The following is a 70324-nucleotide window of genomic DNA, read 5'->3' on the forward strand; positions in this document are numbered from 1 at the left end:
GTTAATGTTTATAGAATCTTGTGTTAGAAAGATTCAGAAACAGAAGGCAAAGAAGGAGAGGGAGAATGTTGACGGTAGCGGTTTAACACCTGATGCTTCCAAGGTGACTTGGCTAGTTTTGCATTTAAATAACACTTGAAACTCATTTCTTTATGTCAAGCTGATGACATCTTGAATGTTCTTTGAAATGAATTTGTTTGCAAATTATTTAATGTTCTGCTGGTAATTTACAGGAGAGTGGTATAAATGCTGAATTAGGTGTTGCAGCCTCTGATGATGCAATACTTGACTCATTAGCTGACAAGGCGGAGAGAGAAATTGTAGCTGGTGGTTCAAATGAAAAGAACTTGCTAGGATACTGTGCACTTTTTCTTTCAAAGCTCTGCAGAAACTTAAGTTTGATGCAGAAGGCAAGCTCTTTATTTTTGTGGTCTGTTCTCAGAGCTAAAAATCTTCAAGTAAAAATAAAATAACACCCCAAATAGCAAAGAATTCTGAACAAAATTGTTTTGTTTAGATCTAGAAGATGTTGCTCTTCATTTTTTGTTCTTTGGCTCTTCATGGAATTAAAATACTGATGATTTGAAGTAGGAAAACTTAAGCCTTTCATGATCTTCATAATCATATATGTTTTGGTTTTCTGTTCTTTCTAGAATCCGGAGTTGCAAGCAGCTGCTATGCTTGCTCTGTGTCGTTTTATGATCGTCGATGCAGCTTTTTGGTGAGAATATTCCCTTTTCATTTCTCTTGGTGTAATTTATGACTGAGTTGACAGTTCTAAGTGAATTTTACTTTCAATGAAATCCAGTGAAACAAATCTCAGGTTACTGTTCACAGTTGTGGATAGTACATCATCAGAAACTGTCCGATCAAATTGCACCATAGCTCTTGGAGATTTGGCTGTCCGTTTTCCTAATTTACTTGAACCTTGGACTGAGCACATGTATGCCAGGTTGCGTGATCAGTCAGTTTCTGTCAGGAAAAATGCTGTTTTGGTGCTTTCACATCTTATCTTGAACGAGATGATGAAGGTATGGACGAGCAACTACTTGACTTACTTTCATATATCAAATTGATTCTGATAATGGCCAGTGTGTAATTAGGTCAAGGGCTACATATACGAAATGGCTGTGAGATTGGAGGATGAAGATGAAAGAATTGCAAACCTGGCCAAACTCTTCTTTACTGAGTTAGCAAAGAAAGGTACATACAAGTGATTACATGTGCACTAGGAAAAACTAATGAAATAGCTCAAATGTAGGTAATATTCTATATAATATCATGATCTGATCATAGCCTGAAAGGATTTTTTTTGTTTTTGTTTTTCTTTTTTCTATCCTCAGGATCAAATCCAATATATAATCTACTACCTGATATACTTGGCAAGCTTTCCCAACAGAATCTAAAGACAGAATCATTCTGCAACATTATGCAATTCTTGATTGCTTCCATTAAAAAGGTAAAAGATAACTCTTATTGAATCTTACATATTGATTATTTCTCTGAATCGTATTTTTATATTCTTCCTCGAATTCTCTAGGATAAACAAATGGAAGGCTTAATTGAGAAGCTTTGCAACCGCTTTAATGGGGTTACAGGTATGGTGTGAATACTGTTGGCTCATTCTGGTATCTTTATTTTACATATAGTCTTATAGCAAATTTGCAGATTGCAGTGTTGCACTGTCATTTCGTCAGTTGTTAATAATTAGAGCTTTGAGAGAAAGTTGAAAAGTTCTGCTATAAATGTTTTTGGTGAAGCTTAATGTTGTAGTTCTGTGCTTCTTACTAAATTGGAAAACTTCCTTGATTATTTTACTAAATTTGAATAAGTGCTTTTCAATTAAGCATTTTCCAAATAATCCCATTAGTGTTTGTTTTCTTTCAATTATTTTGCATCGTTTGGGTAAACATTTTTATTTTTTTTGGCAGATGGTAGTCACTTGGAATGCCTTGCATATTGCCTTTCTCAGTTGAACTTTACTGATAAGGGAATGAAAAAGCTTATAGAGTCCTTTAAGACATATGAACATGCATTATCTGAAGATTCTGTTCTGGGCCATTTCAGAAGCATAATTAACAAGGTAACATCATTGTTTAACCTTCATTTTCTGTGTTTCTATGTTTAACTAATGTCATGGTTACATTTTATCGTATAAACCAGGGGAAGAAATTTGCAAAACCAGAATTGAAATCATCTATTGACGAGTTTGAAGAAAAGCTCAACACGTTTCATTTAGAGAAGAAGGAGCAGGAGGTCACAGCACGAAATGCAAAAGCCCACAAAGACAGAATTGACAACTTTGAAAGCCTTGCAGTTGCTAGTAAGGCCAAACAAGAAAATGAAGATGTTTCTGTAACTGAAGGTAGATGTTTCCATATATACTCCATGCTTTTCTGTTTGTGCCTGTTGAAATCTGCTGTAATGCTGCTCATTATGTTCAATATGAGACGTATTTGGCTATGTTTACGCTGATATGAACACAAGCTTTCCTATACAATAAAATTGCCGTTGCCAACAACATAAGAGATGACTGTGATGAAACATTGTGCTTATGTGGTTATAACTTATAAGCAATGGTTTCATGCCTTACTTATGTTGTTCAGAACCATATGGCACAGCAAATCTGTTACCATCTTAGGTGTATCTTTCTTTTGTTCCCATAATTTATATTGGAATGCTTGCTTAATTCTTTTTTGAGGAGCAAAGATCACAGGGATATTGGACTTGGGTTTGTTGTTTTATAACTGTAACCTCTTTATTAAAAAGGGTTAGAAGGAATGGGGATGGGTAGGTTCCATTTCTTATCTCCTAGTAAAACAATATCTTTCTAATGTAGTAATGTTCAAAAGTTTTGGAAAACTTCCTTTCCCCCTCCTCCTTTACCCTCCCATCCCCTTTCCTTTATGTTTTATAAACATCACAACTAAAGACTGTAAAAGGACACTGTATAAATTGATGGCCAGTTATCTCTCTGTATTAATTGTTATGTATGGTGTCAACTCAACTATCTTGGATGTCAACAAGGGTGGGTGTTGAGGCCAAAAATGGATGCAACCTTACCCTTGTTTAATTCTAAGGGCTTGTTTGAGTCAGGCGTAACGAGTTAAGGGAATTTTTGGAGACTATATAAAGAAAATGGAGATGGGTGGGAGGTGGAGGTGGTGGTAGATGGATTAGGTAGTGATTTTGTAAGGTGGAGGGATGGATGGAGGAATTACTACATTCATTGACAGTCATAGTTCCTCATACCCCCCAAGATAAATTGCCTTTAAAATGAGGGTATAATCTCCCTTCCATCCCTCTTTACACCATGACTGCCTCAGTCCATGATTCCATCAACGGATCTGGCAGCCCCTGAACCCTATATTAAACTGCCTAGCAATAACATGACTATTTGCTCAAATGCCATCTTACTGGGGACAAATAATAGTCTTTTCAAGGAAGGAAGTTGAGGAATGTCCTTGATTATATAATGCTTAAGTAAGTTAGAAACTGCAAAACTTATGGTCTGTTGATGTTTGTGATCTGTACATACACAACTTCCCCCCTCTCCTCTGGAAAGTCAAATAAAGGTAATTATCACAAGTAATTTACCTGAATTTATCCACCTAGATCTTTGTTTGTTTTACTATCTTGCATGCTTTTACTGCTTTATACATGTCCCTACTTGGTGTTGTTCTCTAACATTTCTTTTTTCTTGTAGATGGAACAGATGATGAGGTCATTAACCCTTCTACAGGGCCCTGTTCTAATGATGTTACAACAAACACTGATGGACTAGAAGAAGTTTGTTCCTCTGCTGCCAGTGAAGCAACAAAAACAAAGGCTTCTGCAGGACCACTATTGAATGATGTTGTAACACCAGATGCTAATGGACTAGATGAAGATTGTTCCGCTATTACCAGTGAAGCAACAGAGGCAGAGGATAGTGGTGAAGTACTGTCTCCAATAGTTAATCAAAGAGGTATATCTCTATAGGGTTATAGGATTGAATATTAAATCATTTCTGGCAGCAACAGTGTTTCTCTAAACTACCGGCTACACTGTGTATTTCATACAAGTTTAACAGTTTTGTTATGTTCAGATGTGTCGAATTCTAGAGCTCGTAAATCAAAGTCAAAAGATCAGAAGGTTTTAAGCAACGCATCAGTTAGGACTAGGAGCACAAGATCAAAGCAAAGGTAACCTATTCATCTTAATGCAGATGTATGTTTCTTTTGCCTTGCCCTTGGACAGTTGGATGCCGTTTAAGTATAGTGATTGAGAAGAATTTTCTGTTCCTCTTCTAGTATGTGCTATTACTTCATATTTCTTTCTGTTTGTCTTTCATATTGCTAATCAAATTTGTAAAATACCATTAATGAGTTTATGACTTGAGAACCTGAAGAAACACATCCAGTTGCCTGTTTTTTCTAATCTTAGAAACTAGTGATTGTGTCGAATTACATCTTACACAAGGATTTATGACGGGCATCTTAAAATGAACTTTTAAACTATGTTTCTGCAGGTGAGGAAGCAGATGATTTACTGTCTAACTTGCTGACGACTAATTGAAAACCTCTTTTGGCTAATAGAAGGAAGAGGCCCTGCATATGTCTATCTGCTGCTGTTGGCTTGTATTTTTTTGTTGTAAATAGTTCATTTGCAAGTAAGTTGTAACAATCTAAGATGATTGAGGTTGGAGACTTGGAGATCTCCTCCACTAGTCCATATTCAATATAAGGGGTGAAATAGGGGACTAAAATGCAAGGGGGGGGGGAAATAATTTTTTTGTATAATGTATGTGTACAATGAAATGTAATCCAAATATCAATATTACTTGGGCCAATTTTCATATTTGGAACACGTTCTTATGGGATGTTTTCGCGTCACATAACCTTTTGTGGAAGATATACATTAAATTATGATGCACACGCAATATTTGAAACTTAAATGTATATATATATAATAAAAAATAAAAAAAATAAAAAAAATAGAAAAAATGCATACAGATCTAATGATCTTCCTAATTCATGGATGGACCGTAAAAAAAAGAAATGAAAAATACATAAAATAAAATCTCCTTTCTATATACTACCTCCGGTCCAATTTACTCGCAACAAAGGGGTATTATTTGTGAGACATAAAATATTCCTTTGTTGCGAGTAAATTGGACCGGAGGTGGTAGTTTACGTTTACCATATGTAATGAATATCTAGGGCCAAAATTCATTAAGATATGTCAAGTACTATCAATCTATCATGGCATGTAATGTTAGTTTAAACAAATTTATATCTAATTGAGTAACTATAAACATAAATTCACGCAAAATATTCACTATTTCTTCAAAAAAAAAAAAAAAAAAAAAAGAGAATATTTGTTGCCTATATAATATTATAATGTTCATTTTATACGCATGTAATTCATTTACTCGCAGGATATGAAGGAGGTATGTATATGTGAAAACAAATATTTACTGTACTTTATGACATTCATATTACTCTATTTATCCACTAAAGTCATACTATATGGATATGAAATAAGTGTGGTGTAGAAATTGTGAAATTTTATCCATTTATCATCTCTAACTTTGAGTTTCCAAAGAAATTTGGTGCATTAATTAATACAAACGCATAATTTTCATCTTTGAAAGATAAAACATTAAACTTATTAAAATGCCTTTTAAAAACTCTATCACTAAAACCATAATTAGATATCATAACTTTGTCATTACAAAAAGTACCTTAATATTACGTGAGATATAATTATGATGAATGTTGTACTACAATGTTGACTAGGATAAAGTATGAACAAAAAATTACAATATCAAGTGATGTCATTAATCTCATTATATAGTGTTAGTTAAATTCACCGAAGTAGTTGTTAACTAATGAATGACATAATAGAGAGAAAGACAATGATAGAGAGAAAGACAATGGAGGGTACATATTGTGTTGTTTGGCTACAAGTGTCCCATTGAGTTGCTTGTTGAGTTGTTATTAATTCAATGACAAGATTGGCCTTTCATTTCACTGAAAGTCTTAAAAAAGGATTATTAAGCATATTAATATTATCCTTTGTTTTGTTTAAATAGTGGAATGATATCTACTTATAAAAGGATTATGAAGCATATTAATTAATTATTTATTTATTTTTTTAAGAATCAAGCCATTTCAACATCTAGTTAATTTTCTATGGATTAAATTTAAACACCATCATTTTAAAAAAAAAAAAAAGTTAAGATGAAGGGGGCCTATTCAGTGGTCCGAGTCGGAAACCCCTCATGGGATAAACCCGGCTTAGGTTAGCGAGCTATACAATTTAGAAGAGTGGGAAGAAGGTCATGAAATTCTATCCCCTAAATTGTAACGAATGGGGATTGAACTTCTAACCCTCAAGGTTGGAAGATACTCTTCTAAATTGTCACTAATGAGTGCTTTCTTTTTCACTACTAGACTAAGGTTAGTTTGGTAAACAATATCAACTGTATAAACACACACAAAACGGCAAAAGAAAAAGACTATACCGAACAAGCTCAATAATATAAAAGAGAAGAGTACCAAAAGAAAAAGAAAATTACCAAAATACCACTTATCTTTAGACTGCTATCAAACTATTCGACACATACCCCGATTTAACACACAGCTACTTAAAATTCAATCATATTTCAATACAATGTACGTTTGTGGTCCTATTATAAATTTTCTGAAACGAATATCAAAATCAAAGATGCAAAATCAAACTTATATCATCAGAAAATGATAAATGATAAGTTCATGTCGGTCATGTAGCTGGTTTTGTCGTTTAAGTGGGTATGCTATGCGTTTATGCCCCTTGCCTTACACGAGCTTGCTCATGTGCTAAAAGGAAGAACCACTCACTAGAGTCACTACAAATTAGGAGGTCTATTTTCGTAATTTCGCATTTTTATTGTTTTTCCACCTACTAAAAATGTGTTTTTATTGGAATTTATTGGAATTTGGATCTCACTATTTTTAGATATTTGGAAATTATTTTCTTCATTTTCAGACAACTTTCCATATTTATAGTAGCACACTGCTAGTGAGTGAGTCAAATCTTTTTAGTACAGCACCCAATTTCAACTAATTAAACCCAGATTTAACAAAAAAAAATCTTGATTAAACCCAGATTTAGGAAAACAATTCTGACTTTAGTTTTGGTTTAAACCCAGATTTTGAAAAATTCTTGATTTTTTTTTTAAAACTGTAGAATTTAAAAAAAAAATCCAGAAAAAATGCAGGGTGGTCAAATGATGCTTGAAGAGCCTGTTCGTCTCTCCTCTGTTCTTACTCCCACTAAATCGGTACTACTTTGAATTTCATCTTTTAATACTCTTGAATAAATATTGTATGTAAATGTATAATTAATTAATTATGTGGTTATTTTGCTGCACTTGAGTTGGGTATGTTTGTTGAGATGTGTAATATCTGCAATCTGTATTATTCCCTCTATTTTCTTGATCTACCCACTTATGGTAGATTCTTGTTTTTATTAAAGTTTGATAAAAGTAGATGAATATAATAAAAGATGATGAATTTATGAAAAAGTAAGGGAAAATGTGTAAATATTGTAGGATGAGAAAAGAGAAAAGTAGATGATAAGAGAAAAGTTGTAAGCTTTTAACAGTTTTAAGTGTTAGCTTCATTTCATTTGCACCTATAAAGAATAAAATAATTCTATTGTGAGCAAATAATCAGAGTAATAACAATGTTATTATTAAAAAAAATCATTGAAATATAAGTGTTAGAGGACCAACTCAACCAAAAGCTTAAGCTGATGGTTGAGGCCCAGAAATATGTTTTATACTCTATCAATAAGTAATAATTTTAATTTCTTTTGTCCCTTAGTTTGAGTGGAGTAATTTTGGCAATTGAATCATAATGTGTCAGTGAAAGTGACTGTTTTTACAATTTTAGAATATGTGATTATTTGGGTTAATGGCTGAGGCTGTAATCTCTTCAAATCATTTTTGGTGAATTGATGAACCAAACTTAGGGCCTGTTCTCTTACGTTGAAATTCAGTTCGGCTTAGCTCAGTTCAGTTCAGCTCCTAATTTTCTTCTCTTATAAAATATTCATCTCAGCTCAGTTCCAGTTCAGTCAATGAGAACAGGCCCTTAATATTGCTGAAGTTAATTTAGACCTGTAATTTGTTAGAAATCTTACACTGTAGTTGTTTTTGGTGTTAAGAAAATATTGATTTGCACTTCACTTTGACTTTAAGGTCCTTCTCCTGTCAATCTTGTATGATTGATGTATTTTGTATGGAAAGTGCTTAATTGGATTATTTATGATGTTGGAACAATTGTGCCTGCTCCATTGATAACTACTGCATTTTTTTTAAAAGAATAGAATTACGAATTTGTAGGAGAGTTCTTGGATGATAGTCTGGATTTACTTGTTTATCAAATTTTAATTCTGACATAAGTTAGGAATAGTGCCTGCTCTATTTTTAATACAATGTGCCAAAACATCATCAACTGGTGGTCTCCATGGAAAAGTTATTCAACTGATCGAAGTCAAAAGCTAACCTGTATAATTGTCCAGATGTCTGTTTCAACTTTTCCTGATCTCCATTCTCCAGACCCTATTCTCACAGCCTTACAGGGAACGAGGGGCGGGCCTGAGGGATTTGGGAGGCCTAAAAATGGTTAATGATGCCGATCAATGTATATGGTATACTTAAGTAAACCTAGGTGGATAAATGCAGTCATTATTACTTTTGTTTCTAATGTTTTTCTACTGTTAAGTTTCCATCATTCCGTGAGATTCTTGATCGCTTAACAGGAGGGTAAAACGTTGGTGAATATGCTTCTAACAAGATTTTATGCAGTAGTTTATGCTCCATCAATCTGTTATTTTTCTTAATTCTTGTATGCTTGATGCTCTCTTAATTATTCTCATCTCAAGCAATGAATAGAAATGTATTATCTAATGATCTCCAATAAATTTGTGTGCAGGATTTTTCTCCATCGTTGACAAAAGTTATGGTGACTTTAGGACCAAAGTCACGTTCTGTCGAGACTATTGAGGCTTGTCTAAACGCAGGAATGTCAGGTAAAGTTTGATGTGGTATATCTGTATGCTTCAAACATGTTAGCTGAGCATATTTGTAAAGGTAGTTCTGCTTACCATCTTCTTTTCTATACCTGCAGTTGCACGATTTGACTTCTCTTGCTTTGACTCTGATTACCACCAAGAGACTATTGACAATTTGAGGGCTGGTACTAGAAAAGCTAATAAGCTGTGTGCTGTAAGTTAATCTTCAATTGTAGTTCATGATACTGGATAGATATACTTGGCTAAGTGATTTTCGTACAGGAATGACACTCAAAAAAACGCCTTGTAGGTTATGCTAGATACCGTGGGTCCTGAAATCCTAGTTTCTAATAAAACTGGTAATCCTGTTGAGCTGAAAGCTGATAATTTTGTGACGATCACTCCGGATACCACTAAAGAGCCATCATCAGAAGTTTTGCCAATCAACTATGTGGGATTTGCAAAGGTATGGCATTTTTTATTTCCTCGGCTGTGCATAAGTTTCCATGAGGCAATTCCCTTTGCTGTAATTAACAATTTAAATAGCTACCAGATGCTCCTGTATCCTATGTAAGATTTGCACTCTTTCATAATTGCCTATGTTATCAATATAGCTGTTCTCATCTTCTGTTTCTTTTGGAATATCATTTCAAGAACAAATTTTCCCCTGAAAGGGTGCTTTTTTTTTTTTTTAATTTTATTTAATTTTAATTTTTAAAATTTCTTTATTATTATTATTATTATTATTATTATTATTATTTTTTTATTTTTTTATTTTTTTAGCATCAAAGATTAATTTAAGAAAATGATGAGGCTATTACAGTGCCTGTATGAATATTGCCGACCGGATGCCTTTTGTGTACTAAATGGATCTGAAGTTCTGAACGAATGTATTAAACCTATCAGGCTATCACAATAGCTGCTGCTTCTGTTTCTAAACGATCTCTGAACAGTTTTCTCTGATTGCAGGAAGTGAAGAAAGGTGATACTGTTTTTCTTGGGCAATATCTCTTCACGGGAAGTGAAACCTCATCCGTATGGCTAGAGGTGAACACTGCATCCAGGCATTCTTTTGATTCTTTCTCTAATGCATTCCTTATAATTTTCTTCGGTATCTTTATTATTTTATTAGGTATCAGAGACAAAGGGTGCAGACATCATCTGTCAAATCAAAAATAGTGCAACATTGACAGGATTAAACTTCAACTTGCACATTTCGGGTGTTCAGGCCGATTCATCTACTCTGACTGATATCGATAAACAGGTAATCATCTCTTTTCATGAATGCTTACATTGAGCTCACCTTTATCCCAGTTGCGGAGCTAGCAATATTAATGTGTAGGTTCGTATGTGGATTCATTTCCACCATTGTTGTCTTTGTTGAGGTACAGAAGTATGATTTTTATTGAAGAAGGGATTTACTCCTAGTAACATCGTTGTATTCTGCCCCTATCTCATCCTCAAACTTATTTACACGACATATCCTCAAGGATCAATATTTAATGTGCATTTTATGTTAAGTTGAGTCAATTTTGCATACACTTTCTGAAAAGTTGAAGGATCAAGCTTGTTGCCTGTTTTTATTTTCGTCAGAAACTAATTTGGCTGGAATGTCACTCTTTGTCACTCTGTGTGTTGCTTTCACTTCATGAGTTCTTGTGGACATTTTTTTTTTAAATATGCTATTTCTATTGCTTTAATTCATTGGGATATTGTTGTTATAACAGATTATTTCCACTTGGGGCTCTCACAATAAGGTTGATATTATTTCCTTGCACTATACCCGCCATGCGGATGATGTCCGAGAGGTCAGTTTCTTTTTCAGTTCTCTACTGCTGTGTTTTATTGATTACTCTCCCTGTGTCTCATATTGTCATCTTTCATAGTGATGGTGAATTTTGAGATGCTGACTTGAGCAAAAAACGTTTAATTCTTAGGGATCACTAATAAAAGGCGTGTCTTAAAAACTGAAAAATAGTGATATATAGGAGATGCAGTAAATATATAAGCCGAGATATGCTCATACACTTTTTATGTTTAAGATCCCATTTAGGAAGGATCTAAGTGTTTTCTTAGTATCCCCCCCCCCTCTTTTTTGCTGATGTAATCTAGAAGCACCTTGTTAACAATATAATGGGTCCTCGTCATCCTTATATTCTTCTGCCTGTCTCTCTGTTAGGTCAGAGCATTCCTTGCAGCTCATAATCTTCAAGAGACCCAAATATATGCTAAAGTTGAAACAGTAGAGGTGAGCTTCTATGAACTGTATGCAATGACCATTCAGAAGGATCGATAATGTTTTGATCTTGTCTGTGATTAAATATATAAATCTAATCCTTCAGTAGTTTAGCCCTATTTATTTTTCTTATGTGCAATTTTTTACAGGGATTGAAGCATTTTGATGAGATCCTGAAAGAATCAGATGGTGTGATCCTTGCTCGGGGAAATTTAGGAGTTGACCTTCCTCCAGAGAAGGTCAGCTTATTTTTCTCTGTGCTATTAAAAAAATAAATAAGTTCTGGTTTACTTGTGTACCTTTTCCCTGAAACTTGCTTATCTGAGCTAGTTAGAACTTATCAAAACTTATTATAACATGCTGTTGTGAATTGAACTTGAGTTAACCTTGTTTGGAACTTATCTGGACTTTTTATGTTAGGGTGAGCAGAACATGACCTAGTGGTCAAATCTTCCATGAGAACTTTAATTTGTTTGCTTAGCTGGGATAGAGAAAAGGGTAAAATGAATAAACGATCTAAGCTAGTATAGAGAACTTTCATTTTTACATGTGATTCAAAAGAATTGTAAGCTGCACAAATGAGTGCATAATTAGCTTGATCATGCGTATATATGTATCAGAATGGTAAGAATAAATTTGATTTTTAGCCTCACTCACTCTAACACAGAAGAATGTAAAATGATAAAGATAATATTAAAAGGAATTGCTAATTAATTTGGGGAGATCGGCAAGATATTGCAATAATCAGGGTGAGAATCACCAAAACACGTGCAATCCCATCTCCAACTTTTGAGAGGTTGGCACTGTCTCAAGCTCCGTCAATTACAACTTCTCTAAATAATCCTCTACTGATCAATTCTTCTCCTTTCATGAAAACCTTCTGCCTTGCACAATACTCAAGGGCCTAACGAGCTACAAAAATGCCACTACTTCCCCTATAATCTTTCCACCCCTCTGCTGGGTGATTACATTCTTCCCTTTATCCTTCATTCTTGAACATTTTAGCATTAAAGCAGGTCTATTCTGCTCAAAAATATCAAATCTCTTGTTTTTTCAATATACTCTCACCGTCCTTGTCTACTTGCCCAGTAGTGATTTGCACAAGATTTATGTAAGTGAAAAAGTAGAGAGAAAAATATGGGTGGATAAGTGTGGGACCCAACTCAAGAGATAAAGTAGAGAGAGAGTTTTCTAAAATGAAAATGGGGCAAATAAATTGGGAGACCCCATTAAAATAAATGAAACAAGCAAAAAGGGATGGAGGGAGCCTTGCGATTCTGTTGTATATAAATTGCCATTCTTTGTTTTTCTTTCTCCTTTGCTTGAAAATCAATCACCTCAGGCATTACTTTCTCCTTTGTTTCCCTCTCCTTTTCTTGGAAGCCAAATAAGTTGAATTTAAGTATATCCTGATGGTACATCTTAAGTTTCCTAGTTGTGTCTGTCACTTTTGTACAACTGCATATTTTATGGGGTGGATTTCATACGTTATAGAAAGGATTTGTTCCTCAGTTTACTTTGATAAATACTAATTAATGCTCGGGTTTTTTTCTCTAGGTTTTTTTGTTTCAAAAATCTGCTGCATATAGGTGTAACATGGCTGGGAAGCCTCTTATTATCACAAGAGTAGTGGATAGTATGTTCGGAAATCTGAGACCAACTCGAGCAGAAGCAACAGATGTTGCCAATGCTGTGTTAGATGGTTTGTAAACTCTTCTTGTTTAAAGCTATTTCCTGATCATAATTACTTCAGAAGATTCATTTTTTTGTTTTCTGGGTTTGATCTACAGGTGCTGATGGCATTTTGTTAGGAGGAGAGACTTTTGGTGGCTTGTATCCAATTGAAGCTATAAAAACTGTTAGGAAAATTTGTTCTGAAGTGAGTTTTCTATCAACTAAAACTGTTAGGTTTCATAGTTTCTTTTTCAAGGGTTCACGAAAAGCAGGAATTGAGCTACCCCTCTATGAAAAGCAAGCAAATAATGACTACTAAGTACAACATTTTTACTTAGGCCCTATACTCTTCACTTTATTTAAATAAAATTCAGTTCAGTAAAAAATAAGATTTAATCAGTAAAAATCAGTAACTTTAAAGAAGAAAAAATTAATAGAAAATCAGTATAATTAATTTTTAATCAGTAATAATTTAAGCTAAGCGATAAATAATTAGCAGAAATAAGGTGAAGAGAATAGGGCTTTACTATTATTTCAGTCCACTGTTATAAAAAGCTGAAAAATTACTGACTAATCCATGATGATGGCTATTGACTTGGGATGCTGCTTCGTGTAGGCTGAATATGTATACAACCAAGAATTAAATTTCAAGCGTATTGTCAACTACGCTGGAGAACCTCTGTCTCATGCTGAATCTGTTGCTTCTTCAGCGGTACTATCTCTGGCCACTCTATTTATTACAAGTCACTTGTGCTTTATATTAGATGCATATGCAATAACTATGGATATAATGTATTCACTAGTCAGTAATGAAGTTTCAACCTTCTCTCCTTGATCAGTAATCTATTGGTCACTTAAGTTTTCTGAATATCTAATGGTAAAAACAACATATTGAGGCTACCCATTATATAGGTACGGGTTGCTATCAAAGTCCATGCAGCTATGATTGCTGTGTTCACCTCATCTGGGGCAGCAGCAAGGTGTATTTTCATTTTATGATATTGAAAGTTTTGTAGTTGCCTGCTTTTTTCTATTACTATTATTATATTTTGTTATAAATTTCTGATGACGATACATTTTTAGCTCAATTTAATCTCTTTTTTTTTTTTTTTTCTTTGAATAGGTTGATTTCTAAATATAGACCATCTATTCCTATCTTTGCAATTGTCACTCCTCTTGTGAAGTCAAATACTATAAAATGGAGTGTCACTGGTTCAATGCAGGTAGCATTTCTTCTCATAGATCATATACACTAGACTCTACTCCTTATCTTTTTTGGCTGTTTTATCAGGGTAATTATTCATCATTTTGCTTCCTGTCTTCCTGATTCCTAAATGTTTATTTTCATTGTTCAGGCACGACAGTTGCTTGGTGTACGTGGAGTTTTTCCTCTCCTAGCAAGCGCTGAAGCTGTAAGAAATTTTCAACTTATCTTTTTTTTTTGATAAAGAATTTTCAACTTATCTCTTTCCAAGTAATTGTATAAAATCATTTCTCAAAAGTAAAAAATATACAGTAGTATATTTGTGAATGGATGTCATCAATACTCTATGTTGGACTCTGATAATATGTGGAAATAGAGTGGCAACTGAAGTTAGCTAGATAAGATCGAAGTTTGAAGTTTGATCTCATCACATTCTATAATCTTCTTCTAGTTTTTATGCATTAAACTCTGCGGCTTGCGGCTTATTGTGCAGAAGCATATAAAATAGTGAAAAAATAGGACTTGAATCCAAGGAATTTTTCTGAATATTCTGATAATTTTGGTCTTTAAATTGTTCAAAAACTTAAATAGTTGCTCATATGTTTCATATGTTGTTTCTCATAAGCTATTTGTTATGTTATCTCTAAAAATCTTGTCAGTATAACAATTTTGTTAGACCTCAGTTTTTTGGTTTTTTTTTCCTAGTATTTTGTCTGACCTAAGTTGATTTATAGACAGTTAGACATATTAACTAATTTTTTTTCCATTGGTATATGCTTTGTATGTTATTTTCTCCAGGCCAACATAGGGGTTGTCAATGCAGAGTCAGTGATGAAGCTCGTTTTTCATCACGGCAAAACCATGGGACTACTGAGACCCAAGGATAAAGTGGTTGTCTTTCAGAAGATTGGGGATTCGTCAGTTGTTGAGATTGTCGAGTTTGATGACTAATAGCTACAGCCTTATGCCGCGCTGTTCTTAGATTTCAGTTTTCATCTCGTGACTGCTTGGGTTGTTCATTAGACAAACTACAACCCAAGCATTTGAATTTAAATTTTAAGGTTGATAGCTTGTGCTTTGACATTCAAGTATAAGGATAATCAAGCTTAGATAGTTAGGAAAAGAACGTGTTTGTTTAAAATGTAAAGCTACCACATTGTTTAGCTTATATATATTTGTGTTCTTTTCACAATCAATAATAAGGAGTTGGTATCTTTTGCTGCTGTTTGCTGTTTGCTGTTTGCTGTGCTGTTTGTTCTAGTTGGTCTGTGTTGGTGTAATATTTTCGGAGCTTATTTATAATTTTATTGTAACGAAATAATTTTTGCTATTCTTAAATTATTTTTACGGATTAAAAACATATACCTACCTATTTCCTAGTATATTGATGGGATGAATTGTTTATTTTGTCATATTCTCGGCACTTCATGTAAAAATAATGGTGTTGACTAGGATGTGAATGAAACAATTTGTGGTGTAGATGCATAATGAGACTTTTGTTGGGATTTTCAAATGTGCTAATCATAGGAGTGAATGATTGCTTTTGTTAATTTTAGTGAAAGTTTGATCAGACCTCTAGATTGAGTTGTACTTTTTATGCATTGTTTTAGAGAAGCAAATTGATGCATGGTTGCCTCACAAAGTCCTTGAGAAAGCAATAAATCAAGATCACACTTGTTTTCGTTTTTAGATACTCGCAACTCTTGCGTTTGCAAGTGATTTTAGGGTATGTTCTCTTCAGCTTAATTTTAATTAAGCTCAGCTTTAATTAGTTTAGTTCAATTCAATCCAGTTCAAATTCTAATTTTATTTTCTCATAAACAATTCATTTTAGCTCTATTCAGTTCAACTCCTAATTTATTTCTCTCATAAATAATTCATTACATCTCTATTCAATTCAATTCAGCTACAATCAGTTCAATAAATCAGAACAAACCCTTTGTGGCCTTGTAGGTAGTACATAAAAATGAATGGACAAATAAGTAAGAGAATTAATGATGTACAAATACAAAGCACATTGTATTACGGAGTACTTTATTGTATAAACAACAAGGTACAATGATCTCATTTATAAAAAGTAAATGCCGTAAAATTGCAAATGCAAATAAAAGAAGTAAGAGTTTGTTCTCATACGTTGAAATTCAGTTCAGTTTAGTTTAGTTCAGTTCAGTTCAGTTCAGCTCAATTTAGTTCAATTCAGTTCAGTTCAGTTCAGCTCGTGTGTAATGATATTGCTAATGATATAAAGCCAAATTTCATTCTTTTGAGCTCTTATTACAACTATAATAATAATAATAATAATAATAATAATAATAATAATAATAATAATAATAATAATAATAGTAGTAGTAGTAGTATATTTTTCTTAAATATTTTAATATGTATATTTGTATATACACATATGTATAATAATAAATAATCAAAGATCACTAATCCGTAGTTAAAAATCACTAATTAATAAGTTCAGTTCAGTTCAGCTCATTTCAATCAATGAAAACAGGCCCAAAGTGTTGCAAATATTTAAAACGACTACTCCGTGTCATAAAATGTTAGTGGCTAAATGGCTAATTCAATCTACAAGTAAATTTTTTTAATGGTATATAAATTTTTAATTCTTTTATCTGATTAGATAATTTTGTATCTAAAAATGCACTCATAATCTCGAGTGTAAAAAAACTTTATATGCAGTAATATTGATGACTTGATGTTGATACCCACTTTCAGATTCTGTAATAGTAACCAGATATTATTAAATTATCAGCGTTGTTTTTGAATCCGACTGCATTTCTCGCTTACATTCTTTCTCTCTCCTCAAAAAATCTAGCAGTTCAACTTTAACTGTAATTTTCTTCAACATTTTTACTTAATTTAGCTCATTAACCCTCTTTTAAACCCTACAATTTTTTCCTCACCTTCAAAAATGGCGGCTTCTCTTTCTATCCCACCTTCATCTCCTTCAATTTCCTCTGATTTTGACTCTCATGTATGCTATTTTTCTTCCCCAATTTCCAATTTGTTTGCCCTAATTAGATTAATTCTTACTCTAATTGTATTGATTTCATTGGATTTTTTTTTTCAGAAATACGCATTTGGGGTTTATCCGGTGAGAATCGGATTCAATTCGCCGATTTTCGGCGCCAAAAATCGCACATTTGAGCTCAAGTGTATGAAAGATAAATCCATGGATGTTAAAACTGGAGCTTTGGTTGATGGTGTTGCAGAGTGTTTCAACGGTGAGCTACTTTTATACTTTATTCCCTACTTTTTTTTGAGCTAATTTCGTACTCCCTTTGTCTCTAAATGTTGTTCTGAGTTATACCGTTTCGTGAAATAAGTTGTATTTTTGTATCAATTGTTAGTATTTTAGCTGCAAAATAGAAACATTAAGCATTTTCCGAGTATTAATAACACTTATCGACGAGTGGTTTTTGGTATTGTTGATTCTTTGATTAATTAAGTAATCAATTTGATTTTATAATTGGGATTTGAATATAAACTGTAGAAATGGAGGTTAAGGAGCCAAGTGTTGCGACAATGTTGATGAATTTCGACAGCAGTTTTGATCCTTATGGTTCGATGAGCACACCATTGTATCAGACAGCCACTTTTAAGCAGGCAAGCTATGAATTACTCACATTAATCCATTCTTTTTGATGTTTTAGGATGATGTGGTCAATGCATAAGAAAGTAGGTAATGTTAATAATCTATGATTTTGATTAGATGACAATTATTTTGGATGAATGAGAGTATATTCTGCAAATGTAGATAAGCAATGTGATATTAGATCATCTTCAATGGCGTGACTCATTTCGGGTTTCATTACCTTCTGTAACTTGTAACTACTTGTACTTATTAATCTCCAATGTCAAGGTCTCTAATTTTATTTAATCTTTAAAGACTTGTATGTCTGTTGGTGAGACCCATCAATGAGTCTTGAATATACTACGTAATTACTTTCTATCCATCAGCGCAACGGAGATTTTTTATTTATTTATATTTTAAAACTGAAAGTTTTTAAAAAATGAGTTGTTGGAAAAGTTCTCAATTTTGCTAACCCATCCAATGGGATCCCTCTTTTAAATCTCTTATTTTAGCCCCCCATTGGCCATGGAGATGCTCTTGCTCCAATTACACTGATAATTGTGTACTTATCACAGAGTATGAATCTGAAAATGCATAGATTAGAATCTAAGCATTAATGGTTGGAGTATGTGATTTTGGGCATGTATATACATCTCTACTGTATTAAATGGGGTTTAAATGTATATGTAACTTTTATTTGTTTCAATATGCTGTGCCTTGCTACATGAAATTAACTACCTCAACTATCCTATAAGTTCTGACTTGGATGACTGAATTCTTTTTCCATTGTCATTATCCGTTTCTGCTACCTTAATCTGATATTATTGCATGCTTAATTTTCTCATATCTAGCCATCAGCAACAGAGAATGGTCCTTATGATTATACACGGAGTGGTAATCCTACACGTGATGTCCTAGAAAGGTAATATTTCACTAGTTCAACATTTCATTTAACATTGGCTCGTATCTTTTGTTTTCATGTACAAACCATAATCTTTGTGAAATTATACACTCATTTCCCCCACTTTTTACTATTTGTATGTTGCAGACTCCTGGCACAGCTGGATAAGGCTGATCGAGCGTTTTGCTTTACTAGTGGAATGGCTGCTCTTGCTGCTGTCACTCGTCTTATTGGAACTGGTATTGCTATCTTTTGCCTCTTCAGATTCATATTCTTCTTGTCAGCAATGAAATCCTGGTACAGTATGCACTGTTGCTTATTATTGTTATGAACAATTTGTGCTCAGGATTTACTAGCCAAACTGTATTGACCTCTAATTTTCTACATTTGTGCAATATATTAATGTTTGTTTGTGATTACATGTGCTGCTGGTAGCTTGTTCATTACTCTGCCCCTGGTGATTGGTTGATTCTACTTGTGTTAATGCATCCACACTCTTATTTTTTATTCTGATCTAGGCCAGGAAATTGTTGCCGGAGATGATATATATGGTGGATCTGATCGATTACTATCACAAGTTCTTCCAAAAACAGGAATTGTGGTGAAGTTAGTGATTCTTCCTGTTCTTATCATGTTTAGTGTATTAATGTTATGTGACATTCTGATGGTCTAAAGATTTGCAGACGAGTGAACACATCTGATTTAGAGGAAGTAGCATCAGCAATTGGACCTTGGACAAAGCTTGTCTGGCTTGAGAGTCCAACCAATCCTCGACAACAAATATGTGATATTCGTGTAAGTTACATGGCTTTAAAAGTGTCTCTTTCCTTTTGAAAGAAATCATGGAAATGTTTGGGGATGAGATATGCTTGTCTTAAAGATGGGTTTATATATTACTGTGATAATAGAATTGTGATGAACATATTTCAGATTTTGTTGAGAAACATTTGAACATTTTTTTTCTTTACTCCAATTTAGAAAATTTCAGAGTTAGCTCATGCACATGGTGCTCTTGTACTGGTTGATAACAGCATCATGTCTCCGGTTTTATCCCAGCCATTGGAACTTGGTGCAGGTACTCTCTAAGTGATGATAGATGACTTTTCCTATAATGTCTATAAGGTAGAGTTTTTAGAGCCTTTTCTTTTCTACCTTTTTTATATACTTTTGCTTGGTGATGGCAGATATTGTGATGCATTCAGCTACTAAATTTATAGCTGGGCACAGTGATATTATGGCTGGCGTTCTTGCTGTGAAAGGGGAAAGGTAATTTAACCTGTGAGCCTATACACCACCCCTTTTGTCGGAATCCAATGTTTAAGCCTTAAAGATGCTTCTCTTTCTGGTTTTGCAATTAATGTGCCCTGTGTCCCACTCAGTGTCACTATAAAAGTTCTGTAAGATTTTAGTTGGGAGATGATGAAAAATGATTTGAGCAATTTACATATTTGATCTTATTACTTCCTCCATTTTTTATTATTTGCATCACTTTGACTAGCACATTTGCTAAGACGTAATTTTGACCATTAATATCTTTTATTGTCTATTAGTAAATATTGTAAAAAAAATAATAAAAAATTATGAAAATAGACATTATTACTAATCTAATGATATACTTCCTCCGTTTCTTTTTAGTTGACATGTTTCTTTAGTCACGTTTGCCAATGCACAACTTCAACTATTATTATCTTTGATTACCAATAAACAAAAATTATAAAAATTTGATATTTTGAAAATATAAATTGTGACAAAGCTAACAAGATCCCACATGATTATAATTTTCATTATGTATATAGTACAAAACGCGGTCAAAGGGGAGTGAATGAATAGTGCTAAAGTCAAAACGTGTCAACTAAAAAAAAAACGGAGGTACTATTACATAATAGTAACATTTATTCATTTTAAAATAGTAAAAAAATTAAGTCAAAGTGAGTATGTGATTAGTGCTTAAGTCAAAATGATGCAAATAATAAAAAAACCGAGGGAGTATTATTGAAGATGCTTGGATGTAGTCATGTAGAAGCAAATTTGTCCTTAACATATTTTTGATGCATCTCTTATCAAGGGGCTACATTCTGGGTTATTAGTAAAAAATGAAGTTGAGTAATGGTGCCTTTTTACAGTTTGTAGCAGAACTTCTGCCTATGTATTTTATGTCTCAAATTCTTGGTTTCTGACACATACATTATGCTTATTTATTTATGGATAATTAGCTGTCTATAATAAGTTATTCAGTAATCAGTATTAAAATGCTTAAGCTAAATGTCATTTTTTTTCCTGGAGCAGTCTGGCAAAAGAAGTGTATTTCCTACAAAATTCTGAAGGCTCTGGATTGGCTCCATTTGACTGTTGGGTTTGTTTGCGAGGCATCAAGACCATGGCTCTCCGTGTTGAAAAGCAACAGGTGCTTCAATATATTTATATTATCGCCAGAAAAGTTACATGTGCAATTAAGCTATATCCTTTTTTAAAATGAATATGCAGTTGACAGCATTGTGTATTTGTGAGCATTGCTATTCTGTTATCATGGTAGATGCTCCTAGGTCGAAATTTGAGGTGGATGTGCACAAATGATGTGGACTTGATGGCTGAACCATTACATATCTAATTTCCTATTACCTGATTAATGGAGATATAGTATCCTGGTTTGTTTGCTGTGAAATTGGCTTGATATGAATTAGTATATGTTCTATTTCACTATCATCATGGATTTTGTTAAAGTAATTTTCATTAATTTTTAACTATGTTGGATATGGGCAATGTGTCACAGTTGAATTTTAACACAAAGTGATCTGTCCCAATCTTTGGCGAGTCTTGGTGAGTCTGCAGACTCTGCACAAATAGGTCACGTCAATGCTGTTTGATAGAAGAAAACATAAGAAAAACTTCCACACTTGATTTCAGTTTGATGGAATGAAAAATACTGCTAACTTGCTAAGCACACAAGATTGCTTTACCTTCTAATTGCTTGGTACTCAATAGAAATTATGTAGTTGGATAAGATCCATTTTCTTATTATGTTCTCCAATCATCTTTTATGTGGAACCACTGTTACCTAAATCTCCTATTTTTGTAGTTGGAGAAGATTTATGAACATGTTCTTCTCATGGTCATCTTTCATTGAGAATAGCATATATCTTTGCTTGCTTGTGGATCTCTTACAGCTTGTATGTGTGTATGGACTGAAAGATGGACAACCTACCTATGCAATTGTTTACTTGTGACACTCTTTTCTTGGATGAAAACTGTTTACTTTCAACTCACGCTCTTGTGGATCAGCATATTTGTTGAATTGTTGGTTTGAAGAAATTAATTTTCCTCGTGACACTCATATGCGCTACTTCATACTTGCGACAGGATAATGCACAGAGGATTGCTGAATTTCTCTCTTCTCATCCAAGAGTTAAGAAGGTCAACTATGCTGGACTTCCTGATCATCCCGGACGGTCTTTGCATTATTCTCAGGTAATTTATACTTATTACTCCTTAAACTATATTATGTGCATATCATTTAAATATTTCCTTCTGGCTACTCAATACTTGCCGGCAATTTATATTTCTGCCTCCAAATAAAAAGATTGCATTGTTGCAGGCCAAAGGTGCAGGATCTGTGCTTAGTTTCCTTACTGGTTCTGTTGCTCTCTCAAAATATATTGTGGAGACAACCAAGTATTTCAGCATTACTGTCAGTTTTGGTAAATACTCTCACTCTTACAATCACCAAGTATTCTAAAAGTGCTTTAACCTTCTTGAATCCCTCTGTGTATTTAAGCATCTTTGGGTTGAGATATTCGTAAATGAGGACTGTGTATATGCAATAGATTTCAGCTCATCTATCATTTGTTTGTTTGCCCACACTACACTAGCCTTTTTTTTTTCTTCCTTTCTATTTGTATTTTTTTAAAATCCAATTCCATGTGTAAAAAAAGATTTATGTTTTCTATCAATGAGAGTTATATGCCATGGTTTGTACCTAGTAGAGAATAAATAATGCTTGAGGAGATGGAAATGATTAAGCTAATTTATGTTGGTTCCTTAACTTTGAATGTTTTCTGGTTTTCAGGGAGTGTGAAATCACTTATAAGTTTGCCATGCTTCATGTCACATGCCTCCATACCAGCTGCAGTTCGTGAAGCCAGAGGTTTAACTGAAGATCTTGTCCGCATTTCAGTGGGCATCGAGGATGTGGATGATTTAATTGCTGATCTGGATCATGCCTTTAAAACAGGACCTGTTTAGCAAAACAAATTTTTTTGTTAAAAAAAAAAATCTTAATTGTGAATATTTAAATTTAATTATAAACTTCTCCATTGATTATGAAGTTCATACGAAGTAAGATTTTAATTTTTCAGTCCCAGTTTGTTGGAGTTTAAAATTGGCCTGGCAGTGAAATCCATTGGGCCATTTCTGCATCCCTAGATTATTGCTTATACTAGGAAAACAGTGACTTCCTCCTATTAGCTCAAGTGGACAGAGATGGGATGCAGGAGCCTGGAGCCGGCTGGGTGGTCTTTGAACATGGGAGCAAGGTCTTGCAGGAAGCAAGCCTCTATTTGCTGTATCTCCTCTTCAGGCAGAAGCAACAGCTGACTTCTGGCTCTGAAAAGCTAAAACCTCAAGCGGAAAAATGTTGCTATCTTCCCTGATTCAATTAATTTAATCCACATCTCCATAAGAGCGAGTGAACTAGAACGAGAGATTAAGAAGATTATTACAGACATCAAACTATTCTTTTTTTTTTTTTTTAGTTTACAGACATCAACTTTAGAGCTGATAATATATCCTTCCTTGCTAGTTAGAAAAACGAATAGAAATATTACAAGCTATGGTGAATGTTGTATGGTCGATATAAAAAGTTACTCCGTACTCCCTAAACCTTTTTGTGATAGTTACATTTTTCCCAAATAAAGGAGGCCTTTTATCCAAATGACATGGTTCATGCATCCTTTGGAAAAAAAATAATAATAAATAAATAAAATAAAATTGTTTGTAGCTTTATGAATCTTCAAACAACAAATTAGACAGAGAATCCGAGTTTGCATCAATATAAACTGATTCTAGGATTTGAGAACTGTAGAAATTAAGGGGTAATGAAAAATTCAGTAACAACCAAATCCTGTATACCGCCTCCTCTTCCCCCTGAAATCATAAAACATTATAGCATGAAGGGAACTGTAGCCTAAAATCACAACCTATATGGTGAATAAAGTTCCAGTTTTCAATCAAACAAAAAAAAAGAAAAGGCTATGTTATCAATTTCATCTTACAAAATCCAGATTATAAGTCACAATAAGACGTTCATTACTCGCCCATTAAGCTTTTCCTAAAATTTTACTTTGTACGACTAACCAAACACTAAACCAAAAGTTGCTACACATCTCCACAACACTTTGTCTTCTAGACTTGAAGTGCCACCCTTCTCATCATGGAAGCAACAACAAATGTTGGGAGTACGCACACCAATTTATGTACCTCTGCAAAAAAGTATTTAACTCTGCAAAGACTCGGTCTGTCCCTAAATCATATGTACATATAAATGTTGCCTTGACTGACAAACTAACCTGCCCACAGAAGAAAAAAGAAGTTAAATACATAGCAGTATATATCCTATTCACAGAAGAATCTTTAACACTTAAATCAACTAAACTACTTGGAATGCTTAAATCCTTTCCCCCCAGCTCCCCACCCCACACCCAAAAAAAAAAAAAAAAAAAAAAAACCTATCACATTGTTTCAACTAGTAACATTTTCTTTTTCATAAGTTTTTAAATTGCAATTCTTCTTTAATTGGTAAAAGCTCAGTATTACTTATTTATTATTCCTCTCTCCCTCTAACCCCACTAACACTACTTTTATATTATTTCTCTCCCTACCGACTAACTATATTCCAACCAGTTATACTTTACATTATAAAATCCTCACTTTGGTCCCCAGTCCTCACTCTATATTTTTTTTTTAAACTATGTGCCAAACCTAGTGTACCGATCAATCCAAAACAGAGGGAGGACTCAAGGAAAATTTTGCATCTTAACTAGTTGTACAACACCCAATGTAATGTCTTCATTACAACAAAATATCTTTCGTAACAGGCAACCTTGCTCACTTCTCATAAATCTCTATTACCACAATCCTCCCATTATCCATTAGGTTTATAGGATACACACCAAGTATTAATGCATCCCAGTATTGATGCACTTGTTTGATGATTCCCCCCCCCCCTTCTTTCAAAGAGCTCACATCTCATGCATATCATCTGACTATTAGTTTCTTCCCGACTCCCTAGTCCTTACATATCCCATTGCTACTTGTTGAAATATGCCTTGAATCTAGTTTAGGAAGCATTTGGAGTTGCGACGGATTGGAGCTATAGCTCACGGAGCAGTGGGTGTGACCGGGTCAAGCAAGAGCTTGGTCACGCGCGACAAGCCTGGAAGTTGCACGCGGTTTGAGGCAATTAGCGTGTTTAATTCTTTTTCGCCTAATTTCAGGATAGCTATATATAAATCTAGTTAGGGTTTATTCATAGCTTAGACTGGTGATAATTGACATATCACTATGTAATATGGTATTCCTCAAGATCAATAAAGCTCCTCTCCCTTGCTCGTGGACTTAGCCAACACACTATCGGTAAACCACTTAAATCTGTGAGTTATTTATTTGTTTTGCATTCGTAAATTTGTTCTTTCTCACATCCTCTAAATCTTGCCATCGACTTGAGTGATTTCTCAGCACTCTCCCCAACAGAAAATTTTACAGTGCCAATTGTAAGCACACCCCCACCCCACCCAAAAAAAAAAAAAAAAAAAAGAGAGAAATGTACTGAAAACAAAGATAAGCAAATCCTATAAAGATTAACAAAATAGTAATGTTGAGATTGTTGGCAGTCTTTTATCATATAAGATCAGCTTAATCCATTAAGGTTGCAGCATTCCCATGCCATCTGCCAATAGTGTGAATCACAAGAGCAGTACACAACAAACAAAGCCTACCCTTCACAGAAACTAAGTTGTCATACAACTGACCCTGCTTGACCTGTATTTCACTTTGCACTTCTTTTGTAAAATCAAGAAGAATAAAAGGAGCAGCCAAAAAGATAAGCTCTTCCCAGAAATTGAAAATATATAACATTATGAACAGACAAATGACAGATAATCACTGATCACCTAAGCCCTTAAAAAATAAAAAGAAAATCTCATGACGACACTAAGCGAAACACTCATTTTTGGCTATCTAATTTGTTCATGCCTTCTTTGTGAACCTCAAGTAAAACGAAAAACTTCTAAAAGGTCAAACCTTATTCCATCATACATAATGTAGTAGCATCACAATGGCAAAGTTCAGTTGGGAAGCCGCTCATCCACTGAGTAAAGTGTGCCCAGAATTTAATCAAAACTGGGAACAAAAGACCAGCCAGCAAATATATAGGGCTCTCAAGCCTACCAACATGAATCCTTGGTTTTAGGTTCACTACACTTGAGTTGCAGCATCATGATTTAATAATAATGTAAGCAACCATTCACTGCCATTTTGGGCCCCAATTAATCACAAAGGTCGTGCCTCCTTAGTAATGTATAAGAAGATTACTATCATGGACATCACCCTATATGTTAGTCCAAGTACAGCCCCAAAACGTCCTTAGTAATGTATAAGAAGATTACTATCATTAAAAAAAAAAAATCAACATCCCCACTCCCCCCCCCCCCCCCCAAAGTAAACCATAAAAGCTGGTTCCCTCATGAGATACTCACAGAACACCATCTTCAGGCTTTGTTCTTCGGGAAATCAATAAAAAGTGATAGGTGAAGTTCAGTGCATATCAGTTTAGATAAGTTAGCACAAGGCTAATAAGTTTAGATAAGTTTAAGACCAGGAAATGCCTTCTCAGTTTTAACTAGCGTTCAAAATAAGCAAACTTCAAGCCTAAAAAAGTTCAACCAAAAAAAATAGTGCGATAAGTGTCTGGTGGGAATTCCCTGCCATGGTAGTAGATAAAAAAATTACTAAATAACAGCCTAACGGGCTACACTCATCATCCAAACATATGATATCATAGATCTAAAATATCCATAAAGTGCACAAATTTCTAAGTCTTCTCACACTTCTCACATCCAAACAATAAATCCCAGGAACAATGCACAATCAGGATATTGGTGTAAGAACACGACATATTACATATGACATGCAGCAGCAACAACATTAAGGTTCATAACCATTGAATTACAGTTAATCAAACCTGGCTGACAGTATATACAGCCAAAGTAAGTTCTGGACAATGATATCTTCCATTAAGTAGATATCTAGACGCCAACTTACATGTGCTTAAGAACGTAAAAACCAATTTAATTAACACTTATTTCCAATTAGATACCTTATAAAAAAAAAGTGTTTAAGACTACCTGATAACTTTTAAGCATAAGTTGCTACCTGGTTTTGGTCACTAAACCACATATGTTGCTACCTGGATTTGGTCACATAACCTGAAATACCCTACCTAATCCATCTCAAGACTGACACGACATTACTTACACTTTCCATTCCACTAAATTCTGTCTTACTTCCTCTTTAACTGATATCATTTACTTCTTCACTCAACTTTATTGCTCATTTTTCATCATTTTACCTCTTAACTCAATTTCCTCTTCACTGAATTCCTCCATTTTCTCCTCTTTTACAACTTCATTAATTCAATCCCTACCAACTTCATCGTTCTAGCTTTCCCCTCACACCATGTCCCACTCTTTCTCAGGCATATCAATTTCATGGAGCAATCCCAACCATTGAGAGAAGAGAAGTCATACGACCATAGCAAAGCCTAGAACTTAAGCCTTAGAAAATACACAAGGGTAATTAATGTATGCCATTAAATCTAAATTTGTAATACTACCTCAGCCCCAAATAAAGTTTCAATTGCCTTTAACAGACAGTTTTAGGTAGGTGATTTTTTTTAAAAAAAATAAAATAAATAAATATAGGGTATGAATGGTTTAAAGTGAATATGAAAAATAAGATGGTGGGATTTGGTTGATAAATGAGCAAAAAATAAATAAAGGTGAATGGGACTTTTATTTAGGGAAAAGTTTTTCAGGTAAAATGGGATTTTTATTTGCAGACAGAGTATGTAATATGGCGAAAAATTACAGAAATCGCAAAATGAATTGCCCACTATAATGATAGTCTCTCCGTCCTAGAAAAATTGATATAGTCGAACATGACACACATGCCAATGTACTATTTTGACTTTAAATACTTCCACCGTTTCTTTTTAGTTGCTACACTTTCTTATTTTGGAAATTGTAAATTAGTTGCAACACTTTCCATTTTTTACATATCTTTCTCTCTATCTCTCTCCTACACACATGGGTCCCTCTTATTTTTTCTCTCTATCTCTGTACTCTTAAAAAATTGTCTAGGAGACCGTGAAAATAAAAGTGTAGCAACTAAAAAAACGTAGGAAGTATATAGAATTAACTATAAGTGAAAATTATAGAAAAGTAGATATTATGAAACTTTATATTAATACTTATTTAACAATATATTTCATGATAATTAAACCCACTTCTCTCTCTCTTTGAAAAAATGTAAGAACAAATGATTGATAACCCCTAATCTTAAATCTGAATTCAATCCATCAAACAACAAGCTCCTACTTGTTTTTTGTTCCTTCCCTTCGAGAAAGAAAACACACGCTCACACTCAAACATATACACCCTAATTTTAAACAAAATTCACTAAAATTGTCTACTCTCAGTCTCTCACTAAGAGGTGTTAATAAGCCTAGCCTCTCATAAGTAACAAGCTCGAAAAAAAATTTCTCTTATTAAAATTTAATTAAAAGCTAAGTTGTTACCAAAAATACAGTTTTTATCAAAAATTAAGCTTTGGGTATCATTGTTTTTATTTAGACATTTCCCAAATTGGCCCTTATTCGTTATTCTGTTATCGATAACATTTACAAAGTTACAACAAACAAAATACAACTACATAAAACTAGCCTTTTTCCTATTTCATATCCCTTCAGAGACTTTCACTCTCCTACTGTGAAAGGAACACCGGTCGATGGGCCCTGTATCTCCTAAAACTAACCACCGCTCAATGTCTTCTAAGAAATAGCATTTATTCATGTTTTTATTTTTGGGAAAGATTAAATTACAATTCATGTTAATTAATTGATGAATTGATATGATACAAGGTCTGCAAGGCTGCAAGCAACCTAACATGCAAATTTGATATAATTGTTATGATTGTGGGTGTACTAAAAAGTTATATTTTACAATTCTAAAGGCCAATTAATAGTTTATGCAGGTTGGAAAAAGAGAGGACTTGATTAAAATAAAAATTTGAGACTAGAAACAACATATGAGGAACAAAACTCAGGTCGAACTCACGTCTAGAAATATCAAACTCGAGCTAGGCCTAAGCTCACAGATGTCGAGCTTGATCGGTATAGGCTCAACTCCTTAACACCCCCCTAACACTCACAGAAAATTTAAACACCAAATGCATTTATTTCTTTATTTTTTACTTACATTACAATACAATTTCCAATTTTAAGCAAATTCAAGAGTAATCCGCCATAATCGTTGCTTTTTGTCCAAGAGCAACTCCAAGGCTCATAGCCATCTCATGCCTTACAGCTTTCTATCTATATTAAGCTGGTGTTTTAGAAAAATGGTGTTCAAATATAGAAAGGATGGGGTTGTTTTCAACAATGGTGGGATGATTTTCAAAAATATAAATAAATAGATTAACCATGGTTGATTAATTATTTTACATATTTATCATTAAAATCATTAGTGTAATGCCTAGTTTATAACTGAAAATAAAGGGCTGTTTGTGATGTTTTAAGATTTTTCTAGCTGACCAAATACATAAATATTACCTTCATTTCTTTTCAGTTGACACGTATTCCTTTTTAGGAAGTTTTTTTTAGTTGACACGTTTCCTTTTGGGGTAAATTTTTTACCTTGCATTTACAAGCTACCCCACTTGTTTTTTCATTCTCTTTCACTCTCTCTCCTCTCCTTAATATATGTGCCTAAATTAAACGCGTCAACTAAATAGAAACGGAGGAAGTAATAATTAAGTATTACCAATTTACCATTAAGAATTTCCCTTAGAAATTTTGATATACATACTCCCTTTATTTATTTATTTTTGTTTATTTTATTAAAAATTACGGAGTAACTCTTTTCACGAAAACCAAGAATTACATTTAATTTAGGAGGCAGAAAAAAATAAAATGTTAATGTGACACTTAAAAACATTGTTTGTGAGAGCAAAAGTGGTGTGTCCCAATTTCAAAGATAAAAAGATACAAGTGTGTAAATTAAAAAGAAACATCCAAAAAAGGAAGTCAAAAGTGAGTAAACTATAAGAAAATGGAGGGAGTATAATTTAGGCACTAATTTCTTATTTAATAGTGATATGTTGTGGAAACAAAGGCTTTGCTCACATGTCTTCTTTCAAAATATGTTGGCAAATAATCTATGAAGTTTGCTTTTAACAACCATATCAAGGACCCACCCTTCGATAAAAGATGGATTGATTCAATTCGTGGGGTTTTGTAGGGCAAAGGAAAAGTAGACAAGAAGTTATTGTGGGCAAAGCACTAAATGTTTTACAAAATTGCTACCTCTTGTGATAGATTATAGAAATAAAGTGATATTGCTGACTGCATCTTTAAAAGCCAAGGCTTGGGTTTTCAAAAACAATTCTATAGGGCATATAGGCAATGGAAATAGGCTCATTTGTAAATAAATTTGTAATTCTATGTTTAAACTTGTCCTCCATCAGTACTAAATTTATGTATTCATAAAATTCCTCCCTTATCAAAAAAATACTTCGTATGCTCTATTTGATCACATAATCATACAATTGATCTATCGACATAAACCATCAAAAACCAACATAGAAGCCAGGTTGACCTGTGCTTAGCCTTATATACACACTCACTTTCCATTTTGCAAATATACAATAACTGAGTAAAGTATATGAAAATGCAAACATGTCGTTCAACAGAAAAATGACTGCTGCAATTTAAGTCAATAATCAAGGAACATCTTACCAATATAATTAAATCACTCACTTCCAAAATCTTCATAAGTATGATAGTTCTGTGTCAATGGCCCCTTGTTTCCTTCTGTTAGCCCACAGCATATATTAGAGACCCACAGAAGTATCTGCAAACTAACAAAGTATGAACATTAGTTAAAGCATCTCACCTGCTAATTCACCCGTGTCTCGGGCAGCAAGGATGTTCTCCGTCTCTGTAGACATAAGAGCTGAATTTGTGTAATTCTCTAATCCATCTGTCCAAGACAACATAGTCAAACATTAGACGGGAACAATGAAATCCTAGATCATCATTTCAGACAACATAACTTTTTAACTTCATCCTAGTTGTACAATAAAGACAATACGGTGATCAAATGAAGCACAATTGGCAAATATTATGACCAATTACAGAATTTCAAGGAAGTCAAAAGTGTCCTGAAGTAATCAATAAGAGGGGCAAAGTAAAAACATACTAGGATAAACTAAATTGGGAAGACCATAGTATTTGGGTCCCAGCTGCTCAAAAGAGCCATTGATGCTCAACAGTGTCTCATTTAACGGTTGTGAGCTTGCTTCCAAACCACCAAACGCTGCAATAGATGGATCTTCCATGGAGCCATGCGCTTCACCAAGATGTGGATCAGCTTCATAAAAAATTGAGGAATTGGAAGGATAGCTACTTTCTGATTTAACAATCCCTCCATTCAAACCTTGCATCAATCTCAAGGAACTAGAGTTCTGAATATGAAGTGAGTTAGGCTGATAATCAATTGTTCTGGACGGAAAAGGTGAAGGAATTTGCAAGGATGATACACCATTAGTGAAGGAATTGGGTAAACTTGGAGCAATATGAGGTTGTAAGCTCTCTGGTGTTAAAGATGGTCCAGTCTGATCAACAGTATCATAGCAGCCAGCATTTTGTTGGACTGTTAAGAGATGCACAAACATATTAATATAATACTCAGTGGGGCTACAAATAAAAGAGGCATAAGAAACACATCAAGTAATCACACATTAAGACAACTTAAATGATAGAACTCAAACTTTGCAATCATAGAAGACTTATAACAGAAACTGCAGTTTATTTTGTATAATCAATTTACGCACGCGCGCGCGCACACACACACACACACACACACACTGGTAAAACTGGTAAAACACAAGGCATATTTTTTTCCCTGATAAAAAAATGTCCCTAGTTTCAGTCTTACATTGTGCCATGTGCGCTCCATTTGTAGCTGGCATAGGAGCAACTCCAGAAGATTTGATCTTTCCCATCAGCTCCCCCTGCCGCTTCAACAGTTCATTAAACCGATGTATTTGATCCTTCAATGCCAATCGTATATGATAAGCCTCAAAAAATTCTTGATTCTCTGCTTCAAGTCGATTCCATACTACAAAAAAAATATAATAACTAGTAAAGTTAACAAACATAAAAACAAAACAGCTGATCTTTAGTGGGAATAGGGAATCCAGATTGCAATTTGGAATCTCTATTATTATGACAAAAAGTTGGTGTTCGTTTATGATTTCACAACATTAACAATTAAAATAATTAAATAAAATAAATGGGCCTCAATTCAATTATTACGTTACCCAGGTGGCCAGGTAAAAGTGCCAGAGCTTAGAAAATCAGGAAAAAAAAAAAAAAAAAAAAAAAAGACCATGCCACCCATGGTTTTAAACATTGGGTACAGTCACAAACTGTGAAATAATGTGGATTGTTTCTGGCTATTGAGACCTAATATTTGGTTGTGGTAATATGAAAAAATAAAAAAGAGAGAGAGAGACATGTAAGGTATTATTCAATTATTCCTTTTATTCTTCAATTTAATTTATTCCGTTTTGAGTTAATGAAGTGTCTGATTCCTTTATTCAATTAATGTAGCTCTGTGATGGTATTATTAAATTACCAGAGTAACTTTCTAAGTTTTGCTACTCTAATAAGTGGGTGTTTTAACGATCTTAATTGTGCATGAGTACATTAGGTGTAAAGCAAAATGCTGTCAATGGTGTGGACCGGTGGCTTGGGTGCAAAGTAATGATACTCTACAAAAAGAGTGTTATGCCTGGCAGCTTTAATTAATTTCATGTAATTGAAAACTTGTATTAGTTTTTTGGGGCTTCCTTTATGTAAGGTTTGCATAAATTATTGTAATAATTAATCATGTTTATGTCAAAGAACCATACTTCTCCGTAAGTAGGCTAGCAATAAAACTAAGAATATTGTTATACTTAATTTTGTTAGCAGTTGCACCGTATAGGAGCTCACCTAGTGAATGAATAAATGAGGGAGGTAGATTTCATTATTTCGGATTTTTTATTCATCTTCTATTTTTATTTTTGGTATAATTTTTTACAAAAATTTCTTTAAGTGCACAACCTTGTTTGTGTTCCCCTAGTTCCGGTTTGATTATCACATATAGCTAGAAACATCACAAGTGTAATAAAGGATACTTGAACCAAAACAAATGAGATAACAATTCTCAAGTTATTCTCACTTCCTTACCACACACCAAACAAGGGAGTGCAAACTATTAAATGTATTCCCAATTTCTAAGTTCTACTCCCCAACGTCCACAATTTTATACCCACTTTTTAAGTCACTGACAAAAAACTACGCTGCCAGTACTTACCTACCCTTAACAAGTTTGCTTCAAGCAGCTTAAAGATAGAACTAAGAGACACTATCTTGACCTAGGATAAGAAATAATAATTGATACACCTCAAAATTTACATTTGCAAAGCAAAAAGAGCCCTGGTTCCAAACTTTAAGTCCTACATGAAAGAAAATGTGAAAAAGGAAGCAACATCAAAGCAGGATCCCCACCCCTTAAAACACCTATATAGCTGTAACAACAACCTATTATCGAATGCTCCAACAAATTCCAAGCTTTTCTTTTCCTTTAACCGACTTTAATCCTTAGTAAAGGCCAAAGATTCCTATGCACAAATTATTTCTGCAGAAAAAGGGACAAGACACTTCCACAAAATTGATGTAATTCAAATGAATTGAAAAGGCTCTTGAGTATTGGCTCTAAAATGACAAAAGATCACACAACTACTGTTCACTAGTGATGTTTATAGTTTACATTTGAGCGTACAGCACCCAGCAACAGGTGAAAAATAGGGGTAGAAAAGAGCCTATTTCTCCCATTTTCTGAAGTGTTACCTTCCGGAAATAGCAAATTGCAAGGTGTACTCATTACATCTCTAGAATACGAGAGAGAGAGAAGCATCGTATGTAATTGGATGGCAAGTTAATGAGAGTTTCACCAACATTATTAAAACTTTGCTAAATAAAGCATATTTATATACTCTATGCATCCCCTTTGAAGTAGTATTCAGATTTATGGGGGCTCATATTAAGTAGTGTTTCATACTTACAACATATAATTCCAACTTTCTCCTCTAAAAAAGTATAGCTACTATTATTAAACACGCTTATATCTTCCTGCAATGTTGATCCTCCTTTCTCATGCATACATGTTACTTGTACCATATAACAGAAAAGGGCTGAAAGGGTATGTATTATAATTACATAAACTTACAAATTTCGATAACAGTAGGCATCACATTTGCTTCACGCGTGATCGTGGCCACAGCTTCTTTCTTACTCATGTACAGTAGAATGCATCGCTCTATAAGATTTTTTACCTGCCATTGTGAAAATGGGTCAACCCTAGATATTCAATAACTATAGTATTCAATAAGGAGATCGTAATCAACATAACATCCTGGGGGTGTTGGAGAGTGAAAAAGAGAAACTCAATGATTAATTTCAGAGCTACTCCAGCCAGGAAGTTTAAAACCCTCTCCAAAAAAAAAAGTAATAATTATGAAGAATTCGAGATGAATGGTAAACAAAGCACAAACAGATATGTTTCCTAAAACAGGTTAATTCAAAACTATTAGATGATATAGCAATAGAAAAAAGAAAATTCTAATGACTCTTAAAGACATCTAGTCAAAGATCTTGCCTATATTTGAAAACAATATCCCTCAAAGTCCAACATTATAACAAACAAGATCATGAAGCAAAAACCTTAATATAATGCATCCGTTCATACCCATTGTAATTCTTCACCAGAGGGGCCTCTGACGTCCCCACCTGACATGATTAGAGGACTTTAAGAAATCCAGACAGAAGACACTCGCATAACAGTTGTAGCTCCTGTCAACAAGCAGAAAGAAAAACATTACAAAATAGCTTGTATAACAGTTGTAGCTCCCTGAATATCATTACAAAAGAAAAACAAAATGCAGTGCAGAAAGGAATCAGACATTACAGAAGAGAAAAACTTTATCTCAAGCAACAATTTCATCTGAGGAAATCGACAGTAAATTTTCTAGACTTGTGCCAATAAGCTTATGCAAAATAGCTTCACACACCATAGGAGCTCTTCACAAAAGAAAGCACCGGCATGCTTGAGACACAAATCAATGGAACCAGCTTAAAACGATCATTAGTCGTAAGAGCGTAAATCACATCAGACAGCAAACATTCATTAGGGATCTTTTGCTCAGAAAACTGAATTTCAGCATAATCTAGCACAAAACTTTCCCTAATTCAATTCAATTGAATCTTCAGCTTTCATTCAAAAATTTACCTTAAATTCTTCATATATATTTCAATTACAAACTAAAATTTAGTTTCAAATACGCTCGAGTGTGGATTGAAGAAATAATACGGAAAATTTCTAAATCTTGGTGATTAAATGCATAGTCAAATTTTTCGCGTAAAAAAAGTTAATAATTACAAATCCGTACAACTTCATTAATTAATTTCTTTCTCGTATAACAAACAAAATTGTCCAAATCATAATCAGAACTCGAAAACGACAACCCGTGGCAATTGTACTGACACAAAAACAACATGATCACCCTTCAATTATCACTCTTAAACCTCAAAAATCACACAAATTCACAAATTAGACTCTACTCTAGGGTTTCATATCCAAATCATCAAAAATCCATCATCATCATCATCATATCATCAATAAAAACACAAAATTAACATAAATTTGTATAAATTTCAGAAACTACGCACAAATTCCAGATCAATTACACAAATGCAAAAAAAAATCAATAAAATCATGAAAAAAAACGGCGAAATTTAAAGAAGGAAGAATTCAACAAAAATCCAAAAAAAAAAAGAGGAGAGAGAAAGAGGGAAAACCTGAGAGAAGGTAGCGTTGAGTGGCGAGGAAAGAGACGAAGATGATAGGAACTTGAGGAGAGAGAAAGTAGAGATTCTGCTGATTATGCTAAGATGATGGATGATGATGGGCGAAGAGAGAGAAAGAAGAGAGAGAGAGAGAGAATGTGTTTGCCTTTTTGTTGTTGATGGTTTTGGCTGCGCTAACGTGTGGAAGGCCTTATTTTATTGTGCGTGGTTTGGTGGGGCCCACAAATGTCTGTGGTGTGGGACCCAACCCCTTAATTTTTGGGGTTGGGGTAAGAGGGCATAACACTTGGGAGTCAAGTCTTTGCTTTGTTTTTGCTTGGAGTTGGAGTTGGGGGTAGAAGAGAGTCAAATTCAATAGAATGAATCAATGAATGAATGAATTATGATGATGTGAAAGGGGATTTTTTTTGGTTGGTTGGTTTTGGGTTTTTTTCTTGGGATCTTCAATGAGTTGCATTCAAGTTTTGTGGCTAGGTTTTTTGTGGCTTGTATTCACCTTTGTCGGATTCTATCCGTCTCGATCTTGAATTATTGGTGTTTTCGTGTAAACTTACGTTGTGGTAATTGTTGAAGGTAATTGAAATGTCGTGGGTTTGACTTGGTATGATTTGAATTCAAAGTTACTTGAAATATTTTGTCTCTAGCTTGTTTTACGTATAGTGGTATGAATTACTTGGTTTTAATAGATATTCGGGTCTATAATTAAGAAAGCAAATACATTGAACTAAATTGGATTTGATTTGAAGATTTATGTGACGTTTCATAAAGGAAATGGATATTGACTATTATATTCTAAATTGAATATAGACGACATTATATCAACTGTTAATATCTTGAGATTCGACATATGATGAAGAAGATTTCTTGCTTGTGATGATAATGGATCGGAGCAATATAAGGATTTTGATGCTTAGATATCCATGGATAATTTCATAATTAATGTGTATCATTTGTAGGATATGGCATAGTTGAATGTTACATGATACAGATACGGATATCAATATCATTAATTGAAGGAGTGTTTGGCATCGTTTTTTGTTTTTATTTTTCCGTTTTTTTTTAAACCAAAAACATGAAACAAGAAAAAGGTGTTTCCACTTTTTTTTTGTCAGTTTTCAAAATTATCATGATTTTAATAAGTTTGATTAATTTTTAATTCATTATATGACATATATCATATGATTTTAAAAAACAAAAAAAACAGAATACCACAGTAATGCCAAACAAACCCAGGCGACTATTAATATCCATTACGACGCCTTAGCTTTGGCAAAAACCCTAGGATGCATGCATGTTTGGATCAAATTTAGATAATTGATTAATTCATTTATAATATACTAATTCAAAAAAAAAAAAAATACATATCAATCAGGGTGCTCATGAATCAAATATTAGTGATTAACATAAAGAATATTCCAACCCGACTCTCAATAAAACTCTATAGTTGGATTCCTTCAAGAGCTACCATCCAGCATTATCAGGATGGTGAGCCTCAATTTCTATTACTTTTTTACTTTAAAAAAAAACCTGTTTTTCTCCTTTTTTATGAGATGTTTTCTCCCATCCATGTGTTGCTGGGTTTGTTCTCTTTTTGTGAAAGTTTTTAACACTTTAGTTGATTGCTTGCTTGGATTACGGTTATGAAGTTATTATAAAAAATAATTTCATTCTCTCAAATAGTTTCACTTATAAAGTTTAATAATGCAATGAATCAAGAATATAGGCGATACCGTATCAACTATAATATGCTTGCATGTGATGATAATATGTAGAAGTGTAGAACAACATACAAAATTTGATGCACAGTTATTCATGGATAACTTCATAATCTACGTGCCTAATTTCTAGGATATGACATAGATGAATGTAGTTAAGCAAAATGGATAGGAATATAATAATAATAATAAATTGGTTATCAATGTGACTAATAATACAAGTATAATGGAAAAATTGGTTTTAATAATCTCAACTTTGCCCGGATTTTTTTTAATAATCCCAACTTTGGATTTTTTTTGGAGTAATCTAATCTTTGGGGTTGTTTTCTTTCTTCAATCCCATTTTTTTTTTCTTAGGCGGCAACTTTATAGTGGATAGTTGGAAATCCCATCACCCCTACTTTCTACAACAAAAATATTAATGTTTAGGCAGGATCATTTTGAGTGTGAGGGCCTTAGGGGTGTGTCCTACAACTTCACAATTTCAACTATAGTTTGGCATAAGAACATGTCCTCTTCAGCTTAATCTTAGTTCAGTTCAATTTACCTCTAATCAGTTCAGTTCAGTATAGCTCCGTTTATAAAATCAAAACAGACTCTAAATTAGGTCATTAATTTGGGTTATATTTTGCCATGTGACCCATGTCTCTATAAGAAGCATTCTTTAGCCATTTGACTCATGTCTAGGTAAAAAGTCTTCTTTAGCATTGTGGCCCAACTAATAGCTCTCAGTAGTGCCCACCAAATAGCTCTCAGTAATATAATAGGCAAATAACAAAGCAACACCAGTGGTGGTATTACACGGCCCAAAATACAAAGTAAGTCAAGCCCATGGAAAAGAAAAGCTCATTATTTTGACTACATAACTCTAAAGTCCAAACCCAATGAGTTGATAGAACAATAAATCATGATTGTTTAGTGTTTAACATCATACAGGTTGAAAAGGGCAAGGGGAATCCTTAAAAAAAATTAGCAAAAATATGAAATTAAAAAAATAAATAAAATTTAATTATTTTTTTGAAAGAAAATAAAATTTAATTATTGATTATCTACAACAATATACAGAGGAAAAGAAAATTCAAATATTGTAACAATGAGTCCAAGAGTGACACACAAGTTAAGAGTAATTTAGTTATCCAATACTTTTATTCACTTAAATAGTTAAACAAATATTTTTTTTAAAAAAAAAATCTATTGTACTATATCTAACAAAACGATAATTATATTACAATCTTTATACTAATAACTTGCCTCAAATTAAATTAGATTAATAACTTGAGTCTCCAAAATTTAAGGAGTTTCCTAAAATACTACTTCTTGTTGCATACGTAACAGTAATAATTCCATAACTCTAAATATCCTAATCCAATTAGTACACGTACATACATGATTAAGGATACTTGCATTGCTATAAATATTGGTAATTCATGACAAAATAAATCAATTAAAGTTGTTAGTTTCATCCATCATCGCAATGGCTTACAATACAAAACCTGTTTTCTTAGTTCTTGCCTTTCTCTTTACTATTGCCTTACCAATAATCCATGCACGCCATGATCAAATTCGTCCCCGAGTTGATGCTATCTATCAATTTGGAGACTCGATCTCTGATACTGGTAATCTAATACGCGAAAATCCAATTGGAGCAAGTTTAGGCTGCGGTAGATTTCCTTATGGACAAAACTTCTTCCTTGGACGTCCTACTGGACGTTGCTCTAATGGACGTCTTATGGTCGATTTTTTTGGTATGCACTTCGTCTAATAATTCTTTTATTTGTTATTTTGAGGTTATTAATTGTTAGAATTCTAATATTACTAGTACGAATATCTCATATTACATCTCACTTATAAATATACGGAGTACTTTTTACACTTAAAAATTGATATTTTCAAAAAATAATCGTTAAGAAATTTTAACAAGATTTGACTATATGGAAATATAGAGGTCGTAAAGTATATGTAGAGCAATAATACAAACATTAACGTGCTAAATCTAAAAGTAAAGAAAAAAAGTTGTTATTTGAAGTTTTTCTTAAGGGCGAAAGTATTATTTAGGGTTTATATTTTTTTTTTCTTATTTTTATGTTCATCTTGACTCTTGAGTTTAATAATTTTACAAAAAAAATCTTTCTATAACCTAAAAGTTTAATTATCAAAATAATGGTGTATAACATTATTTTGTTATATCTATATACGGACTACTATATATAAGACTATAAATTAACATTTACTTGAACTAGACTGAATAGATCGAGCTGAAATGAATATTTTATGAGAGAAGGAAATTAGGAGTATCTAAAATGTTTCAATAGAATTAATTTTATCGATCCATTGAAAAAATAACGTATACACTAACCTGTTCTTCATGTACGTTTTCTTATTAAATTTCAGCTGAACACTTCAATTTGCCATACCTTGACGCATACCTTAACCGGAATGGAAATTTCAATCATGGAGTGAACTTCGCGGTTGTTGGCTCAACAGCGCTTAGCACATACGAATTAGCTGCAAGAAGAATCGAGTCACGGACCACCCGTAGTTCTTTATCACCCATGCAACTATCATGGTTTAGGTCTCATATTCGTTCTATATGTCACAATCCATCAGGTAAATTATCTAAAACATAACTTCTACCTATTTAATACCAAACATTTCTCGTTAAATGTTATTGATTTAACTTGTACACTAATTTGTGTAATTTATGTTTGTAGATTGCAAGCGTAAATTTGCCAATGCACTCTTTATTGTCGAATCTGGTGGCAATGACTTCAATTATGCTTTCTTTGGAGGGAAAAGTATGAAAGAAGTACAAGGGATGGTGCCCGATGTTATTCGGACTATTAGAAGAGCCGTGGAGGTGAGTCGTCGTGTTTTTTTTTTTAAAACTAAGGGTTACTGTATTAATTACATGATGTTAATAAACTCGTTTGTTTTTCATATATACACAATATGTTACTACAAATTATGAAGTACATATATATGTTAAGTTGTTAACTAATATGTATTGTTTAATTATGCAGCAACTAATTAGTTTGGGTGCCATACGAGTAGTGATTCCTGGAAATTTCCCAATCGGATGCTTGCCAATATATCTTACAACTTATCAAACAAACAACGCAAGTAAGTATGATGAACTCCATTGTCTAAGAGAAATGAACGAGTTTGCCACGTACCAAAACAATTTCCTACAACAAACTATTAGAGAACTTCAAAGGGAAAACCCGACGGTCACAATCATCTATGGAGACTACTTCACAGCCCTTAGAGAACTCCTTCAAAACGCCGTCTCTCTTGGTTAGTATATTATTCGTCGTAGTGTTGTTAAATGTTTTAATTTCAATCAAGAAATATACCAAGTATGTACTAATTACTAAATAAATCATTATGGTCGATGTTTTTACAGGATTCGATAGGCATGAAACGCAAAGGGCTTGTTGTGGGATGGGTAATAATGTGTACAACTACGATGGAACTCGAATGTGTGGAACAGGAGTTCCCGTGTGTGAGCAGCCCGACAAGAGCGTAAGTTGGGACGGAATCCATATGACTCAACATGCTTACAGTGTTATGGCAAACTGGTTATTGAACCACAATATTGTTCCTGGCATCACCAAAGCAAGGACTTAATTATTTCATACCAAGGAAACAGAGTTGTGTTGTGTAGGATGCATAATGCTTTTAATTTTTCTTAACACTTTTTCTTGTTGTACGTTCTTTATCAAATATTATTTGTTAAGTATGATTAAATTACTTAAAAATAGTTTTTGGATTTACAAGTATTAAACTACTATTGAAGTTTAAAGCAAATCCTTTAGCATTTTCCTCTTATATATGAAATTAAAGCATTATATTAAGTTATTATGAAGTCTTATTATCTAGCTAATGTTATTTTGCAAAACATATACAGTTAATGCGGTCTTATTTAAAAATTTGTAGAAATTGATCTCAAAATAAAGAGTAACATGAAGATTTGACATATACTACATTTGCTGAAAATTAAAATAGCTTGTTGCTCTCATTGTTTCATTGACAATAAATAACAGATGTTAAAGAACTGCAAATTGTACTAATCTTAATGTTTTGTATCATAAAAGTAATTACTCTATAAATAATTGTAACAGCCAATAATATTTCAAACAAGGTGGCAAGGTCAAAATGAGAGGGTTAAAGAAATAACAAAATCTGATATTATTCTTGAATTATTATACACTCAAGCCCAATGACCAATTTACTTCACAAATTGGATTTGATTAGTTTTGTTATTGGCCACTAAAGTCTGCAAACCAATCCTACAAAGATACCTATTTGAACGTCTTAGTCCATATTCCGGGATTTTCAAAATAACAATTGACACCACGTCAGCAATGCAACCTTGTCACAACCCTTGAAATATAAAATATTTTTGAAGTCAATATTATCCGGTTGGTTACACCACGTAAACTATTACGAGTATATCCAACCGTCTACACTGTATAATTAGGGTGTCTATAACTCTAAATATGCCCTCTGGAAGTATGAAAAGTTCAAAATTGCAACATTGACTAAATACAGAAGTTCATTAGTTGTAGATCATAGCAAAATCTCAATTAGGTGGAAAAAGGACAAGGGCATCAGCCAGTAACATGAGAATATTCTTATAAAAAAATTAATTTATGTGATTTTCAGATGTTAAAATTGTGCTTTGCCACAAACATGGCATGATTTTCATATAACCATAACTTTAGGAGCAAAGTTTGCAATTTCCAGGTTGTGAAAATATTAGAAGATTTGATTTTGTTTAACATAGTTTTTGACAACCTAAAACATGACTTCTATCCAACTCATAAAAAGTGTCAGAAATCTGCACTCTAAATTATAAAATAAGTATTCATATTAGCACTATATAATAACATTAATCCAGGTGGGTTTATGCTAATTGTCTCTATAGATAACAACAAATTCTTGGATTAAGTGTGAATTAACTGTTATAACCCTGTTAATCCTGTCAATAATTCTTCTATTAATATGTAAAACAAAATTGGAAAATTACATTTATGTTCAGTGTAAGATGATGTATACAGGTTTAACCATGAGATTAATTAATTAAAACTCTCTTTCTGTCCCCCCAACCCTTCATAATATACATCTTCCTTATCATCTCTACAAACCCTCTAAGGGTATATAAGGAAAAAGAAACGAAAAGGCGATTATAAAAAAAAAAAAAATACGGGGTAAATGTAAAAAAATTAACCAAGATCTAATTTGATTAAACTACCCAAGAAAAAAATAAAGGGAAAGTTTTACTAATCAGATCACAGTAGTCAGACCACTGAATCTAGGTCTTGTTCTATCTTGTGAAAGTCCATCTTCCATCAGTTCAATGGACCTTCTCTTGCTATTATTGTTCTGTTGTTGATGTACTTGTTGCTGTGATTGTTGTTGTTGTTGTTCTTCAGTTTTTTGTTCTGTTTCTTGCCCTTGTTGCAGTTGTGATTGTGGCTGTGGTTGCGGATCTTGTGTTCGTTGTTCGTGGTGTGGTTGATGAATAGATTTTATCTCGGGTATTTGACAGGCTTCAACTTCAAGCATGTCTTGCTGTTGTTGCCCATATTTGGCTCTTAACATATGGGGTTTAAGCCTATTTACATCCGACAATCGCACTGGTTTAAGGAAAAATTCTTCCGCTCCTTCCTCTAAACATCTGATACATTAGATATAATTCCTATTTGGTCAATATTTCTATTTCCAACAGAGTAAATATAGTGACATTGTCGCAACAATTTCCAAACAAAGAGTAACAGCACAATTTCCTTTAATGGAATGTCAAAACTAGGCAATGTTCTTACAACTTTATGTCATTTGTTGGTTTTTACCTGGTAATTCTAGAAGGAACATTCTCAGATGACATTATAACTACAGGTATGTTTCTCAGTGAAGAGGATTCCTGCAGAAATGAACACTGAATGTCAGATTTCTGGACCATACACCCGAGCTCATTTGAAAATTTCATTTAAACCATAATGTACTACACAATTCACCAACGCGGCATTTTGCAATACGCGCTCATTAGAGTTATCACTTAGCTATGATTCGTTATGTCATTAATAATTCATACAAAAAACATTAAACCAACAGTTCAGCCAATTCCTTTTACTTACACCTTTACAGTCCATTTGGTAAGTGGTCATAAAAAACACATATAAAAATGAATGAGTGTAAATTGGTCATAAAAATCTTCATTATGTTATTAGTCATAGTAATGTGAGTACATCCATATTACCTCATTTTCTTCAAAAGTTAAAAAAGCTACTGTAATTAGCAAATCAGCTGCATAAATTTTCACCCACAAGAACAAAAGAAATCCATCATAGAGTACTAATTTACTGTACCTTATTTAGTTGATTTTATAATTTCCAAAATTCAACCCTTCAATTCTACCCCCCAAAATTTTCTTTCTTTTTTATTTTTTCTTGATCAATTTTTTTTTTTTGGAATTACAAAATCCAAGGAAATTCATTATTAGCAGCACCACCAATTCAAAAACAGCAGGACAACGTTAGAGAAGTGGACTGAATAATTCTAACCCAAAAAAAAAAAAAAAAAAAATTTTAAAATATCCAAAATCAAATTTTGTGTGGATGCAAATATAAGAAGATTTATCTCAAATCTAACCCAAAAATAAAATAAAAATTTTATTTCCCAAAATGAAATTTTCCTCTCGTTGATTCTAGAAGAAACAGAACACAAATACAATTAATAAATTTATCCTTAAAAAAACACAGAAAACCCCATCTAAAAGGAATTTTTCAGAGACTTATTTTAGATTATGGCAGTAAAAAGACAGTCAAAAAGGCACTAAATAAAAGATAACAACAAATTAAGTCCTAATAAAAAGAAGAAGAAAAAAAAGTTGAAAAAGAGAAAAGAATACCTTGACTTTTTTTAACAAATCATAGCCAGTCATTCCAGGCATACAATAATCTGTAATAATTAGATTCACTTCTACTACTTCCTGAAAAAAGAAAATTGAAATCATAGAAATTAATCAGATGAAAATGTCAAGAAAATAATATGCAAAATTAACCCTTTTTTACAAAATAAATAAGAAACTAAACCTGCTGATCATCAGGTGAAATTGAAGGTAGTTCTTGTTGTTGCTCTTGCCAACCCAGAAATTCTAAAGCTTTACTGCCAGAATCCACTGTTGTAACTGTTCCAAAAATAAAATAACCAATAAAAATGTTACAAAATCTATTACCCCTTTGTTACTTTTGACATGTAACAAAAAATAGACCAACATAAAAAAAAAAAATATATATATATATAGACTAACACATCGCGTGCATATAAAACTAGTACCTTGATAAGACGAGGTTTTTAAGAGACGCTCAATGAGCTTTCTATCAATTAAGCTGTCATCAACAGCCAATACATGAAACTGAGGTTCAGCTGCCATTCCCATTTTTGGACCAACCTATTGAAAAAATTTTATCTAGTTTTAAAGTTTAGTTGAAAGAAACACAAAAAAGTTTGTAAAATTGTTGATGTTTTTGTTGGTGGGAAACTGAGAATGGTGGTGGGATTTGGGTATACAAAGAAAGGGGGAGAAAAGAGTGGGGGGAATAGAAGAAAGAGGGATATTGGGTTTTCTGTTCATATAAGACCCACCCACAAAACCAAAGAAAATAAAAATAAACACCAAAATCCCACAAAGTAAGATCTGACCAGATTTGGGTAACAGGATTTTCCAAGTGGGTTTTTTGAATTACAGGCTAAGCAATTCAATGCTATTAAATAAAACCTCTGGATAATTGCTGGTTTTAAAGTCGTGTTCTCTTCACCTGATATTTATTGAACTTAATTAATTACTGTAGAGCGTAGATAATTGTGGCAAAAGTATTTGTGTGTAAATAATAATTGTAATGAGGGAATTTATTTAGGTGTGTTCAATTTAGTTTAGGGTAATGTTATACATAGCTCTTAGGGCTATATATAAGCATTGAATTTACTCTTGGAAAATATATAAAGTTAGAAATTCATGACAAAACACGCGCAAATCGGTGTAATTAGTGTGTTTTTGTCATGATTTTCTAAATTTAAACAATTTTCAAGAGTAAATTAAATGCTTATATGTAGCCCTTAGGGCTATGTATAGCATTTTCCTTTAGTTTATTCAAACAAATAGTTTTCTAAGGTTTTGTTCTTTTCGTCTGAAATAAGTAATCTAATAACTGGTCTGAATTTTCTAAAATTTGGTATAGTCTAGTTTGATCTGATTTGATTGAACTTAACCTTAATTATACATCAATGTAAGAAAATACATATTCAAATGTAATCTTGCTAGATTCATATGTGTTTGTCAAACATCTAATTTTTCATAAATTTACAAATATGAAATCAATAATATATGGCAATAAACAAGCAAAATTAAGATTTAATCTAATTTCATCTGAAATTTTCTAGTCTAGTCTAGTCCAATATTAACAAGAATAAGTAATAATAATCGAGGTGAAAAACCAAACCTATATCAGAAATGATAAGACAAAATAACTATATTTAATTGGAGTTAATTGACCCTATTTTTTTAAAACGAATTTGATCATCACTAAATTTCTTAAAATCTACAATAAATTGATTATAAAACAGTATGTATAATTCAGGCAATTTAGAAAATCAGATCAAATGCATGAATGGAACATTTCCTTATTTAATTGACCACATATAATAAACAAAAAAAATTAGTTTAAAAAAAAAAAAGGCAAAGAGAAGTGAAACAAAGGAAGAAATAAAAGGGAAAAAAAAACAGAAAAATTGATGGAGTGAGAAAAGAATGGTGGAAGAAGGGGTCCACGAAAATCCTGAAAAGGATACAGGTGATGTAAGCAATGGTGCCTTTTAGCTAAGGTGTGAAATAATGGGAAATTGAAGGGCTGCTTTACCATATCTTGAGCAGGTGCAAACATAGAGAGGCCATTTTCTTTTGATTCTTTTTTAAGATTTGTTTCCCATGCCCATCTCCATAGGTCACTATACCACTCATTTCATGCATATATAATTTGCATACATAATACATAATATTACCATTCATGTCTTTTAATTTCTGCATGATCATCACATCTTTACTCCGTATTAATCAAAGATATTAATGATTTAAATTGTACACCGACAAATATGTCAAATTAAAATGGAACAACTAAAGAAACAAAGAAAGTGCCTCGTAATAATAGTTTGATTGCAAAAAAAAAAAAATTAAAAAAAAATTAGATTAATTGCAAATTATTCACCAGCCAAGAAACATGTAAGTATTAATAATTCACCTATTGATAATTGGTTTAGTTTGAATTTTCACATGGATATGTATATATGAATTAGGGCTTATTCTCATTTAATGAACTAAACTGATTAGAGCTGAGCTAAACTAAACGATTGGAGCTAAGCTGAAGAGAACATGCCTAGAGTAAATAACTAATCCCCTTTAACAAAATTTTAGATAATCTAGAGTATATACACAACAATTAATTTTTAGAGCCATATCTCAATAAACTAATAGGTTTGGAATTAACAATACATTTTGTTCAATTACCGATACTTTTAAGGTATGGGTTGCTGGAGGGTTTTGCATCAAACTCATATAACCCATACATGATTCCAATTCAATCTCGATAGTGAGGGTGGCATATGATGGTGGGATATAAGAAAGTCATATTGATTTCGTAGGCAGAGGGGCATGTAGTTGTGGTGGCTACTATTAGTGTCCTTAGGGATGGTGGTCGTAGTACAATTGAATTTTATTTCCCCCTTATCACTTTAAAAAAAGAGAAAAAAGAATAACCAACAGATAAGTCTGATGGGCTACATCATGTCGTCATTATCCCATCATCAATTGATTTTAACTTGAAAATTTATTAAGTTCATGTGTCGTGATTGAACATAATCTTTCTCTTACATAAACTAAATTAACTTCAACCTATTGAAAAATCATTAAATATGAAGTATTCATATATCATCCAAATCCTTACCTTAAGAAAAAAACGATTTAAAAAAAAAACATAAGAAATTAAATTCAACCTATTAGGCAACTAGTTATTGTCTTTTTTTTAGAGTTGTAGAAATCCTAGAATTCCATTAACCCGACCCACATGACAAATGCTAAAGACTCGCATCTTGTGTGCTAAATTGCTAATGCTATTAGAACCTGGTCCGTACAAGAGTATGACTACGATTTATTTATTTTCTATCATTATTTAATTTTTCGTATTGAGTACAATTTGCAAGTCAAACATTATCTTATGTTGGGCTAGTATTATGTTCAATTCATTTTTCTACCAAAATATATACTCGATTAAAATAAGATATACGGAATTATATATAGATTAGTAGAAAAGTTAGAGATGTATCAACATTTTTAATGAATTAAACTTTTAAAAATTGTTACCATTCTTCAACTATTAGTTAAAGGTAAACTCTGCTTAATTTAATTAATGTATATAATGAACTTATATACACATACCAAATACCCAAGGAAAAAAAATGTCATCAAAATTCACAAAAACAAAGTACCGGTCCTAAAAATTTAAACAAAAAATTTAGATTTACAAGTTATTTTGTACCATCTATAAAAAAATTATAATTAAACCGTTTTTAATAGGTTTCAAAAAAAAAAGAAAAAAACGTTACTATATATAGAGTAAAAAAAGATACTCCGTACTATAAAACTCAATCTCAGGGAATTTACTATGAAAGTAATGATACCATATCACATAATTTTTAACAATTTATATCGGAATAAAACACAAAATTAGTTTAATGATCCTCCACAAGTACTACAACACATGACATACGGATTATTTAATTAAATTACTAACACATGATACATACACGCTTGGCTATGTTCAATGCACTTGGTTATCATTATATGCTCAAAAGGTTGAAGAAGCCCAAATCCCAACTCAAAAATAAACTTCTTTTAGGAAAAATATTTGTTGTGCAATTTGCATATATTTTTAATACCATACTTGTTGTCTTTATATAATTATGTATTACCCCCCAACAAATTGTTAGGTAGCTAGCTCCCCCAATTTGGTCGTATAAATTCTTTTTCGGTGCAAATTTGTTGCATAATTAAAGCCAAGATAAGCTTAAACAAGTATTATAAAGCTCAAGATAAGGTAACACAAATAAGTTTTAATAAGCTTAGATAAGTCATATTCCCTTCGTTTCTAAAAAGGTATGTTCTTGCATGTTTAATATGTCTTAATAAAAGAGAGAATTTTTGATAAATAATTAAGGGTATACGAGGATAAGGAATAAAGAAATTATTAGTGATATCGATAATTAAAAATATTGTGCATTGAAAGGTGTTTTTTTTTGTAAAAAAAAAAATAATAATAAATGAAGTATATATATTGAAATATTCCATTACATTCTAAAAATTCACAACTAGTCAATCACATTTAATCATCACATAACTTCCAATGAATTAAGATAGATTTAGGCAAGTCAAATTCATCTAACAAAAACACCCTTATTTTTAATTAGCTTGTTTGATTCGATTCTCACCTTTTAGGGTCTGTTCTCATTGACTGAACTGAACTGAACTGAACTGAGCTGAACTGAACTGAACTGAATATTTTATAAGAGAAGGAAATTAGGAGTTGAAACTGAACTGAATTTCAACGTAAGAGAACAGGCCCTAAAGCTATTAAAAATAGTGTATATGCTAATGTTGTTAATTTAGTACTTAGGGTCTTTTCAAATTTACTAAACTGAGCTGAATTGAATTAATTGGAGCTAAATTGAAGTGAACTAAACTGAGCTGAACTGAATATTTTGTGAGATAAGGAAATTAGGAACTGACTGAACTGAACTGATTAAAGCTGAAATTAAGCTGAACTGAACAGACCCTTAGTATTGTGTATATATAGGCCATGTTTGGTAATTGGCTTTTTAATGGATTTTTGGTTAGCTTTTGGCTTTGGCTTTTTAAGGTGGTCAAACAACCAAAAAATTTGTTTGGTAATTGGCTTTCTAGTCAGCGAAAAAGCTGGCTTTTAAGCCAAAATGAAAAAGCTGCTTTGAGTAGCTTTTTTGTTGGCTTTTGGCTTGTTGGCCCACAAATTATCTAATAAACAGCCAACAACCACCAATTAATTTACCAAACACTTTTGTAAACAGCTAACTTAAACAGCCAATTTCAAAAGCCATTATAAACAGCCAAACATTCCATCTGGTCAAACAAGCCAAGTGAACCAGCCAACAACCAACAGCCATTTGCCAAACAAAGCCATAGAGTTTTATTCCTTCAATTTTTTTTCAGTTCTTTCTTTCTTCACAACATACTCCGTTTTCTTTTAGATGCAACACACACTTTTTCACGGTATTTAAGAAATGTGGGGTTCACTCTTTCAAAAAAAAAGAAAAAAGAAATGTAGGGTTCACATGATATAATACACTTTAAAATGGGATGAGTGGTTATTAGGAGTGTAATTTAGTGGGCCATGTTCTTTAAATAAGGGAAATAGTATAGTTTTTCCCTAAAGTAACTTTCCTTTTGTAGTGTGTTGTAAGTATTGTGACATTTCCTTTATAGGGAAGTGTTGCAAGTAAAAGAAAACGGAGGAAGTATATAAGTGACTTTTTTTTCAAGTATCATACATGATCAAAAGTCAATTACTTATTACTAATGAATAGAAATGTGAACAATTAAATTTATATGAGTGACAAAAATTGAGTGGGATCGGATCATCATAATTAATGTATATCACATGATTATCATTGACCATAGCAAAATGAATTCATGGGATTTTTTTTACATTGATGAGCATCCAAATTCCATACGTTCAATCAAAACAAAATCTTTAGAGGATTTGGAAAGAAAAGGCTTAAAATTAACCAATCGTGAAGACTGACTTGGAAGTCCTTTTCATTATTAAAGATAAAATCTTTATGTTATGTTATGGTCCTGCCCCTTCTTAGAGTGCAAGTTCATCAATCTCGTGCTTCACCTGTTCAAGATTGATGAGAATCCGTTGCCTTCAAAGGAAACCCAATTATTACTATTGCCTACTATATGCTCTATATATGCCAACATTATCTTTTTTTGGTATAATGGATTCCGTAAAGTCATCTATCGTAATTTTATCGATGCGACTTAATCTAAGATTTTGAGTACGTATAACAAATAGCCTATTAAAATTTTACCAACTAATTGTATGATCCACGAGTAATAAATAACCGGCATAATTGCAAGAATACTCCATAGTGTTCGTATGTAAAAGGATTCTTAATTAAGATTCATTCTTTGGAATATTTTCTTTATCTTGTAATACTATATACTAAAAAATAAGGGGAAAAAACATGTATATACATCTTCTCTTATTATATTCTTTTTGGCGATGTAATTATTCTTAGGTTATTTTTATAATCAACAATTATTTAAACGGATTTCGACCTTAATCATCAGTTGAACCTCAATCTGTTGTTATGATTCAACTTCAATTTACAATATATATACTCCCTCCGTCCCAAAAAGAACGACCTATTTGGGTTGATTACGCGGGTATTAAGGAAGTTAAGTAAAAAGAAGTAAAAGTATATTGGAAAGATAAATTTACATGGGATTTGTAAAAAAAATAGAGAGAAAGTAATAAAATAACATGGGAAATCAAATTTTTATATGGGAAAGCTAATTTTGCACAAATATTGTTGCAAATTGGTGGTGTTTTAATGCAAATGGGTCATTCTTTTTGGGACAAAGTTTTAGCCAAATGGGTCGTTCTTTTTGGGACGGTGGGAGTACAATATTGAGACTTTAAACCCTGTGTACCGGTACCCTATGTAGTCTCAATTAATACATGTATATATAGATGCCAATTCTACCCTCGTCCCCCCCCCCCCCCCTTTTCAATAGTTGTTTTAGACATAAAAATACGAGTAGCTATTTTACTACAAAGCAATAGTATAAACAAAAAAACTTATAAGTATTGTGTACATATAATTATATGTACTATCTTAAAAGTTGTATATAGAAGTAACGCAATACTTTGTCAAACACTCGATAAACTTGTAGCAACGGCTTCTAAAGTCTCCATTTTTCTCTAATAACATCAACATGTAAATTAGATCAACTATTTCAAAATCGAGCATCAATTAGCTTAATTATATTAGTTGTATGTATATATTTATAGGAATCAAATTGCATTATTGAAAAATGAAGCCAACATATATGTTATGAAAAGGAAGTAGGTGATGATCAAACTTATTTAAATTAAATCATACTTAATCAAGCCCCATATAAAATATATAATGCACGTTAGGCAAAGGTGCAAACAACGCAAGAACAAACTAAGCAATAGAAAAAAGAATCTCGCACGGTGTACTACGACTTTCTTTCTTTTGAATTCATAATCGTTGCACCCTACCAATTAACCTAATGGACCAACAAATCTTTGTTAGGATCTTGTCTCCATTAGTAATGATAGATAACTAGCCTTAATTTCATAATTACTTTCTTCGTTTCGGGATCAGATAAAGATAGTTACGTTGCATCTTTTACCATGACCAAAAAAATAATCAAAAAGTGTAAGAAATTAAATGCGAAGTAATAGCGTGTTTGGCAGTAACTTTTAGTGGTTTGACTTATTCAAACCATTATTTAGTAAAAAAAAACACGAGTGTTTGGTAAGGTAGCTTAGTGGTTGGAGTTGAGTTTAGTAGTTGAAGTAGCTTTTATAAAAGTTAATATTACGTAGTTTTACTTTTTTGAAAAGCTAGATAGCTGGTGGAATTTTTCTCTACATTTTTAAAATTTTACATCTAATAGCTAATCAATAGCTATTTTATTAAACACTCATACTTAATTATTTATTTTCACGGCTAATAGCTAGTTAGCAGCTAACAAGTAACATATACACATGCAGCTAACAACTATCACCACATATAACAACTACACGTGTTGCCGAACACGTCCGAAATGAAACTTTTTAAAAAAATAAAAATAAAAAATTAGTAAAACCTTAGCCTCTATTGTGTAGAAAATAATATAATACGAAGTATATAACTAATATTTAATTATACATGAATCATATGTGTTAAGATAATATTAGGAAATTTTGTATAATATCTTTAGATTTCCTAGTTATGTTAATATTTTATCTTATTTCTAATTATGTTAGGGTTAGGAATATCTTATGTAACTATATTCTTAAGTGGTGAATGAGAAAGTCAAGAGTTTCTATTCAATTTGTCATGGTATCAAGAACTTAGGTTAAGATTTTTTTTTTTTTTTTTTTTTTTTTTTTTTTTTTTTTTTTGTGGAAAACACAAAGGGTCGTGAGTGATGGCCAAGGATGATGTTCCACCACCACCACCACCGGTGGACCTAGAATATTCTCTAGGGTCAAGCGATCATCCGGGTGTGGTTATTACTCCGGTGAAATTGAAAGGGCCGAATTATGATGAGTGGGCTAAAGCAATACGTCGTTCGATGATTGCAAAATTCAAGTTTGGTTTTGTTGATGGTTCTATCTTAGAGCCGACAGATGATTTAAAGAAGAAGCATTGGGTGGCTTTGAATTCTATGCTTGTGTCGTGGATTACTAATACCCTTGATGATGGCTTGCGTTCTCAAATTGAGGATTTTGATATTGCAAGTGACTTGTGGATTCACCTTAAACAAAGGTACTGTGTAGTAAGCGGTACTCGAATTTGTCAACTTAAACAATCTTTAGGGGAGTGTAAGCAGACCCCTTCCGAGTCAGTGACGGACTATTTTGGTAGATTATCCAAAATTTGGAAGGAATTGGTGCAATACTGTCGTGTCCCGAAGTGTTCTTGTGGTGGTTTCAAGTGTAACATTGCTCGGCAAGTTACAGAAATTCGAGAGGAGGATTATCTCCATTATTTTTTGATGGGTCTTGATGATCCGTATGAAGCAATTCGAGCACAATTACTAGCACAATCGCCTTTACCTTTGGTTGATAGTGCTTACCAAACGGTGATCAATACGGAGAGATTACGTGTTCGAGATAGCAAACCGAAGGAGAACGTTATGGCATTCAAGGTGGATTCCCGTACAAGGAGTGATACGAATGATGGAGATCGACCGTTTTGTACTCATTGTAATCGTATGGGACATGAGAAGAAAGGTTGCTATCAAATTATTGGTTTTCCGCCTGGGTGGGATGAGAATCTGAAAGGCGGTAGAGGCCGTGGAAGAGGAGGCTCCAACAATCGAGGAGGTAATGGTGGTCGTGGCAGTGGGGGGGAGCGTGGTTCATCTAACGCCCCTGCTGCAGCTCGGGCTAATGCGGTGCAAGGTGGATCGTCTCAGAATGCAGGCAATTCATCTTCTTTGGCAAGTTCTATACAAGGACTTTCGGGTGTGTCGTCGGAGCAAGCACAACAAATAATAGATATTCTATCGAAACCCAAGGCACGTTTGGAAGGTAATACAGGCGGCTTATGGATTGTGGATACAGGAGCCTCTAACCATGTTACTAATGACATATCAATCATGAAAAATATTAAAACGATACAAAATTGTTCGGTTGGTTTACCGGATGGTCAAACGATGAATGCGAATCAATTGGGTTCGGTCACTTTAGATGGTGGTTTGGTGATTGATAATGTTTTATTTGTACCTTACTTGAATTGTAACTTGATTTCCGTTACTCAACTGAGTGATGAGTTGCATTGTAATGTACAATTTACTAACAAAATTTGTGTTATTCAGGACTAGTCGACGAGGACGGTGATTGGTGTGGGTGAACGACGAGATGGACTTTATTTTTTCCGTGGTGTACCGCAAGTGAAGGTGCTAGCAGTGGATTGTGTGGTGGATCTTTGGCATCAACGAATGGGACATCCGTCGGAGAAGGTTTTAAAGTTACTTCCCCTGTGAGTAACTCTACTAGGAAGAATAATACTGTGTGTGATGTATGCCCTCGGGCAAAACAGTCTAGAGATAGTTTTCCTATTAGTGAGAATAATGCTAGTGGTTTGTTTGATTTAGTTCATATTGATTTGTGGGGTCCTTACAAGATAGCATCGTCTTGTGGTTCGAAATTATTTTTGACAATAGTGGATGATTTTTCTAGAGGTGTTTGGATTTATTTAATTCGCAATAAAACTGATGTTGAGTTTACTTTTCTTAATTTTATTGCTTTGATAAAACGCCAATTTGGTAGAGATATTAAGGTGGTTAGGAGTGACAATGGTACAGAGTTTAATCACCTTAAAGAGTATTTTACTAGCAATGGCATTGTCTTTGAGTCCTCTTGTATTGGTACACCTCAACAAAACGGGAGAGTGGAAAGAAAACATCAACATATTTTAAATGTGGCTAGAGCATTGAGATTTCAAGGTAGATTACCTATTAAATTTTGGGGGGAGTGTGTATTAACGGCTTGTTATTTGATTAATCGTACTCCGAGTCCTCTGCTTAAAAATAAAACTCCGTATGAGATGTTGTTTGGTAAAATCCCGTCTTATGAGACTATTCGGGTTTTTGGGTGTTTGTGTTATGCATATAATCAACGGAGTAAGGGTGACAAATTTGATTCTCGAAGTCGAAAATGTGTGTTTCTTGGTTATCCATTTGGAAAAAAAGGGTGGCAATTGTTTGACTTAGAGACTCGGGAATTTCTTGTGTCTAGAGATGTTAAATTTCATGAACGGGTTTTTCCGTTTGGGGAGGAAAAGAGTACGAATTTGACAGAGTGTGAGGTAAATGGTGAGCTCGATTTTTTTGCAAGTGATGATGGGATTGAAGAGTGGCAAATGGGTACATACTTTGGGGTGCATAAGGAGAGTGAGCAAGCTGCTGGAACACCAGAGCAAGCTGCTGGGCAGCAGCAACTACGTGGCCAAGCCACTGCCTAGCAGATTGCAGAGGGCGTTGCTCAACAGCTCGAGGCAGACAACTCCGCGGGCGGGCTGCGAGAGATGGCAGCAGGCCGCGGGGTGGCTGCGGAGGCACCTGTACAGCAGCCCGTGCAGCAGCTCCACGCAGACCACTCCGCGGGCAGGTCGCGGGAGATGGCAGCAGGCCGCGGGGTGGCTGCGGAGGCACCTGTACAGCAGCCCATGGCTGGGAATGAAGAGAATAGGAGAGTAGAAATGGGTGAAGAAGATCTAGGTCGGGGAAAACGTGTAAAATTTCCGTCGACAAAGCTTTGAGATTGTGTCACACATACCATTCGGAAAAATAAAGTCTCGTCGGGGTCATCCGCAGAATCATCTTCCTCAGGTACTCTCTATCCAATAACATATTTTGTTAATTATGATCGGTTTTCCGAAAAACATAGAAATTATATTGCTGCAGTAACAGAGGCATGCATACCGAGATCTTTCAAGGAAGCAATGCAACATGAAGGTTGGAGAGAAGCTATGGCCTTAGAAATAAAGGCTCTCGAAGATCAAGGCACTTGGACCTTGGAGAATCTTCCAGCGGGAAAGAAAGCACTTGGAAGCAAGTGGGTTTACACCGAGAAGAGAGATGAAGCTGGTAACTTGTTGTGATTGAAAGCAAGACTTGTGGTGTTTGGTAATCATCAGGAAGAAGGGATCGATTACAATGAAACATTTGCGCCAGTGGCAAAAATGTCTACGGTACGTACTTTCTTAGCAGTGGCAGCGATTAAAAATTGGGATGTATATCAAATGGATGTACATAATGCTTTCTTGCACAGTGATTTGGAGGAGGAAATTTATATGAAAGTACCACCGGGATTTCAAAAAGGCAATTCAAATAAGGTCTGTAAGATGAATAAGTCCTTATATGGATTGAAGCAAGCTCCTAGATGTTGGTTTGAAAAATTGTCTACAGCCTTGATGAAATATGGATTTAAACAGTCGTATTCCGACTATTCTTTATTCACTCTTTCGAAGGGTGGAATGCAGTTGAGTGTCTTGGTTTATGTAGATGATATGATAATAGCAGGAAATAATACAATTGCATTGGAGAGTTTTAAAGCATACTTGTGTAAATGTTTTAAAATGAAAGATCTGGGCGCCGTGAAATATTTTTTGGGGCTTGAAGTGGCACGTAGTAAACATGGTTTCTATGTGTGCCAATGTAAGTATGCTTTAGATATTATTTCTGAGACAGGGTTACTAGGAGCAAAGCCGCAGACTTTCCGATGGTGCAAAATCACAAACTTGCTTTAGCAGAAGGGAAAGAGTTCGCAGATGGTGAACGATATAGGCGATTGATTGGTCGCCTTATATATTTGGTAGTCACAAGGCCGGATTTGTCTTATTCGGTGCATATTTGTCACAATTTATGCAATGTCCGAAAGAGGAACATTGGGAGGCGGCATTGAGAGTAGTTAGATACTTGAAGAAATGTCCGGGTCAAGGCATTCTTTTGAGATCAGATAGTGCACTACAATTGGAAGGATGGTGTGATTCGGATTGGGCGAGTTGTCCTTTGACTCGTAGGTCGTTGACCGGTTGGTTTGTATTGCTTGGGTTGTCACCGGTGTCCTGGAAGACTAAAAAGCAACCAACAGTTTCTACAAGTTCCACAGAGGCCGATTATCGGGCAATGACAGGGTTGCAATGTGAGTTCAAACACTTGAAACAAATTCTCCGGTCTTTGGGTGTAGAACATAAACAAGGTATGAACATGTATTGTGATAGTCAGTCGGCTCTCCACATTGCTAATAATCCGGTGTTCCATGAGAGGACAAAACACATTGAGGTAGATTGTCATTTTATTAGGGATGCTATTAAAGAAGGTGAGATTAAGCCATCGTATGTTTCCACGAAGATTCAGTTGGCGGATATTTTTACAAAAGCGTTAGGAAAGGCGCAATTCGAATTCTTACTTGGCAAGATGGGCATTCGAGATCTACATGCTCCATCTTGAGGGGGGATGTTAAGATAATATTAGGAAATATTGTATAATATCTTTAGATTTCCTAGTTATGTTAATATTTTATCTTATTTCTAATTATGTTAGGGTTAGGAATATCTTATGTAACTATATATATTCTTAAGTGGTGAATGAGAAAGTCAAGAGTTTCTATTCAATTTGTCTATACATGAATCATATGTCTTAAAATGGAAAAGTAAAATGTAACTTTTTATGAACCAACCTAAGATGTCACAACTAAAATACACTAAGTATACAAATTGAGGGATTAAGAACGTTCGTAGAGGTTGATATATGAATATATGATAGTTGGTAATAATTGAGGTTTTTTTTCTAATAATGTTTACCCCTTATCTCTCTTTTATATTACCTTTTTTTTTAATCACAACGTTTGAGAATTTGCATTATTCACACAATACTTTTCATTAATAGTCTTTTATGATTTTTAGGTTAGGGAAAATATAATCATTTGGGGCAATCATGCTAAATTTGCCTTAATTAAAACTAAAAAAAATTAATAAATATTTTAAATTTCACTAAAGAGAAATTAAAGATATTATTGATAAAAAAAATATATATACATAAACAAGCGCAGTCAAAATTTGTGGAGGAAGTATATATTTAAAAAAATTACCATCATAAAAATTTAACTCTGCATCAAGCTTTATCACCCGTGAATTCTTGTCAATAAGATATATCATTAGTTTTCTTATAAGACCCTATTCACTTCACCTTAAGAAAATAATACTCAGTAAAAATAATTTGAGTTTAGTAAAAATTAATTTTTGTTCAGATTAAATAATTTCAGTTCTGTAAAAATCAATAACTTTAAAGAAGAAATATAATAGAAAATCAGTAAACAAAAAATAATAATAATTTCATTTCAGTAAAAATAATTATTTAAGTTTGACAAAAATAATTTCAATTCAATAAAAATAAGGTGAAGTGAACGGGACCAAAGAGTTGTCTCTTATTCCTCACACAGGTGTATGTGTGAGGCAAAATAACACTAAATTGATCCATATTAATTCAAAAATAAATTTAAAAGACATAGTCTTAAAACACATTATTTTTTTAATTATTACTCGTAACGTTTAATGAAGAAATGACATTATAATAAACAAGTCGGGTATGTTCTCATTGATTGAACTGAACTGAACTGAACTGAACTGAATTGAGCTGAACTAAACTGAACTAAAATGAATATTTTATAAGAGAAGGAAATTAGGAGTTGAACTGAACTGAACTGAGCTGAACTGAACTGAATTTCAACGTAAGAGAACATACCCGTAGTAGCTTTTTTAATAAGCTTTTCAATCTCTTGATTGATAAGAAAATTATATTAGATAAGTTTTTCATTAATTTAATTTCAAAAGTAAAAGAATAAATAGTAAAAGTAAATGAAATTGTTCAAAAAGTAAATTAAATCACCTTAAAAGCAAAAACATGCAAAATCTTAATTTTTTTAATTTAAATTTTAATCTATGTATTATAACTTATAAATCAAGAATTATCTATCTAATTTGACTAGCTAATCCATTGTATTTTCCCCTTACGTGCTACTCCGTATGAAAGTATAAATTTTTATGTATGGTTAAAAAATGCTCTCTAATTTTAACTTGATGAAAGTATAAATTATAATTTTAACTTGATCGTGAGATTGGTGATGTTCTGGGTGGCTTTGTTGGTATGGATGAGTCGAATGCTCTCATGTGGGGAGAGTTTATGAGAATTAAGGCAATGGTAGATGTGAGTAAGCCTTTACGCCGTGGTTTGTTTGTATCAGTGGGGGTTGCAAAGCCCAAATGGGTTGATATTAAATATGAACGCCTGGCCGATTTCTGTTTTTATTGTGGAGTTCTTGATCATACTGACAGAGAATGTGTTAAAAAGGAGGAAGATGGGGATAGTGGGGAGGAGGTAGTGTATCAATATGGGCCGTGGCTGAGGTCGTCTCCTCTAAAAACATCAAAAAATGCTGCTAGTGCTATGGAGATAAAGAAAAAGTTTGTGGAGAAATTAAGAAGTGGCAACAGAGGATCTTCTTTGCACTATAATGATCCTAGAGCTGTGAAGTTGGGGCCTGTAGGAGTGGCACGTAAACTCAAATTTGCTACGCCAAGTCCTAGTGGAAAGGTGTCTCCCCCTAAGAGGAGGGAAGTTCAATTAACTGTGATGTTGGATGAAAACTCCAGCAAATTAGTTTATAGACCAAAGCTGGTAGTGAATGAGAATGATAAGAACATGTGTTTAGATGAAGAGGGTGGAGTGGAGTCGGTTGAGACGAATGAGGCGCGTGGTGTTAGGGAGGTGAACCAAGATGGGTTAGATAAGAGGGGTATGTGTAGAGTGGAAGAAGTAGGGGACCATAATGATAACAATGTTGATTTTATCAGGGGGGAAATTACTAGTAATTTGATAGGAGGTAAGGAGGGTGTATTAGTGCATGGTGTGGGATCTGAAACACAAAAGGGGGAGAGGGGTTGGAAGAGAATTGCTAGGAGGAATGATATTATTATGAAGGATAAAAAGGATGATGTAGCAGGTAATCTGGTAGGGAGGGGGAGTGGTAATCTGAAAAGAAGTCTTGACTCTTCTATTGGCAGTGATGCAAGAGGGGAAGGAGAGAAGGAGGTGAAGAAAATTAAAGGTGTGAATCAAAGCAGCGTTGGTCTGAACTTTTCTCAAGTAGAGGGTCTTGGGTCTAACCAAGCCCTCGAAAAACAATGAAAACCTTAAGCTGGAACGTCTATGGGCTTGGCAACCCATGGACGGTTAGAACTCTGCGACATCTGTTGGAGAGAGAGGCCAAACATTGTCTTCCTTTCGGAGACAAAAGTACATAGCAGTATTTTGGAGAGAATTAAAACTCGATGTGGTTTTGATAATGGAATTTGCTGAGTAGTGATGGGAGGTCGGGTGGCATGGGGTTTTGGTGGCGTGACATTAATGTCAGTTTGATCTCTTTCTCTAAACATCATGTTTGGGTCCAATTTAGTCCAATTGGGCCTGGTCACTGAATGATCCAATTAAAAGCCCAAGGTTAAGGTTCAACTCTCCAAATGTGCTAAAGTCAAAAATCAACATCCTCAAAGCCATGTCAAGGTCAGTCAACGGCCCAATCAGCTTGGCCCAGCCCAACTGACTTCCGGGCCCAATCCGCCTCCTTCATTAGCCAAGGTATAAAAGCCAACAATTTGGTCAATTCTTGGTAAGACAATAAAGCCTCAAGCAACTAAACTCTTGCACAGCTTTCTCTCTCTAATATACTGACTTAAGCATCGGAGGGGCCTTCCTCGGCGTCCCCCCCGAGGCTAGTTTACGTGTATTTGTTGTGCAGGAAACCCTCGGCTCCTGCGTCGTTCGGACCGAGACCAAGTTCCCTCAAGATAAAAGGATCTTCCGAGATTCGATTGTTTTCATCCGAAACAATTTGGCGCCGTCTGTGGGGAACGCTACTAAATTTCGCGTCAGTCATCAAACACTCCGGCAGTCGCCATGACTAAGAGTGGAAAGAGTTCCAAGAAGGCTAAGAAGGGAGGAGGCCGGATTACGGTGAGGGAACGCCAGCCGGTTTATCCCTCCCCGGAGCAAGCCTCTTCCGAATCGGAGGCCCCCATTTCTCCGGAAAGGGAAGCCTCAAGAGGTCCTAGCCTCCAGGAGGAGAACACCTCGCACCACACTCGGCAGCCGGGGCCATCCCCGAGACCGAGTGGCTCAGGAGCGAGGAACTCCCCGCCGCGCCATAGCGTGCAATCCAGGTCACATCCGCGGGAGACTCCTCCCTCCGGACCCTCCACCGAGGAAGTGGCCAGAGCAGTGGCCATCTGCATGGAGTTCCTTAAAGCTCAAGGGGCTCCAATCCAGATGCCTGATGATCACCAGCCGAGAAACCTGAAAAGGAGGATCGGTCAGGATGATGGTGGACAAGTTCCACCACATAGACAGCTCGGCCAGAGGTGGCGAGGGGACACCCGAAACTCCAGTAAGGAGAGGAGGAGGAACCCTCAACCCTCTGACCACTCCGAAGCTCAGAATTCCATGGGGCCCTCCAAGGACCCGGAATTCGCCCGCCAAAGCGTTCATGAACGCTTGGGTTCGAGGGAGGTGAGTGTGCATAGCCGCCTCACCTTCCCAGAGGATACCGGACCCCACCCAACCTTGTCTCAGCCGGGGACGAAAACCACTTCCACCTCTGAGAGAGGAGGGAGCGAGGTCCCTGAGGCCGGGTACAAGGGGAAGGCGGTCATGGTTCCATCGAACTCGCCCTTCCAGAAGTGGATTCTGGAAGAGCATGTGCCAACGGTCAAAATCCCGGCACATATTACTTACGATGGTACCTCAGATCCTAAGGATCACATTGCCTCTTACGAGGGGCACATGTATCTGAACCCGAGGTCTGAGGCTACCTGGTGTAAATACTTTCCTACGACCCTCAAAGGTGTTGCCCAATCCTGGATCACCAAAGGGCTCAAGGAAGGCTCCATAACCGGTTGGAACGACCTCTCCAACAAGTTCAAGAGCAAATTCTCTACGGCCAACCGCCGAGAGAAGACCACTGCAGAGCTAATGAGTCTGCAGCAGGCGGAGGACGAGAGCCTCCGCGACTATCTGACTCGCTTCAGCAACGAGTCATCCGGAATCACAAGCCTGGATCAAGGCCTGGCCGTGTTCGCGCTACGGAACGGCCTCCAAGCTGGAAAGTTCCTGGACTTCATGGTCATGCATCCCCCGCAGACCCTGGAGGAAGCCTTGGAAGCATCGGATAGGTTCATCCGAGCCGAGGAGTGGAACAGATCCAGGTCTCAGTCTCGTCCGAGAATTGACAAGCCGAAAGGGCAGCAGCCCGAAGTCTCGGCGCAGAGGAAAGGGAAGGCTAAGGCCTCAGAACCGTCCTCTGCTGCCGAGCCGAAGAAGGAAAGACACTTTCCCTACACGGGAAGGTACGATTCATACACTCCACTCTCCCTTCCCCGTGCTAAGATTTTCAGCACGACGAAGGACGAGGGGAGATTCAAAAAACCTCGTCCGTTGCCTCCCTGGCATCAGACGAGGGGAAAGGACCAGTGGTGCGAGTTCCATGACTCACCCGGACATCGCACCGAGGACTGCGTCCAGCTGAAGGACCAGATTGAGGATCTGGTCCGCAAGGGGTACCTGAGCCAATACCTCGCGGACAGGCGCGAGGAGAAAAAAGCTGAAAAAGATTCTCGGCAGGACCTCAACTTCGCTCGGAAGAAGGATAAGGGACCTCAGGGCAAGGAGTCCCTCGACATCCTGGTTATTTCCGGGGGAATCTCGCGAGGCACAGCCAAACGCCAACTGAGGGGTCTAACCCATCAGATTCATCAGGCTGAGCTTCGGCAGTCCCAGTCACCGGCGCCGAACATCCTGTTCACAGCCGAAGACTGTGAGGGGGTGGTATACCCCCACGATGACCCACTAGTAATCATTCTGGGCATCGCCAACCGCAACGTCTGGCGGACCCTCGTCGACGGCGGTAGCGGGGCGAACATCCTCTTCCGAGGAGCGTTCGACCAGCTGAGGATGGGAGCCGAGCACCTGGCCCCCGCACCCTACCCGGTGTCTGGATTCAACGGCTCCTCCTCGTATCCTGACGGGAAGATTACACTTCCTGTCACCATCGGCGAAGGCCGAGCAGCTAGGAATATCATGGCCGAATTTTTGGTCGTAGATGCTCCCTCTGCATACAACGTGATCATGGGGAGACCCCTCATTCACGGCATTCAAGGAGTCGTCTCCACGTATCATCAAATCATGATATACGTTTCAGACGAGGGACGCTCCGAGAAAATAAAGGGCAGTCAAAAAGAAGCCCGCCGATGCAATCACCTCAAGCCATCCACGTCTCGCCGAGGTGACCGTGGCGATGGGGAGGAAAAGCACCGGGACCGAAACGCCAAAAAGCCGAGAGGCTCAGACGTTTCGGCTAATGAAGCCCCAGACAACGAGAAATCTGATGGGGGCCAAAAGGCTGACTCCGCCTCAGAGCCGAACGACTCTGATGGCCAGCCGCGGTCAGGAAAGTCTGCTAATATTGATAGCAGGCCGGAATTCGAGGAATCCAACTCTAAGAGCATGGAAACGGATGACCTGACCGAGTCAATAGAACTGACCGTAGGAGATCCGAACAGATGTGTTAGCATCGGGTCGTCACTGGAGCCAAACACCCGTGCGGCACTCGTCCAACTCCTACGGGCCAGTGGAGACGTGTTCGCCTTCTCAGCCGCAGAAATGCCCGGGATTGATCCGGACTTCGTCTCCCATAGGCTTAATGTCGACCCCTCCAGTCGACCCATTAAGCAGAAAAAGCGGAACTACTCCGCCGAAAAGAACCAGAACATCGCAGCTGAGGTCGATAAGCTCCTAGATGCTGGGTTCATTGAACCCTGTCAGTATCCGGAGTGGCTGGCCAATGTTGTAATGGTTCAGAAGGCAAATGGTAACTGGAGGATGTGCGTTGACTTCACGGACCTGAATAGGGCATGTCCCAAGGACTCCTATCCGCTGCCGAGGATCGACCAACTGGTCGACTCGACAAGCGGGCATGCTCTGCTCAGTTTCATGGACGCATTCTCGGGATACCATCAGATCTTCATGCACCCCGAGGACCGAGCTAAAACAGCGTTCATAACAAGTTCCGGGTTGTACAATTACAGAATGATGCCCTTCGGATTGAAAAATGCGGGGGCAACATATCAGAGGTTGGTTGATCAGGTTTTCGCCGAGCAAAAAGGCCGAAACATGGAGGTTTATGTTGACGACTCAATCGTCAAAAGCATAAAAGAAAAAGATCATGTCACGGACCTAGCCGAAACCTTCGCCACCCTCAGAAAATACAAAATGAAGCTGAATCCGAAGAAATGTGTCTTCGGCGTGAAGTCAGGCAAGTTCCTCGGCTTCATGGTCAGCCAGAGGGGGATTGATGCAAACCCCGCCAAAGTACAAGCTGCTTTAGACCTCCCCGAGCCGAAGACAAAAAGGGATATTCAGCGTCTAGCCGGGAGAATGGCTGCCTTGTCCAGGTTCATCTCACGAGCCTCAGACAAAGGGCTCCCTTTCTTCAAGGCGCTGAAGCTCCAAAATTCAAAAGGCATTGAATGGGGAGACGAACAAAAGTCAGCCTTTCAGCAGCTCCGTGAACACCTGGCTCAACTCCCAACACTGGCAAGGCCAGTCGTAGGAGACATCCTATACTTATACGTGGCGGTCAGTCCAGCCACGGTAAGCGCGGTGCTGCTAAGGGAAGAAGAAAAAGTTCAACAGCCGATCTATTTCGTCAGCCACACCCTGACGGATGCCGAGACGCGCTACCCATTGTTAGAAAAAGTGGCTTATGCAGTGGTGGTGGCTGCTCGGAAGTTGCGACCCTATTTTGATTCTCATCAAATAGCGGTTCTAACTGATCAGCCGTTAGAGAAAGTCCTCGGCAAGGTTGAAAAATCCGGTAGACTAGCAAAGTGGGCTTTCGAGCTCACCGAGTTCAGTATCGGTTATCAGCCGAGAACAGCCATCAAGGCGCAAGCCTTGGCAGACTTCTTGGCCGAGTGCTCCTATCAGGAGACTCTGGATGCAAGGAGGAAAATCTGGACCGTCTTCACGGATGGGTCCTCCACCGTGAACGGTTCGGGGGCAGGGGTCGTCATCACCTCTCCCGAAGGCAAAACCTTCGAGTATGCACTAAAATTTTCATTCAAAGCCTCTAACAACGAGGCCGAATATGAAGCAGCCATTGCTGGCTTAGACCTGTGCATATCGTTGGAAGCCGAGCATGTCTACCTCAAGACAGATTCTCAGCTGGTCGCCAATCAGATCCGGGGGGAGTATGAGGCTAAAGAGCCTTCAATGGCAGCTTACCTCACAAGGATCAAATCGACAATTGCGAAGCTGAGATCTTTCGAAGTAGAGCTGATCCCAAGGGGTCAAAATGCTCAAGCGGACGCACTCTCCAAACTTGCAAGCTCAACTCTGACTGAGTTAAGCCGTTCTGTCTATGTGGAGGTGCGCCGAGAAAAGAGTGTAGCCGAAGCAATATCAATCTGCTGCGCTGCACTCGAGCCGAGCTGGATGGATGACATCCTGGCTTATAAACTCAGGGACGAGCTCCCCGAGGATAGGAATTCGGCCTCCAAGATAAAGCGGATCAGTTCACGATTCCTCGTCTTCGGCGGCCAACTCCTCAGAAAATCCTTCTCCGCTCCATTGTTGAAATGCGTGGGTCCAACGGATGCCGACTATATTCTCCGAGAGATTCACCTCGGCATCTGCGGAAACCACATAGGAGGGAGAACCTTAGCCCACAAAGCTCTCAGGGCAGGGTATTTTTGGCCTACAATGATCTCGGATGCAAAGAACATGGTCAGAAAATGCGAGAAATGCCAAAAATTTGCACCGATAATCCATCGGCCATGCCTAGATCTCCAGCCAATTCTTAATCCTCTTCCATTTGCACAATGGGGGTTGGATATTCTGGGACCCTTTCCCGAGGCCCCATACAAAAGAAAGTGGCTGATAGTCGGAATCGACTATTTCAGCAAATGGATTGAAGCGGAAGCTGCTTCAAGCATATCTGAGCAAACTGTCAGACAGTTCATCTGGCAGAACATAATAACTCGGTTCGGCATCCCAAAAGTTTTTGTGTTCGACCACGGCAGACAGTTTGACAACCTGCCCTTGCGCCGATACACTGATCAATTCGGGATAAAATTGGCTTACTCCGCGGTTTGCCACCCTCAGAGTAATGGCCAAGCCGAAGCCGCAAATAAACAGATCCTTAACGCTCTCAGAAAAAGAGTAGAGGATCAAAAGTCCAAGTGGGTAGAGGAACTTCCGGGAACCCTCTGGTCACTCCGGACAACCGAGAAGGAGGCAACGGGGCATTCACCTTTTCAGCTGGTGTATGGATCCGAAGCAGTGCTTCCAGTGGAAGTGGGCTCAGAAAGCCTACGAGTGAATCTCTTCTCAGCCGAGGAAAATGAGCAGCTCATGAAAGAGTCCCTCGACTTCCTTGACGAGATTAGAGATCTAGCCCGAGAAAGGATGGCTGCACACAAGCTCAGAATGAGCAAGTCCTACAACCGAAGAGTCTATCAACGACCTCTCAGAGTTGGGGATTTAGTTTTGAGGAATGCTGCAGCTGTTCAAAAAAGTCGCATTCATGGCAAACTCTCAGCATCTTGGGAGGGACCTTATGAAATTTATCAAGAGCTTCAGCCCGGTACCTTCAGACTCAAACAAATGGATGGCACCGAGCTGAAAAACCATTGGAATGCCGATGTGCTCAAAAAATACTATGTGTAAATCCTTCGGATAGTACAATCTATGTAAGTACACTGATTTTGTTTACAAAAAGGCCATCGAGCCAGTATTCATTCAGATTGCGTGTATTCTTTAAGTCTTTATGCTTTCTACGGTTTTTCAAAAATTCAAGGTTTCATTCGGCGCTGTCCGGGGTATTGCATAATGATGCCTTGTACCTCGGCAAGCCGTAAAACCTGCCAAAAAAGGATACAAGCCCGAAGTATTGCATAGTGATGCCTTGTACTTCGGAGAAGCTGTTCCTTTGGGCAAAAAGGCCATAGACTTATCCGAAACATAGCCTAAAAAATAGGAACTGATAAAGCCCCGAAGTATTGCATAGTGATGCCTTGTACTTCGGATGAATCAGTTCCGGGTGGTAGTTGCAACTCTGAAGTATTGCATGATGATGCCTCGTACTTCAGATAAACTGCTACCCCGGCATGGTGTTTCGGATAGTTGTTCCCTTGGATGAATTGAAGAAAGTGTCACAAGAGTACCATCTCTAGAGTGAAAACTCTCAGGTGGGAAATCAGTACTTTAAAAACAGATGTAGAAAATAAAGCAAAGTGTTCAAAGGTCCTCGGCTTAGCCGAGAAAAATTATCAGCCATTCCAGAATTCAGAAGACCTCATCTTCAGATTTCTGGGGGGGCAGAGGGAAATAGAGAAATGGCACAACTGATCTAATACCCTTCAGCTCAGCCGAAGTTTGATACTTATGTCAGTTTTTTCACAAGTTGAAAACATCCGAGTACAAACGGCAAAAAGAAGTCTCAGCAGAAATGATTCTCGCTAGCCGAAGTTCTGCACTTAGCAAATATTTGAAAGATCATTCAAAGAAAGCAGTAAAGTGCGAAGACTGGTAAAGCGAAGAAAAAAAAAATACACAAGAAAGCTGAGAAAGTGAACTTCTTTGAAATAAAAATGTTGAATTACAAAAATAGTCGGCAGCCGCCCACAAGCGGAAAGTAACAGCTGCCGAAATACGTACAGGCAAAATAAAAATATAATAAGCTGTTGTACGATAAGGCAAGCTGAAGCAAAAAAAAAACAAAAGGCAAAAACTCAGAAAGCGGCAAGTCTAAAGTTAAGCACATGATGAACCGCAAGATTCTGAAGACGACTGCCCGAGTTCCTATGCTTCAGCCGGAGGATCAGACTGATCAGCGTTGAGTCCCCTGGTGGCCTCAGCCCCAGCAGCAGAAGAGGCGGGCTTTGCACTTTGCCGAGCCTCCCTTTCCCTCTGCTCAGCTTCCAACTCCAGTCTTTCAGCTTCCTCTTCGGCTTCCTCAGCCTTAAGAATTTCAGCTTCAGCTGGAGTTGCATACTTCATGTGAGGGTCTTCGGGATTCTGGACCCACTCAGCACATTTAGACCAGTCCAGCTTCGGCTCAGCATGAAGGCAGAGTCTTCGGCATACTCGGAATCCGTTTCTGAAACCCATCTCATATTCCTCTTGGGTGTAAACACGGACTTTGAGTAAAGCCTCAGCATCAGCCAGCTTCTTCTGGGTCTCCTCCAAGTCCTCCTTGGATTTCTTCAGCTGTTCAGCGACTTTGGAGGAGGACCCCTTCAGCTCATTCAGCTCTTGCTGAATTTGGAAAGCCTTTGTCTGAGCTTGGGCCACTTCAACTTTCTGGATCAGCAGTTGATCCTCAGCCTCTTGGAATTTAGCTCTTTGAGCTTCAGCAGCAGCAGCAGCCTCTGAGAGTTGGACGTCTTTGGCCAAGAGCAACTCTTCAGCAGCCATTCGGCTGGCTTCAAGAGCCTCTAGACGCTGCTGCACTTCAGCTTGTGCAGCAGTTCCTTCTTGAATTCGGCTCTCAATAGCAGCCTTGAATTTGGAGACGTCCACTCCCATATGCTCCTGGAGGAATTTTTCCCCTTCCATCAGTGGGGGAAAAACCTCCATCTCCATAGCATCGCAGAAGGTTTTCAGAGCTTCGGCAGCTTTTTTACCGTACTCCTCAACCTCCTGCTGCTTCTCTTCAGCTGCTGCTTGCTTCAGCTTAGCAAGCTTAACTTCTTCTTCAGCCACCTTCCTTTCGTGCACAGCAGCGTCTACCCTATCTTGTAGGGTATCAATCAGCTCTACAGTGAGAGTCTGATTGTGCACGAACTGAAAACAGGAAGACAAAAAAATAAGTAAAAAGTAAAAAATAATAGCTGAAAGGTTGAGTTCAGAAAGAAATCAAGGCAAGGAGAATTACCTGCATCATCAGCAGTTGGTTGGACCTGGCAGGGTCAGGAACTGATCTGCTGGATTCGCCCATCCCAGCAGTGGCCTTCAGCGACCAAATCCTTGCCCTATCTACTTCGGACAGGCCAGCAAAATCGCCGAAGTAGGCTGCAGCACCTTCTCGGTTCTGACCCCATATGAGGTCCCAGATGTGGTCTGGGACTGGAATTCGGGGGGCCGAGAAACCCATTTCTCCAGACTGCAGCGTCTGGAAGGAAGGGAAGGATGACGATGGAGCCTCTTTAGCTTTGGGTGGCTCAACGTCCTCCTTCTCAGAAGAGTCAATTATTGTGACCTCTTCTTCTTCAGGTGTGAGGACGAAGGCCCCAACCTCTCTGGCAATGTCCGCCGTGAAACCCTCAGCACTGGGCATCACGGCGTCTCCATCCTTGTCCTCGGCGGCACTCTCTCGAGCTTCTTCCAGAACCTCTCCCTTAGGTTTGGGAGTTCTCTGATCCACCTCCATCTCGGGGGGTGGCGGAGAGGCCCTTGGGGGTGATTGAGGCGGTGGCCGGGGAACCCTCGGCGATCCATTGCCTTCCTCAGGTTCCCTTATTGCGACGCCGATGGTCATCGGCCTCTGCTGAAAGTCATGAGGGCCGATGATGGCCATCCTTCGGCGCCTTTTCAGAAGAGGCTGCTCGTCCATATCTGAGTCTGAAGACTCTTGTATTTGATCTTCGGGACGAACAGGAGCTTTGCCTTCTCTGTGTCTGTTACTCTCTTCAGACTGTAACAGACAGGGGGGAAGAAGAGTGTGAGTAAAAAAAAAAAAAAAAGAAGAAAGACAAAGTTAAGTCTAAAGGCTCACCGAGGTCTTCAGCAAAGCCTCGTCTTCTTCAGCTGCCCTAGCCGCAGCTTCTTCAGCAACTCTGGAGGACCCTTCTCCACCTTCACAAGCTTCAATAACCCGTGCAACCTCTTCGGCTGTACGGGCAGCTTCAGCTTCTTCTTCCAGCAGCTGAAACAAGGGATCCCTCTTCTTCCACCAAGGCTTCTGCCTCTGATACAGAGCAACAGCCTCAATTTGGAAGTGGGAAGAGTCTAGGTGAACCTCTCGGCGCCTTGGTTCAGTGATAGGGGGAGCCCGATCAGTTACGACTCGTTCTCGGTTGACGCCAAGGCGAGCGTAATCAATGCCGACGTTGGTCTCGTCCCGTTCTGAAAAAGAAAAGGGGAGAAGTCAATTCAGTTAGTTCGGCACATCACAAGAAAGCAAAATGAAAGAAGAAAAGAGATAATTAAAAGGCCTCGGCCCCAGCCGAAGAAGATTACCATCCCTAAACTTTCGGCTGAGGCCGACAGCTGCCAGC

The 70324-nt window shown here is 35.9% G+C and overlaps 6 protein-coding genes across 10 annotated transcripts in view; 4 read left to right on the forward strand and 2 right to left on the reverse strand.

The window, feature by feature from the left end:
* LOC110710522 (condensin complex subunit 1-like) overlaps window positions 1-4958 on the forward strand; it is an 8975-nt gene extending 4017 nt beyond the window's left edge. The window contains exons 6-17 of the mRNA XM_021888841.1: window positions 1-103; window positions 234-410; window positions 654-721; window positions 809-1031; window positions 1104-1203; window positions 1344-1459; window positions 1541-1598; window positions 1932-2083; window positions 2164-2365; window positions 3707-3967; window positions 4088-4184; window positions 4511-4958. The exon at window positions 1-103 is cut by the window's left edge and continues 548 nt beyond it. Coding sequence (XP_021744533.1) covers window positions 1-103; window positions 234-410; window positions 654-721; window positions 809-1031; window positions 1104-1203; window positions 1344-1459; window positions 1541-1598; window positions 1932-2083; window positions 2164-2365; window positions 3707-3967; window positions 4088-4184; window positions 4511-4514 — 1561 coding nt within the window. The 3' untranslated portion in view covers window positions 4515-4958. The remainder of the gene's footprint in view (window positions 104-233; window positions 411-653; window positions 722-808; window positions 1032-1103; window positions 1204-1343; window positions 1460-1540; window positions 1599-1931; window positions 2084-2163; window positions 2366-3706; window positions 3968-4087; window positions 4185-4510) is intronic.
* A 1984-nt stretch (window positions 4959-6942) lies between these two features.
* Window positions 6943-15379, forward strand: LOC110710510 (pyruvate kinase 1, cytosolic-like). Its single transcript, XM_021888830.1, has 16 exons — window positions 6943-7306; window positions 8964-9060; window positions 9159-9256; window positions 9353-9508; window positions 10012-10089; window positions 10175-10306; window positions 10770-10850; window positions 11222-11290; window positions 11428-11517; window positions 12836-12980; window positions 13069-13157; window positions 13569-13664; window positions 13865-13932; window positions 14076-14175; window positions 14308-14364; window positions 14955-15379. Exons 1-16 carry the CDS (start codon window positions 7238-7240, stop codon window positions 15105-15107), a joined length of 1578 nt encoding a protein of 525 aa, XP_021744522.1. The 5' UTR covers window positions 6943-7237; the 3' UTR covers window positions 15108-15379.
* A 1546-nt stretch (window positions 15380-16925) lies between these two features.
* Window positions 16926-22991, forward strand: LOC110710498 (cystathionine beta-lyase, chloroplastic-like). Its single transcript, XM_021888809.1, has 13 exons — window positions 16926-17139; window positions 17236-17389; window positions 17659-17771; window positions 18591-18661; window positions 18788-18879; window positions 19159-19246; window positions 19324-19435; window positions 19619-19715; window positions 19825-19906; window positions 20927-21044; window positions 21998-22105; window positions 22233-22335; window positions 22704-22991. Exons 1-13 carry the CDS (start codon window positions 17077-17079, stop codon window positions 22877-22879), a joined length of 1377 nt encoding a protein of 458 aa, XP_021744501.1. The 5' UTR covers window positions 16926-17076; the 3' UTR covers window positions 22880-22991.
* A 684-nt stretch (window positions 22992-23675) lies between these two features.
* On the reverse strand, window positions 23676-36332 carry LOC110710499. Of its 5 annotated transcripts, none has more exons than XM_021888810.1 (8): window positions 35874-36332; window positions 34765-34868; window positions 34246-34351; window positions 31906-32088; window positions 31168-31620; window positions 30862-30948; window positions 30726-30779; window positions 23676-24196 (listed from the first exon to the last, which is right to left on the reverse strand). In XM_021888810.1, the coding sequence occupies exons 2-8, from the start codon at window positions 34810-34812 to the stop codon at window positions 24156-24158; spliced, it is 972 nt and encodes a 323-aa protein (XP_021744502.1). In that variant the 5' UTR covers window positions 34813-34868; window positions 35874-36332; the 3' UTR covers window positions 23676-24155. The 5 variants fall into 5 exon arrangements, with proteins under 5 accessions (XP_021744502.1, XP_021744507.1, XP_021744506.1 ...); XM_021888815.1 differs by having other exon boundaries at window positions 23676-24201; XM_021888814.1 differs by having other exon boundaries at window positions 30705-30779.
* Window positions 36333-39071: 2739 nt separating this feature from the next.
* LOC110710500 (acetylajmalan esterase-like) lies at window positions 39072-41416 on the forward strand. The gene is made up of 5 exons (XM_021888816.1): window positions 39072-39342; window positions 39989-40204; window positions 40309-40454; window positions 40618-40891; window positions 41001-41416. The coding sequence occupies exons 1-5, from the start codon at window positions 39072-39074 to the stop codon at window positions 41222-41224; spliced, it is 1131 nt and encodes a 376-aa protein (XP_021744508.1). The 3' UTR covers window positions 41225-41416.
* A 1156-nt stretch (window positions 41417-42572) lies between these two features.
* Window positions 42573-45366, reverse strand: LOC110710501 (two-component response regulator ORR9-like). The gene is made up of 5 exons (XM_021888817.1): window positions 44936-45366; window positions 44692-44786; window positions 44508-44588; window positions 43450-43520; window positions 42573-43277 (listed from the first exon to the last, which is right to left on the reverse strand). The coding sequence occupies exons 1-5, from the start codon at window positions 45036-45038 to the stop codon at window positions 42884-42886; spliced, it is 744 nt and encodes a 247-aa protein (XP_021744509.1). The 5' UTR covers window positions 45039-45366; the 3' UTR covers window positions 42573-42883.
* Between the last annotated feature and the right edge of the window lie 24958 nt (window positions 45367-70324).

The sequence above is a fragment of the Chenopodium quinoa genome, unplaced genomic scaffold (genome assembly GCF_001683475.1).
Source record: "Chenopodium quinoa cultivar QQ74 unplaced genomic scaffold, ASM168347v1, whole genome shotgun sequence".
Taxonomy (NCBI): Eukaryota; Viridiplantae; Streptophyta; class Magnoliopsida; order Caryophyllales; family Amaranthaceae; genus Chenopodium; species Chenopodium quinoa.

Excerpts from the sequence above, each read along its gene's own strand:
- LOC110710501 (XM_021888817.1), bottom strand. The coding sequence starts at position 45,038 with ATGGGAATGGCAGCTGAACCTCAGTTTCATGTATTGGCTGTTGATGAC. Across the intron at positions 43,521-44,507 it reads ATTTGTTAAAAAAAGTCAAG|GAATCCTCTTCACTGAGAAA; the intron begins GTATTCTTTTCT and ends TCATTTCTGCAG. Across the intron at positions 43,278-43,449 it reads GTTCCTTCTAGAATTACCAG|ATGTTTAGAGGAAGGAGCGG; the intron begins GTAAAAACCAAC and ends CTAATGTATCAG.
- LOC110710510 (XM_021888830.1), top strand. The coding sequence starts at position 7,238 with ATGCAGGGTGGTCAAATGATGCTTGAAGAGCCTGTTCGTCTCTCCTCT. Across the intron at positions 10,090-10,174 it reads CCTCATCCGTATGGCTAGAG|GTATCAGAGACAAAGGGTGC; the intron begins GTGAACACTGCA and ends TTATTTTATTAG. Across the intron at positions 14,365-14,954 it reads TCCTAGCAAGCGCTGAAGCT|GCCAACATAGGGGTTGTCAA; the intron begins GTAAGAAATTTT and ends TATTTTCTCCAG.
- LOC110710499 (XM_021888810.1), bottom strand. The coding sequence starts at position 34,812 with ATGTCAGGTGGGGACGTCAGAGGCCCCTCTGGTGAAGAATTACAATGG. Across the intron at positions 32,089-34,245 it reads GCCTACTGTTATCGAAATTT|TATGGAATCGACTTGAAGCA; the intron begins GTAAGTTTATGT and ends TTTTTTTTGTAG. Across the intron at positions 30,780-30,861 it reads AGACACGGGTGAATTAGCAG|AAGGAAACAAGGGGCCATTG; the intron begins GTGAGATGCTTT and ends GTGGGCTAACAG.
- LOC110710500 (XM_021888816.1), top strand. The coding sequence starts at position 39,072 with ATGGCTTACAATACAAAACCTGTTTTCTTAGTTCTTGCCTTTCTCTTT. Across the intron at positions 40,205-40,308 it reads TATATGTCACAATCCATCAG|ATTGCAAGCGTAAATTTGCC; the intron begins GTAAATTATCTA and ends TTATGTTTGTAG. Across the intron at positions 40,455-40,617 it reads CTATTAGAAGAGCCGTGGAG|CAACTAATTAGTTTGGGTGC; the intron begins GTGAGTCGTCGT and ends TTAATTATGCAG.
- LOC110710498 (XM_021888809.1), top strand. The coding sequence starts at position 17,077 with ATGGCGGCTTCTCTTTCTATCCCACCTTCATCTCCTTCAATTTCCTCT. Across the intron at positions 19,436-19,618 it reads AACAAATATGTGATATTCGT|AAAATTTCAGAGTTAGCTCA; the intron begins GTAAGTTACATG and ends ACTCCAATTTAG. Across the intron at positions 21,045-21,997 it reads TCCGTGTTGAAAAGCAACAG|GATAATGCACAGAGGATTGC; the intron begins GTGCTTCAATAT and ends TACTTGCGACAG.